The sequence below is a fragment of the Arvicanthis niloticus genome, chromosome 8 (genome assembly GCF_011762505.2).
Source record: "Arvicanthis niloticus isolate mArvNil1 chromosome 8, mArvNil1.pat.X, whole genome shotgun sequence".
NCBI lineage: Eukaryota > Metazoa > Chordata > Mammalia > Rodentia > Muridae > Arvicanthis > Arvicanthis niloticus.
In genome coordinates, this window is record NC_047665.1 from 13,454,887 (window position 1) to 13,526,975 (window position 72,089).

General features: G+C 42.7%; 1 protein-coding gene and 2 pseudogenes across 1 annotated transcript; 2 read left to right on the plus strand and 1 right to left on the minus strand.

Moving 5' to 3' along the window:
- The first annotated feature begins 18,370 nt into the window (after positions 1-18,370).
- On the plus strand, positions 18,371-23,944 carry LOC143443179 (uncharacterized). Its single transcript, XM_076938815.1, has 3 exons — positions 18,371-18,602; positions 19,834-19,885; positions 20,413-23,944. Exon 3 carries the CDS (start codon positions 20,632-20,634, stop codon positions 23,806-23,808), a length of 3,177 nt encoding a protein of 1,058 aa, XP_076794930.1. The 5' UTR covers positions 18,371-18,602; positions 19,834-19,885; positions 20,413-20,631; the 3' UTR covers positions 23,809-23,944.
- An 18,560-nt stretch (positions 23,945-42,504) lies between these two features.
- On the minus strand, positions 42,505-43,177 carry LOC117713777 (elongation factor 1-gamma pseudogene; annotated as a pseudogene).
- A 1,609-nt stretch (positions 43,178-44,786) lies between these two features.
- On the plus strand, positions 44,787-45,883 carry LOC117713778 (kinesin-like protein KIFC1 pseudogene; annotated as a pseudogene).
- The last annotated feature ends 26,206 nt before the right edge of the window (positions 45,884-72,089 follow it).

The window sequence follows — 72,089 nt, forward strand, 5'->3', positions numbered from 1 at the left end:
ACTATGCCTCCTGGTGCTGGATATATAGGGCAGGCATGGCCACATTTAGCTTTTGGCATGACTGTCAGGTCTCAGGTCCTAAAGCTTGCACACATGCTCTTACATGCTGAGCCATGTCCTAGCCCATAGAACATGATTTCTGAGTATTCACATGCCTCAACTTTTTTCTTCTGTAAACATGAAATGATATGCTAGAGTGACATTTCCAGGTTCACCAAGGCTACATGAGAACTGTCAGTACCTTCAATTTCTCTATCTTTGTTTCATCCTAAGGCTAAAAATGAAGTCATAAAAGATCCCCTCAAATAGCCACCTGCAAATGCTTGCATTACACATCCCCAGGATTGTATAACCAGATTCTCCTAAGTGACACTGAGTCAACACAGTTTCATGTATAGCTAAATCTTCTGAGGGTGTGGTCTGATGACAACTTTTCTGTCCTCCAGGTTGAAATATTATGTCCTCCAGAAGGAGGAGAAAGGGGAGGAGGGGAGGAGGGGGAGGAGGAGATGAAGAAGGCAGGACTCACTAAACTCAGGGAGCTTGCAGAACTTACTTAACCAAGGTCACATGAGCAGTAAATAATTGCTGGCAGATAGGAGACTCTTCGGTGGAACTGCCTACAACGTGTGAGGGGAGCTCCGAAGACGCAGCTCTAAAGAGTTGTGAGCCATGCTGGGTGGGATTCTGGGTAATGCACCTGCAGAGCCCACCACACTCATATAGGTAAGTCCTCACCCGTGCTTCTGTGTGACACCCCAATAATAAACGCAGACTCACCAAGCTACACTCAGGTGGAATAGTTCCTTTGATCATTCCTCACTGCTCTTTCTGAGGTGATAGGATGTGTGTTCATCAAGGAAAAGTCATTCAACATCACCACCACATAATAACCCGGCATCCTCTCCTAAAGCCAAACACATGGCATTGGCTCAGCCTCTTCCAGCAGGATTGTTCTTACCTAATGCAAACAGACACTCCAATACAAGCCTTGGTGTTATACAGAGAGAAAAGAAAGACATGTCACCTGGAAAACTGATTCCTAAACTGAGCTCACGTTTCCAGGAAGCCAGCTCTTTGGGGATTGCAGAAGAAAAGCAACTGTTTCTATCCCAGACACCTGGTGACTGTAAAAAGAGACAACAGACCCCACACTGTCACAAACATCTTATCTAAGGAAAACGGCTAACTGCCCCATCCTGCCCCTCACAAACCCCAAAAACAGCAGCAGCAGTGGAGTACAGGCAGTTGCAGCCTAGAAGACAGGGTTTGTGCTGCAAAGGGCAGAGCTGAAGAAATGACCCAAGCCCTTGGAGGAGCCCAGAAGATCATGAGTGGATGCCAGACACTGGACAGTTGGAGTTTGATTTTGATTTTGATTTTGATTGTGACTGTGCCCTGATATTTTTCTTTTGAAGTAAGAAAGTATTTTAATGGAGCCCACAATTAAGAGACTTTGAATTGTAAAAAGACTTTGAATTTTAAAAGACATTGGATATTTTAAATGGAGTGAAATTTTAACATGTAAAGACTGTGGGACTTTTAAAGTTATTTAGATCTTGGGGATGAATAAGAAAGGGTTAAGGCTTAATAGTTATAGTTTGTGTGTCAAGTTGACACAGGCTGGAGTTATCACAGAGAAAGGAGCCTCCCTTGAGGAAATGCCACTATGAGATCCATCTGTCAGGCATTTTCTCAATTAGTAATCAAGGGTGGGAGGGCCCAGCCCATTGTGGGTGGTGCCATCCCTGGGCTGGTAGTCCTGGGTTCTATAAGAAAGCAATCTGAGCAAGCCAGGGAAAGCAAGCCAGTAAGTAACATCTCTTCATAGCCTCTGATTCAGCTCCTGCTTTTGACCTGCTTGAGTTTTATTCCTGACTTCCATTGGTGATGAATAGCAATGTGGAAGTGTAAACTGAATAAACACTTTCCTCCCCAATTTGATTTTTGGTCATGATGTTTGTGCAGGAATAGAAACCCTGACTGAGACAGCTTGCTGCATCCCAACTAGTGTGTACAAGTTAATTAGTTTATTCTAATCCATATTTGCTACCTGCCCTATTACCTCTCACTCAGAACATCTAACTTCCTGCATGTCTAGCTGCTGAGTCCCTCCCACCTCTGAAAAAGAATAAAAAATAAAGAGCCTGCAGCTTTATTCTCTAAGCCAATCAGAGAATGCCTTAGGCAGGGGAGGAAGGACAGAGTCCAAAAAGTTCTACCCCATCACAGACCCAACCGGGTGTCAGTCCCTCTAGCAAACTCCATCACTACAACCACCACTGCTAGACAGCATTCCCTGCCTGACACTCCCTCCATGCTGTCCAACACCATCTACACTGCTGAGTCTAAGTACGAGGTTGAGCTGCACAATCTTCTGGAGCTGTACATACATAACTAGGTGCCAGACCCCACTGACCTTTCCCAAACCACACATATTGTATTTGCTGATAGTCCCTCACCATTGCCACCTAATGTACACTGGTATTATTTGAGCCATGCAGGACTTCCACATGATGCTCTCTCATCAAAACATATAGATATCAGACTTTGCTGGATGACAATGCTAGGCTGACATTTCACATACAATGCTAGATGTCAGAGCCTTCTAGATACATGCTCACCTCTTCTGCCACCCCTCATAGACCACTAGGCATCATGCCCAGATGGACACACAGGGGACATTGCCACATACACACATCTAGGTGTCAGGACATGTAGTGCTCTTACCCCACATACACTGTTAGAAGCAGACCTTGCAAGATATCCTCCTATGCTGATGCCAAAGTCACATGTATTTGGCAGGCCTTGCTTGGATCACCCGCCCTGAAGCTGCAAACTCAAATACACCTCTTGGTATCAGGTCCTGTTGCACCTCCATCCCCAACTGACATTTACTCTTAGGTATTGCCCCTGCTAGTAGTCCTCTGCCACATCCCAGGTACACATTAGGTATCCCATCAGCACACACACACACACACACACACACACACACACACACACTCCACAAAGACTACTAGGAATCAGGTCCTCCTGGATACCTTTCCCTGATCTCAGCCACCACATCCACACTGTATGGACTGGGCTCGGCTGGACAACCTTCACCAACCCCCCATACATTGTTATCTTGCCCTACTGGACACTACCCACATACTGTGCTAAGAACCAGGTCCTCTTGAGCACAGTCCTTGCAATACTGACACCAAAACAAGCCGAGGGCCAGAAGGTTTTCAGACAGAATTCTGCCAGACTTTCAAAGAAGTGCTAATACCAATACTCCTTAAACTACTCGCCAAAATAGAAACAGAAGAAAGATTGCAAATCTAATTCTATGAGGCTACAATCACCCTGATACCTGAACCACACAAGGACTCAACAAAGAAAGAGAATTTCAGACCAATTTCATTTTTCTACATTGACATCAAAATCCTCAAACAAATCCTTGTAAAGTGGATGTAAGAACACATCAAAGACCCGATCCACCATGACCAAGTAAGCTTCATCTCAAGGATGCAGGAATGGTTCAATATATTAATTCCATCAAGGTACTCCACCATATAAAAATACTGAAAGGAAAAATAATCCACAGGATCATCTTATCAGATGCTGAAAAAGAAATATTAGACAAAATTCAACACCACCTATGTTAATGGAGACATGAGAGAACAAAGTGCATACCTAAACATAATGAAGGCAATAAATAGCAAGCCAATAGCCAACATCAAATCAAATGGAGGGGAACTTAATCAATTCCACTAAAATCAGAGACAAGACAAGGCTGCCCACTCTCTCCCTGTCTATTCAACATAGTACTTGAACTTCTAACTAGAGCAACAAGACAACTAAAGGAGATCAAAGAGATACAAATTGGGAAGGAAGAGGCCAAAGTACCATTACTTGCAGATGATATGATGATAGTATACACAGTATCATCACATGACCACAAAATTCTACCAGAAAACTCCTGCAGCTGATAAGCACCTCAACAAAGTGCCTGGATACAAAATTAACTAAAAAAAATCTGTACTCTAACTTTAATTTTTTCTTTTGTATTTATTTATTTATTTATTTATTTATTTATTTATTTTTATTAGATCTTTCATTTACACTTCAGATACCATCCTGTTTCCCCATTCCCCCCCCTTAGAAAACCCCTATCCCATGCCCCCTTTTCATTTTGCATTTATACATTTTTTTAAGAAATATTAATCATAGGCTTTATAAGTTTGGTATTGTTCAATCAGAGGTGTAACCCACTACCCAACCTAGATATATCAACTATCTTTGACTGGTGGAGATACATGAACATCTGCTTCCCTGTCTCCCCCCTCTATCTCTCTTTCATCACCTAGCTTCTCCTCTCCTTCTTCTTCTCCTCTTCTTACTCCTTTTCTTCCTCTCAGTACTCCTCCCACCTTAGCTCCTCCTACACATCACCCTTCCTGTTAAAAGGAAACTTTTCTCTCAAAATACAATTAGAACATAATTATGCCTATTTGTACCAGTGAGGTACAAGATAGTCCTAATACCCAGTCCATCCTTTTGTTGACTAACCAGCACCTCTGTCATCTATCCTAACTAAAACACTTAGTTCTGAACCTGGCTTTTTCCTTGGCTTTAGGATGAATGTCAGCTGATGACCATACACTCAGATCTTTTCTCTCAAAGTAAATAGCCAGGATTGGCCATGAGACTATAGGTCTTCAACCCCGTCAGAAATCCAGGATTACTGAGTTAACTGAAATTATGGGAAGCACAAAGCATAGCTTCTAAAACTTAGCCAATTTATAGAGACCACTGAACACCTGGACAGTCCCTATACTACCGAACGTTGGAGCATCAAATCTTCAGCCTTCTGGCCCAGAATCATCTGACAGACCTTAGTGATGCAGAATTATTAAGGGCTGATTACTCTGTCTAGGCAGATATAATCAGTCGACTATTCTGCATGTGTGTCCTTTTCTGGACAGAATACCCTTTCTAATCAATTGTTTCTTTAACTGAAAATACATAGAAACAGAAGAAACAATACCCAATTCGTTCTATGAAGTTACAATTACGCTCATACCTAAGCCTCACAAAGCCCCAGCAAAGAAAGAGAACTACAGACCAATCTCTCTTATGAATATTGATGCAAAAATACTCAATAAAATTCTCACAAACCGAATCCAACAACACATCAAAACAATTATCCATCATGATCAAGTAGGCTTTATCCCAGAAATGCAGGTATGGTTCAATATTCGAAAATCCATCAATGTAATCCACTACATAAATAAACTCAAAGAAAAAAACCACATGGTCATCTCACTAGACGCTGAGAAAGCATTTGATAAAATTCAACATCCCTTCATGTTAAAAGTCTTGGAAAGATCAGAAATTCAATGCCCATATCTAAACATAGTAAAAGCAATATACAGCAAGCCAGTAGCCAACATCAAACTAAATGGAGGGAAACTTGAAACAATACCACTAAGATCAGACACTAGGCAAGGCTGCCCACTCTCACCTTACCTATTTAATATAGTACTGGAAGTCCTACCTAGAGCAATTAGACAACAAAAGGAAGTCAAAGGGATACAAATAGAAAAGGAAGAAGTCAAAATTTCACTATTTGCAGATGATATGATAGTATACTTAAGTGACCCTAAGTTCCACCAGAGAACTCCTAAACCTGATAAACAACTTCAGCAATGTGGCTGGATATAAAATCAACTCAAACAAATCAGTAGCCTTCCTCTACTCAAAGGATAAACAGGCTGGCAAAGAAATTGGGGAAACGACACCCTTCACAATAGCCACAAATAAAATAAAATATCTTGGAGTGAATCTAACCAAGCAAGTGAAAGATCTGTATGACAAGAACTTCAAGTCTCTGAAGAAAGAAATCGAAGAAGATCACAGAAGATGGAAAGATCTCCCATGCTCCTGGATTGGCAGGATTAATTTAGTAAAAATGGCCATCTTGCCAAAAGCAATCTACAGATTCAATGCAATCCCCATCAAAATTCAAAATCAATTCTTCATAGAGATAGAAAGAGCAATTTACAAATTCATTTGGAATAACAAAAAAACTAAGATAGTGAGAACTATTCTCAACAATAAAAGAACTTCTGGGGGAATCACCATTCCGGACCTCAAACTGTACTACAGAGCAATAGTGATAAAAAAAAATGCATGGTATTGGTACAGAGACAGGCAGGAAGATCAATGGAATAGAATTGAAGACCCAGAAATGAACCCACACACCTATGGACACTTGATCTTTGAAAAGGGAGCTAAAACCATCCAGTGGAAAAAGAACGTCATTTTCAACAAATGGTGCTGGCTCAACTGAAGGTCAGCATGTAGAAGAATGCAAATCAATCCATTCTTATCCCCTCAAGCTCAAGTCCAAGTGGATAAAGGACCTTAACATAAAACCAGATACACTGAAACTAATAGAAAAGAAGTTGGGGAAGACCCTCTAATACCTAGGCACAGAGGAAAAGTTCCTGAACAGAACACCAATGGCTTATGCTCTAAGAGCAAGAATCAACAAATGGGACCTCATCAAATTGCAAAGCTTCTGTAAGGCAAAGGACACTGTCAATAAGACAAAACAGCAACCAACAGATTGGGAAAAGATCATTACCAATCCTACATCCGATAGAGGGCTAATATCGAATATATACAAAGAACTCAAGAAATTAGATGCCAAACAACAAAATAACCCCATTAAAAATGGGGTACAGAGCTAAACAAAGAATTCTCAACTGAGGAAACTCGAATGGCCGAGAAGCACCTTAAGAAATGCTCAACATCCTTAGTCATCAGGGAAATGCAAATCAAAACAACACTGAGATACCACCTGACACCAGTCAGAATGGCTAAGATCAAAAACTCAGGTGATAGTAGATGCCGGCGAGGATGTGAAGAAAGAGGAACACTCCTTCATTGTTGGTGGGGTTGCAAGCTGGTACAACCACTCTAGAAGTCAGTCTGGTGGTTCCTCAGAAAATTGGACATAGCACTACCTGAGAACCCAGCTATACCACTCCTGGACATATACCCAGAAAATGCTCCAACATATAACAAAGACATATGCTCCACTATGTTCATAGCAGCCTTATTTCTAATAGCCAGAAGCTGGAAAGAACCCAGATGCCCTTCAACAGAGGAATGGATACAAAAAATGTGGTACATTTACACAATGGAATATTACTCAGCTATTAAAAAATAACGAATTCGAGAAATTCTTAGGTAAATGGATGGAACTAGAAAATATCATCCTAAGTGAGGTAACCCAATCACAAAAGAACACACATGGTATTTACTCACTGATAAGCAGATATTAGCCCAAAAGTTTGAAACAACAAAGATTCAACTAACAGATCACATGAAGCTCATGAAGAAGGAAGAACAAGTATGAATGCCTGGGTGTTACTTAGAAGGAGTAACAAAATACCCAAGGGAGCAGATATGGAGACAAAATGTGGGACAGAAATTGAAGGAGAGGTTGTATGGCAACCATTCCATCTGGGTATTCATCCCATGTGCAGTCACCAAAAATAGACACTGATATGGATGACAGGAAGTGCATGCTGACAGCAGCCTGATATGGTTGTCTCCTTAGAGGTCCCCCAGAGTCTGACATACCCAGAGGCAGATACTCACAACTAACCATTAATCTGATCAAGGGTTTCCAATGGAGAAGTTAGAGAGAAGACTAAAAAGGAGCTGAAAGGGTTGGTGGCCCCATGAGAAGAGCAACAATACCAACCAGCCAGAGCTCCCCAGGGTCTAAACCACCAGCCTAGGAGCACATAGGGAGGGCATTGTACCTGTATAACACATTTAGGAATACAAGGCTTAGACCCAGTCCTTCTTTAACTTTTTTAACAGATTTGAGTTGGTTAGCCTGTGAGTTAAGGGACTATAGAAAATTCATGGCTTGGAGTTTATTGTTAGGGTTTTTTCTATGTTTTATTTAGAAATAGCTGAGAGGAGTTAACAGACAACAGTCCAGATTACCTTACATCGATAGTTGGTTTTCAAAACGTCAGAAGTCCACAGAATTGACGTCACAAACATTTCTGTAGTAATGTTCATTTTCATTAGAGACCTGTCTGCTCCTGACAGCTTCCTGCCTTGGATTCTAAGAAGAAATTGAGCATCTTTGGAGTTACTCCAGTTGTGGTGAGACAGCCAGTAGGCAAGAATTGCCTCTTTCCATCTACAGACAAATTACTGTCCAGAGAAGGACACACTTGCAGAATAGTCGACTGATTATATCTGCCTAGACAGAGTAATCAGCCTTAATAATTCTGCAGCACTAAGGTCTGTCAGATGATCCTGGGCCAGATGACTGAAGATCAGATGCTCCAACATTTTGTAGTATAGGGACTGTCCAGGTGTTCAGCGGTCTCTATAAATTAGCTAAGTTTTAGAAGCTATGCTTTGTGCTTCCCACAATTATAGTTAACTCAGTCGTTCTGGATTTCTAATGGGATTGAAAACATATAGTCTCATAGCCAATCCTGGCTATTTACCTTGAGAGAAAAGATTTGAGTGGATGGTTTTCAGCTGACATTCATTCTAAAACAAGAAAAAAGCCAGGTTCAGAACTAAGTGTTTTAGTTAGGAGAGATGACAGAGGTTCTGGTTAGTCAACAAAATGATGGGTATTAGGACTATCTTATACCTCACTGGTACAAATTTGTTGGGCCTTGGATGAGGTAACTCCATTTAACCTGTTACCTTCAGTCACGTAGGGCACAGGTAGAGGGCGTGATTAACAAGTCTCTACCTCCAGAGATTTAAATATTAATGAATTATCAAAAGGCCAGGGGCGTAGCTAATTAAGTTATTCCCTCCCCTTTCTCCCTTCCCTATAAGATTGGTCTCCCCTGGCTTTTGTGGGGGGAAGCGTGTACCACTTGCGTCCATTCACCATGCCATGAACAATAAAAGCTTTGGAAAACCGGACTCCACGTGTCCATGGTCTCTCCGCCTGATTCCCAGCTTTTGGAACCCTGGAACCTTGCCGATGCAGCCGCCGGCCCACCCAACAACAGCTGCGTGAATGTGGGATCCTCCACTGGCGGTGTGGGAAGCCCGCCCGGGACCCTGATGTCGGACCGCCCTGGGACTCTGCCGCCGGACTCCCTCCCCCCGCCCAAGAGATTTCTTCCCCACACAAATTGGCATAATTATGCTCTAATTGTATTTTGAGAGAAAAAAATTTATTTTAACAGGAAGGGTGATATATAGGAGGAGCTAAGGGGGAAGGAGTACTGAGAGAAAGAGAAGGAGTAAGGACAGGAGGAGAAGAAGGATAGGAGAAGCTAGGTGATGAGAGAGAGAAAGAGAGAGAAGGGGGGGGATATCGAGGCAGATGTTCACGTGTCTCCACCAGTCAAAGATAGTTGATATATCTAGGTTGGGTATTGGGTTACACTTCTGATTGAGCATTACCAAACTTATAAAGCCTTTGATTAACATTTTTAAAAAGTGTATAAAAGCAAAAAGGAAAATGGGGTATGGGATAGGAGTTTCTGGGGTGGAAAATGGGGAAAGGGGATGGCATCTGAAATGTAAATAAAATATCCAATAAAATAGACTAAAAAAATAAAATAAAAAATAAAAGAAGCAGACCTTGCAAGATATCCTCCTCTGCTGATGCCAAAGCCACATGTGTTTGGCAAGCCTTGCTGGGCTCACTCTACCTGGAAGCTGCAAACTCAAATATACTACTTGGTATCAGACCCTGTTGCATATTTATTCCTAACCAACATTCACTCTTAGGTATTAGCTCCTCCTGGTAGTCCTCCAACAAATCCCATGAACACATTAGGTATCAGGCAGCAGCAGGCATGGGCGCTCGAACACACACACACACAGGCACACTTCACAAAGACTGCTAGAAATCCAGTTCTCCTGGTACCTCTCCCTGATCTCTGCCACCACATACACACTGTTATCCACTGGTCGTTGCTTCACAACTTTTGTCCACCCTCCATATATTGTTACCTTGTCTTACTGGACACTACCCCTCACGCTATAGGAATGGTATTGCTATTGGTTTGCCAGGTTCTGCAAGGTCAGAATATGCTACTGGAAAATATCTCAAGGAATCACACATAGCCCTGAGACTACCCAGCCTCTGTTGTGAGCAATCTGATAGAGTACAATCTCTCATACACTGGTATATATCTGGATTTACCAGATGCTCCACTCTTCTGCCATCAAATCATCAAATATATTTTCAGGTCCCAAGTCAAGCTGGAGTTCCTTTCTCCCATTGTAGCAGCTCGAAATACACAGGTTAGTGTTTTTCCCCAATGGATGCCCACAATACATTGCTTCCAAATACGCACTGCTATTTAGAGGCACTGAGGAACATCTCCAGCCACCTCTACATATTCCTTTTGGGAACCAGGCCTTCCTGAATCAGTTCCCTTTTTGGACATTGTTCTACATATGATGCTAGGTATGAGGCCTTAGTGGAGACCCACCCCTTTAGCCAATTAGCATATACTGCCAGTTATGATGATCTGTCTGACACCCCACCCCCAGCAATGCCCATGCCATAAGAGGGAGCCTCTTTCTGACAACATCTGGATGACCCAGACTCAGAGGCAGGATAGCACAGAGATCAAAACAAAACTGTAGAACCAAACACAACAAACTGACAAAAATCAATGATATGATTCCTAACGATATTCTGCTATTTTCAGAGATCAACATAATTCCCAGGCAAAGTGAGATAGTCCAAAATGAAAGTTTCCATCAGATTCCTTCCCCTGGAGCTATGAGAATCCCATGGAAGAGGTATGTGAGCAACTGCAAGAGACATAGGGGTTAAAGACACCAGAAAAGCATGGACCCCAGAATCAACTTGGCACATCTGGGGAGGGATTCATAGAGATTGAAGCAGTGCATAGGAGAGGGTGCACTAGGTCCTTGCTTATATGTTATTGTTGTTGGTTTAGGATTTGGTGGAACAAGTGGGTCATAACTAAGAATGGGGGTACCTCTAACTCTTTTCCCTGCTCTTGGAATACTTTTCCACCTACTAGTTTCACTTGCCTATCCTTGATGTGGGAGTTTGTACTTGGTCTTCTTGAATCCTGTGTTCTTGGTGGATAACACTGGGAGGCCTGCTCATTTTTTGGTGTGTGAATGAGGAGTGACCTTGAGGAAAGAGTGAGTGAGGGGGAAATAAGTAGATTACATGGAGGGGAAGCTGAGGTCAAGATTTATTGTATAATAGAAGATTAATGAAAATTTTTAAAACATGAAAATGAGTAAATAAATAAATATAAAATAAAGGAAAGAGAAAAGGTGACTCTAATATTACAATATCAATGTTAGATAAAATGCTTTCTACCAAAAGTTTTCAAGGAAATTAGGAAAGGACACTTCATATTTATCAAAGGAAAAATACACCAAGAGAAAGTCTCAGTTCTGAATATCTATGCCCCAAATGCAAGGACACCCACATTTATAAAAGTTCAAAACACACACTGAACCCAATACAATGACAGTGAGAGAATTCAACAACCCACTCCCACAAATGAACAGGCCATTGAAACAAAACTAAACAGATACAGTGGAACTAACAGAGGTTATGAACTAAATGGATTTAACAGATATATATAGAATATTTCACCCTAAGACAAAAAATAGAGCTTTTTCTCAGTGCCTCATTGGACCTTCTCTAAAACTGACCATATAAACTCAAAAACCAAGCCTCAACAGATTAAAAAAGATTGAAATAATTCCATGAATCCTATTAGATCACCACAGATAAAGTCTAGACTTCAATAACAACAAAACACAGAAAAAGCACATACCTGTGAAAAGTTAATAACTCTATTTAAATATAAATTGGATAGGGAAGAAATAAAAAAAAATTAAAGACTTCCTAGAATTCACTGAAAATAATGACACAGTATACTCAAATGTATGGGGCACAATGAAAGCAGTGCTAAGAGGAAAATTCATACCACTAAGTGTATACACAAAGAAATTAGAGAGATTCTACATTAATAATAGCACAACTGAAAGCCCTAGAACAAAAAAGAAGCAAACACATTCAAGAGGAATAAAAGGCAAGAAATAGTCAAACTCAGGGCCAAAAACAACCAAATATAAACAAAGACAATGATAAAAAGAATCAACAAAGACAACGGGTCATTCTTTGAGAAAATCAACAAGATAGATAAACCCCTAGCCAGATTAACTAAAGGACACAGAGACAGTATCCAAATGAACAAAATCAGAAATAAAAATGGAAACATAACAACAAAAATTAAAGAAATTTTAAATATTATCAAATCCTACTACAAAAGTCTATAGTCAACAAAACCAGAAATTTTAGATAAAAAAGATGATTTTCTAGACAGATACCATGCACCAAAGTTAAATCAAGAGCAAGTAAACTATCTAAACAGATCTATATCTGCTAAGGAAGCAGAAGTCATTAAACCTCCTAAGAAAAAAAGCTCAGGGCCAGATGGTTTCAGCACAGAATTCTACCAGACCTTCCAAAAAGAACTAAACAGCAACATTCCTCAAACTATCCCATAAAATAGAAATGGAAGGAACACTATCTATTTCATTCTATGAAACCACAATTATGCTGATACCCAAACCACACAAAGATCCAACAAAGAATGAGAACTTCAGACCAGTGTTGCTTTTGAGTATCAATGCAAAAATACTCAATAAATTCTAGAAAACTGAATCCAAGAACACATCAAAACCATCATTCACCACAATCAAATAGGCTTCATCCCAGAGAGGCAAAGTTGGTTCAATATATGAAAATCCATTAACATAATCCACTATATAAATAAACTCAAAGGAAAAAAATCACATGATCATCTCATTAAATCTTGGAAAAGCATTTGACAAAATAGAATACCTCTTCCTGTTAAAAGTACTGGAAAGATCAGAAACTCAAGGCCCATACCTAAACATAATAAAAGCAATATACAGCAAACCAACAGCCAATATCAAATTAAATGGAGACATACTTGTAGAAATCCCACTAAAAGCAGGGACAAGGCAAGACTGACCACTCTCCAGGTATCTATTCAATATAGTTCTCAAAGTCATAGCTAGAGTAATAAGACAACAAAAGGAAATCAATGGGATACAAATCGGCAAAGAAGAAGTCAAGGTATCACTATTTGCAGATGATATGATAGTATACATAAGTGACACAAAAATTCTATCAAAGAACTTCTACAGATGATAAACATCTTCAGTGAAGTAGATACATATAAAATTAACACAAACTAATAAGTAGACTTCCTTCATGCAAATGATAGAAGGGCTAAGAAACAAATTAGGGAAACAACACACTTTTCAACAGTCACTAATAATATAAAATATCTTGAAGTAACTCTTACCAAACACATAAAAGATCTGTATGACATCAACTTCAAGTCTTTCAAGAAAGAAATCAAAGAAGACCTCAAAAATGGATTGATATCCCATGCTCAGGGGTTGGTAGGATTAACATAGTAAAATGGCCATTCTACCAAAAGCAATCTACAGATTCAATGCAATACCCATCAAAATTCCAATATAATTCTTCATGGAAACAGAACTTCTCAATTCCATATGATAAAAAAACAGAATGGCTTAAACAATTCTTAACAATAAATGAACCTCTAGGAAAATCACCATCCCTGTCCTCAAGGTACACCACAGAGCAATAGTGAGAAAAACAGCATTGTATTGGTCCAGAGCCAGGCAGGTCAATCAATGTAATAGAATTGAAGACCCAGAAATAAACTCACACACTTATGGACCCTTGAACTTTGACAAAGAAACCTAAAACATACAATGGAAAAAAAGAAAGCATCTTCAATAAATGGTGTTGGTCAAACTTGTAGTTGGTATATAGAAAAATGAAAATAGAGCTATATTTGTCATCTTGCACAAAGCTCAAGTCCAAGTGGATCAAGGACCTCAAAATAAAACAAGATACACTGAATCTAATAGAAGAAAAAGTGGGGGAAACATTGGACAGATTGGCGTGGGCCAAAACTTCTTAAATACAACTCGGACTTTATGGTCAAGAATTGATAAATGGGACCTCATGAAACTGAAAAGCTTGTGTAAGGCAAAGGACATAGTCAATAGGACAAATTGGCAACCTAAAGATAGGAAAAAATCTTCACTAACCCCACATCTGATACAGGGCTAATATCTAAAATATGTAAAGAACTCAAGAAGCTAACCTCCAAAAACCCAAACAACCCAATCAAAAATGGGGTATGGAGCTAAACAGAGAATTCACAAGACAGGAATGTGGAATAGCAGAGAAGCACTTAAAGAAATGTTCAAAGTCCTTAGTCATCAGGGAAATGCAAATCAAAATGGCCCTGATATTCTGCCTTACACCAATCAGAATGACTAAGATCAAATTAGGGTGACAGCACATGCTGGTGAGAATGTGGAAAAAGTGAAACTCTCCTGCATTACTGTTTGGACTGAAAACTGGTAGCGCCACTCTAGAAATCAATCTGAAGATTCCTCAGAAATTAAAAATAGATCTTCCTGAAGACCCAGCTGTTTCATTCTTGGGGATTTACCCAAAAGATGCCTCACCATGCCACAGGGCCACCTGTTCCACTATGTTCATAGCAACCTTAAATGTGATACTCAGAAGCTAGAAACAACCCAGATGGTCTATAATGGAAGAATGTATACAGAAAATATGGTTAATTTACAACATGGAATATTATTCAGCTATTAAGAATGAGGACCTCATGAGTTTTACAGGTAAATAAGTGGAACTAGAAAATATCCTGTATGAGGTAACTCATACCCCCCAAAAAATGCATGATATGTACTAACTAGTAAGTGGATATTAGCCAAAAAAGCACAGCTCTGCTTCCCTGGGATGGTCCAATGGCATGTGCTGCACAGGGGCCTGTGTGTCTCAGTCATCACAGACTGCCCTGTGAGTGCTGCACAGGGGTCTGGGAGGTTCAGAATACAGACTCCTGCAGCCCAGGGGCCTCCATTTGCCAGGCAGTGGGAAGATGGGTCAGCACCTACAACCCAACTAAAGTTATTCAGACAAGATATAAATGGAGGGTGATGAACCCAACTCACTAGCAAGAATAATGTGGATACTCATCTGGTGTGTGTGTGGGGGGGGTGGGGGGGTTGGCTCACATGTGTGGATGTGGGTCCTATTGGGCTGAGTTATGGTTCCTGCGTGTCTGCCACCCCAGGCAGCTTGAACCATGGCTCAGAGGGCAGAAGCACTGGAATTTGACTGAGTTCACTCCACGTGGCTCCGGGCAGATGTTTGGCTGTGAGAAGTTGCAGGTGTGGGGAGATCCCAGTCTGAGATCCCACGGGGGCAGAGCTCGTGGGTTGAGGGTCTCTGGGCCGAGGCAGCTAACAGGAGACTGGCTGGTCTCAGCCTTTGGGCTCCCAGGCACCACTAGGAGGCTGCAGAGGGACTGACACGGGGAACATATGGGCTGGACCGCCTGCAGCCGAAAGGGGTAAGAGAGAGAAGCCCTGTGGGGTGGATGAGACACTTGGTCAAGGCTACTCGCTTGCCTGGGTCACAGCTAGCTCAGCTAGCTGTATCTTACTACTGAACCTTGTTCTCAACAAACCTAGAAAATCTAGATGAAATGGATGATTTTTGGTATGTGTGACAGTTATCGCATAACAAAGTTAAACCAAGACCAGGTAAAATATCTAAATATTCCCATAACATTTAAGGAAAAACAAGCAGTCATTAAAATCTCTCAACCAAAAAAGCCCTAGGCCAGATGCTTTTAGTGCAGAATTGGACCAGACCTTCAAAGAAGAGCTAATACCAATACTCCTCAAACTGGTCCACAAAATAGAAAGAGAAGGAACCCAACATAATTCATTCTATGAAGCCACAGTTACTCTGATACTAAACCACATAAAGACCCAACAAAGAAAGAGAACTTCAGACCAATTTCACTTATGAATATCAATGCAAAAATACTCAATAAAATTCTAGCAAAACAAGTTCAAGAACACATCAAAACCACCATTCCCCTACACATTTGTAGCAGTTGTGCAGCTCAGGCTTCATGTGGGTTCTGTAAAATTGCAGCAGGAGCTGTCTCTGACTCTGTTGTCTGCCTTTGGATTCCCTTCTCCAGCTGGACTGCCTGGGTAGACCTAGGTTGGACAAGATGTACTTAGTCTTGCTTCCAGTTGATTGTTGGGGCTTGTTAGTACCAAAGGTGGGGTGTCTCCTTGAAGGAGAAGGAAAGGGAGTCTTTTAGGAGGGATTTCTGAGGGTGCGACTGGAAGGAGGGACTATGATCAGGATGTAAAGTGAATTTAAAAAATAATGGAAAAAAAGAACAACAATAGCACATAAAGGAGCCCTATCAATTGAAAATGAGATTCCATGAAATTAAAAGGCTCTGTGCAGATAAAGATGCTTGTATTACAGGCCTAGAGGATGGAAGCCATCCTACCACTGAAGTTCAAAAGTGGAGTCTTAACATTTAGAACATACAAACTATTGCTGTTTAAATATCAAAAATCAGTCAAAAATAGACTAATGGACAGTTTTTAAATGAAACACACGGAATATAATAAAAATTTTACCAATTGTTCAATATTCTTAGCCTTGAGATAATTCAAGTTAAAAATATGTAAAGAACTCAAGAATATAGACACCATCAAACAATGTAACCCAACAAATAATAAGATACAGAGCATAACAGAGAATTCACAACATAGTTTCTTCAATGTTCCTAGCTATCAGATAAATTCAAACTAGGGCAGCATTGAGATTCCATTTGACCTTACAGCACTGACTGAGATCAATGCAAATGAGAAATTCTACCAAAGATGACTGAATAAACATGTCAGGAACTGCTATTGGGTGTGTAAACTGGAGCAGCATGGGGGAAATCAGGAAAGAGGTCCCTAAAAACAGAACTACCATAGGACCAGATGGACCATTTCTGAGCATGGGCTCAAAGGATGTGCTCTACTTCCTGTCAAGAAGATATCTGCACATGCATGTTGTTTGTGGTATGACTCCAAACAATAAGACAATTAGGCATTTTAAACACCTAAATAAATTCTATTAGAGTTTACTAATTTATAAAAGTGAGCATGTGAAGAAAAGAAGCAAAACACTACTAAGCATTCCAATTATCATAGAAGGTTTAGTTCAGACTCTTTAGCCACACACATTCTTATGGTTAAGAAATGAATTTTCTTACCATTCTATACCTGAGGCAAGAAAAGCACAATGTTCTAGATTATATTGAATTATGACAAAGCTAAATGAATAGAAGACAAATCTGAGTTTTCTGTCTGACTTGAGATGAGATATGATCACGTAACAGACATACATGGATCTGAGGACAGAAGACACTCTGAGAGAAACAATCCAAAGAAAAAAACTCAAGTTTCCACAGAGAAATATATGTTGTCAAAAACTAAGAACCTGATGGCCTCAAGGAGACATGTTCCAGGAGACAAAGGTAAAGTGTAAACTTATGATTTCTTTGGAGACTCAGATGTTATAATGATGTTTTTGTGGGGCAGACAGGTGAAAGAATGTTTGGCTGAAGCAGACACAGGTGAAAGGATGTTTTTCTGTAGTAAGCACATGAAAGGATACATGACTTTAGAAGGAACATTGATCTGACCCCCACAGACACTGGGAGCTCCAACTTTGGTTCGCCTTGCTCTGCCTTGCTGGTCACTGCTGGCGACTACCATGTATTGGTTCACCTTACATTTCATTGTTGACCTTAGCTTGTGGAGTCTTCAGAGAAGAAATTCTAGTGCGATTCCAGGGGCTTCTTGATGATCTTTGGACTTGAACTCCATTGGTGAGCCTCACAGTTTTTCCTGGATTGAACTGCCCTTTCTGATTCATACATGGTGTCTGTGAGTATGCTAGACTGCAGTTCCTAATTCAAGTTTGCTGTTTGCTGGGGGACTGGGCTGGGGACAATGAAGATTGGAATTTCCCAAAAGAACTATTTCCAAACAGGTCCACTTCCCCCATATCCTAATACCATTTCATTTTCACTACTTCTGGTGGGTGGTAGGTCAGAGGTGAGGGTGAACCCTTCTAAAAGTAGGTTGAACAAAATATATGCTTACACAGAGGAATACTGGGACTCAAAGAGTAGGAACAGAACATGAACAGAGGCCTATTTGTGTCTGACTCAGCAACAGGATTTGAAAGGAGGGAGCAGGGAAAGGACACAGGAGGGGACACTGGGCTGGAGGTTGGGGAGAGGCTGTGGCACCCTCTCTCCTGCCAGGAGCCCTTTGTGATGAGGAGCCCCCAGCTGTGTGATGTATCCTGAGCCTGCCTGACAGGTCACATGCTGTACACCACAGCCCAGTAGTCTGAGAGCTATACTTCGATTCAGAAGATGGAGAATTTTCTCGCTCTGATGAACAGCATTAGTGACTCATGGATGAGCCCCAGCTCCATGGACATAGCAATGGACCTGAGCCTTGCCTTTATATGTGGAACAGGGCTCTTTTTCCTACTACTCCCCTTCCTGAAGGAGTATCCAGTGTCATCACCTCCTGAGAGTGAAAGTGACATCCCAAAGGTGAGGAGAGTTTTGGTTCATGCACAATGGATCAGAAGCCTGTTGTTCATGAATGTTACTCTCACATTTCATAGAAATGCAGGTGTAGTGACAAATTTTGGTATTTAAAATATATATATATAAGAATATAGTTGATCTTTATTTTTTAAATCTCAGGTATGGAATGTGGGGTTGCTTCAGATTATCCACAGCAACTGACTGTGTTTTGCCTCATATTCAAGCAGGAGCATGAATTTGTCAGCAGCAGATACTTTCATTGTTGTTTTGGAATTCTGAGAACCTTTCAGAGGGAGTGTCAGTCCTAGGTCTTGGAGATGTATTGTGGGTTCTTGATTGTTGTTGGTTTCTATCCCTTGCTGGTGTTTATGATCTGTTGATTAGTCCTGTGCACTGAAGAAAGAAGAAGATAAAGATATCCAGGATATCCTGACAGTAAAGATTGAACTTGCCCAAAAGAATTAAACCCGCATAATTAGCAGAAAAGAGTCTAACAATGATGTCTCCCCTTTTTACTCTGTCCTTTTTTTCCTATCTAGTTTTCAGGGATAGAATGGGTAAAAAAAAAAAAAGGGGGAGGGTGAAGAAGGATGGAAGAAAGATGAGCCTACAACTTAGAGAATTATAGCTACAGACAGGGAAGGGGGAAGAGTATGCAAGGGATGGGAGGCAGGGCAGAGGTGAGACTGGTACTGAGGTGTCTGCCTGAAGCTCTCGGAGCATCTGTACAAGCATGCAAACAAACTACTAATGACTACTGTAGCTCCATGGACAGTCTATATTTCTGATTTGGTAGGGACACAGGACAAGTTCAAAGAAATATCATCTGTCCTTGGTTAGGGGCTTGTATTTCTTTGTGTTGAGCAGATGTGAAGCAAGTGATGAGAACAAGGGCCTCAGATCAGAGTTTGAATCTCCTCTGGTCTGAGGAAGCAGGTATCACCTGACAGCACAGAGAAAGCTGCAGAGCTTAGCCTTGGGTAGGAACCTGTCTGAGGAACACTGACTGAGGACATTCCTGGTAAGTGTGGCATAGACAGCCTCTTTTACTGCTTTTATAACAAGTCAATAAGGAAATGTGTTTATGCACAGTGTGAATGAAGCAAGAATGGATGAGAGAGGGCTCCCTAGAAAATGAAGATTTCATGTATTTGAGGAAAAAGAGAGCAGGCAGAATGTCTACCAGAGAGAGAAAGGGGAGACCCATCTCATGTGTGTTGTTTCTAAATGGCAGGTTGTGAAGAGGAGGCAGATCAACACCAGGAAGAAAATGGCTACTGTAAAAGGTAGGCTTCTGCTTTCCTGGGTTGAGATAGTCCATCTAGCCTCTCTGTTAGTGACCAGGGTCATAATGAGAGCCATGTTCCCAAGGCCATGATATGCAGGAAGGAAGGGGGACTTTAGGGAAGGCACATAGATTAAGAGAAACCAAGCTTTTCTATCACAAGGTTTTGTGATGAGTGCTACACATGGAAGTATTGTTAAAGTCAGTGGACTGATGCTGTGTGTGCCTGTTTGAGGGACTCCCTGGTCCACGTGACAGCAGGTAGCTTCAATTCTCCCAGCTGCATTTCTCTTTCAAAGTGTATTCTCTGCAATGGGTATTGTAAGAGGAATGATGGGAGTGGAGGGAGATACAAGGAAAGTGTAAATGGAGAGATGAACTCTCTCCATTCTCCTTGTGCATATTCAGTGTCCTGTCCTTCCACTATAGTGGGTGAGCATTAGACTCCTAGCCTGGGTAGTCATAAGAGAGATGCCTCACTCATGGGTGTTCTCATTCCTTGTACTTATACTACACAACTATCTCCAGATTGTAGAGATGTTGGAAAAAATGTGGAAGAAACCAAGACTCCATCACAGTCAATGAAAATGTAAGAAATCTTTGTCTTCTGGAATTTTTTATGCCAACATGTGAGCTGAGGGTCTAGGCATCTTCATATTTAAGATGCTATCCAGGGTGGGATGGAAAGACAGTGCTTTTGTGTGTGAGACTAAGTAACATGTGCTATGGAGGCAATGGAGGGACCATATGGCTACAGGCACCATGTTTACACAGACTGATGGGCCTCTTGATCTTCTGCTTGGCAATGATGCTTTTACCTCTTGTCTTTACAGCACCACCAATCAACTACTCCAGGACTCCACACCACAACCCTTGTGGAACCCTCTTCAGAAAATGAATCACCTTCCTCTCTTTCAGCAGTTGTCTTATCTCAAGGTCTTGGAGCATCTTATTCAGAAAGAGTTTAGTCAAATTTTCTGGGGCATATCCTCCATATTCTCTGAGTCAATTGTGGCTACTGCCCACATCTTCAGAAACCCTTGCTTGGCAGAACATAAAACTGTGAGGTTTTATGATGCCTGTGGCCCTGCCCAAGATCTTTCCCAGGATCAAGGACCTCCACACAGTTCTCAGGAACAGCCTATGCCTCAACCACTTATGACACCAAGCTTGGTAGGTGTGACAGGGGTCCAAAAAAGGGAGTTCTTCCCAAGTTTTACACCAAACCAAACACCTCCATGTTTCAAGAGTAGGGCCTGTGGAACATCATGCCCTACCACTGAGAGAGGGACACAGACATGCATACCAACTGAAAACCAGCACTGGCAACAAGGACTGCATTGGAAAGACACCAAAAGTTATGATACACAAAAACATCAAGGTGCCATTAGCAAGCCTACTGGGAACTTCTCCAGGGGCAGCCTGGACAATAAAGCTAACAAGCAGGCATCCATCCTTCCAGAGCATTGTCATATGGTCCATAAGAATGAGAAACCACAGAATAAAGACACTGCAACTACTGTGGGAGATCAACAAGGAACCCCCATCAATTTCCTCCCATCAAGGAAATTGACCCAACTTCAGGCAAATTTCCCAGCAAATAGTGATCATTATTGCAAAAGCAGCCCTCAACTCTCCCAGCCTGCCCAGCCCTCTATCCAGAACTCCAAAAGCTGCAAAGGTAGAAAAAAGAGGGGTACTGTGCCCTTGGGGGTACCCTTAAAGAAGGACATAGAAACTTGTGATGTACATAACAGCATCAAGAAAGGCCTGAGTCTAGAGGGCCAAGACCTGCCTTGCACTTTAAGCAGAAGCCCTGGGAAGGAGCGAAAGCCCAGGAACACTGCACTGAGGACAGACAAGCTGTTCCACAGGAACCCTGCTGAGCATCAATCCTTTCTTGACTCAGAGACTGAAAGGAAGCTGGCATCAGACATCATGCAACTTCCAGTAAAACGAAGAAGGAGGCCATATATGCAGATCCTTGAGGCAAGGGATCTGACCCCACCTGGGCTTCCAGACTCAAACCTCCCCCAGGTTGTGTATCCCTCCTCACCTATCTGTGATTCCAAGGCTGAATACTATTCCAAGGCTGCCATGATCCTGGAAAATTTGCATCACCAAGATCCAGGAGGGAGAAGGGTGGAAAGCATATCAGATGCCAGGCTAGAGAGTGATGTATCTATAGACTCACTTACAAAGATTGAGAAGACCCAAAGAGCCCCTCGACCTGCTGCCAGCCATAGTCCATCAAAGGCCCATCCAGATCAATGGCAGAGCAACCTGAGAGTTCAGGAACCTGCTTTCTCCTTTCAGGTAAATCCACCGCAGAGCAAGACTATCCAAGCAACTGAAACAGGCAGCCTACAACCAAATGCCAGCCCCAATATGGCCAAGCATGCACCAAAGAAGAGGTTTCAAGGTGTGGACTCAGGGCAACCCTGCCGTCCTGTGATGGTGATTGATCCTGAAGAAAGTGACCCACCTTCAACAGCCAAACAAAGCAATAGAGTGGAGGGGAAAGAAGAGCCACCTCCTGCATGGAGGCTGAGTCCAGGATCCAGTGAGGATCACAGTGGCCAAGCCTTCAGTATCAGTCCCAGGGACTTTGGGTCTTTAGAGGCTAACAGAATACCAGGCCACCTCCAAACACCTACCCCACAGCTCACACAGGACTCAGGTGTAAAACCACAAGCATACAGTAAGACTGACTTGATATCAAAGGAGCAGCCACAGCCCTGGCTTGTGGGACCTGATCCAGATGGTCCCAGCACCGTACAGCCTGCCAAGGTCAGCTGGCCTGCACAACATTCCCTGCCTATATTCCAGAATACATGCCAGAACCCCAAAACTTCTCAGGCCTTAAGTGATGTCTGCATGAGGAGCCATGAGAGGGTAGAGACTGAAAATGTCAGCGTCCCGAAGGATAAAATCGAAGTGATGGAACTCAAGGGGGCTCATCCCGGTGAAGAGAGGCAGAGTATTATACAATCTCGAGACATAAACCAGGGAGAAATGCTTGGGAGAGGAAGGTCTTCCATCCCAAGCTCCACCCAGCTCAAGAATTTAACTGAGACTTGGATACCAAATGGAGATGCTACTTATAATATCTCTTGGAATGCTTCACAATATGACAACTTCAGCACAAAATACCTCGGGCAGGGGGATTCATTACAAAATGAACACCCCCCATCAGCTGCTGAACAAATGCAGGAGGTTATAAGAAGAAACAAGATCATCTACAATATGGTAGCTGAAATACAATCCCTTGTGAATATTCTGATCCAGATCTTGGAAAACACTGAATGGGACCTATCAAAGATACAAGGGTATAAAGTGGAAACCCTGACATCCCAGCTGGGTGGCTCATCCTTCTCTTCTGAGAGTCTGTATGACACAAACCATTGCAGAGCAGCAAGCAGACTGACCTATGGTTTCGTCACCCCTGAGATACATAACTATCCCTTCACATATAGGGGAATTAGAGATGAACTGCAGTCAGGAATTGAAAACCACAGGTCATATGATCAATATCTGAATCAAGGAAAGAGGGCAATGTGCTTTGAACAGATCCCTACGCCCATGGGTTATGACCTTCCATGTAGGTACAGGGCAATTGGAAACAAACAGGAACCAGGTCCTGCTGACCAGAGAGCCTGTGACCCAGGAAGAACAAAGATTGGAATGGGCCACTGTCTACCTAGAAGTCCTAAGAGGTACTACCATTCAATCAGATCCAAAGAAATTGGAGACACACAGCACCCAGGTTTTGACCATCCAGCCTTTGATCCATATCAAAGTACAACAAAAGGAATGGGCTGTGGCTGCTTTCTGAGACCCAATGATAACCATCCAGTCAAGCACAGGGGAACTGACTGCTCCTGGCCTTCAGTTCCTGCCCAGGAAGCCTTTGACCCCAGGTAGACCTTACCAGAATAGGTCAAGGAGCAGGTGGCTCAGGCCATCCTAGCCTTCCCACACCATGATTTTCTAGATGTTCCATCTTCCCAGCTGTTGTTTCTCCCATGCCTTCTGGTAATAAACTTGGTTTTCTCCATGCAAGGAAACTCTTTTTTTTTCTGGAGCTCTTCCTGTGAGCTCATGATTCCTGCCTAGATAGGAGCTGCTTCCTGGTTCATGCTCCTGCCTTTCAGCACAGTGGTTTCTGTCCTACAGTGATGGAGCAGGGGAAGGTCAGCATTGCTTCTGCCTCAGTGCAGTTTATGGAGAGATAAGGAACCTGGGAAGACATGGTTACTTTATGAGTGTCATCCTTGCATAGTCCCATCACTGTGCAGTTAGTGTTCATCTTTCTGTCATGACAGAGACAACAAAACACTAGGGATTTTTCAGGATGAGCCAACCCTATGAAGACCCCACCCAGGTCTGTGGCACAACATCTTGTTTTACTGTCACACCTTGATGATTGTTTCACTGTACAGAATGATGTGCAGACACAACAATCACAAAATCTTATCCCCAGTTCCAATGTAGGAGAATCTCTACCTGCATTTTTAGGACAGACATAAAGATCACCTATCCCCTCCACACTTTAACGCAGGCTGAGCCCCTATCACCACTTACCACATACTGGATGATAGGGCAGTGACTGTCCACAGTTTGCCATCCTCTCTGACTAGAGCAGGGTTCTGAATAGGACCTGCAGTGTGTGACCATGGGTGGTTACTGAGGGCCATGTCACACAGGCATGTCCAGTAACACAGCAAAGCCTACAGAGAAACCACAGACAACCCTTTGAGTTCACTCAGTGCCCTCCCTGTAGCACTGTTTCCATCCTGCCCAGGTCATCACCTTGCTGACATGTGGATATGCAGGTCATATGATGCTGCACCAGTGCCAATCTGGTATAGAGAATGTCTGTTAGCTTGTCAATTGTTTCCTGGTTAAAGGTGTCTTTGTGGATCATTTGGAAACATATATTGCTACTTTACAATCCTGTGAGCTCTGAGAACAAAGACCCTATCTGCATCCATTGTCTGTCAAAGTTCAACTTCCCCTCTTTGCTCCCTTAGCTTTCTTCCAATTCTGCATCCCTCCTGTCAAGTCCCAAATGAAAGAATCCATCTTTCATCTCTCACTGCTTCACCAAATCTCATCTCCACTACTCCTTTTCTATTTTCTTTATATATTTGGTTTCAGTATATGGTAAAAGAAAATATAGTAAAACATAAATGTGATGTCAAAAATTATAAAACAAGTGCATGAGCATCCCAGGGTAAAACTGCAGGATGCTGCCAGCCTCTCAAAGGCCATGTGCTCCTCTGTCGTCACCCCCCCTCCCTGTAAAGGATGTCACCTTACTTTTAAAACCTCCTCCTCACATTTAAGTAGTATCTTTATACCCTGAGTTTGTCCTGCTCATCTCAGCAGCCTGGCTCACTCATACTGTGTCTCCTCTCTGTATGGCATCTTCCACTTAACATTGTAGCATAGGATGGTGCAGCCTTGCTCAGTAGAGCTACATCTGAGTCATTTGTATTAAGTAGTCTCACACTGTTTTAATATACTCAGATTTCTCTATTTATTCTAAAGTTGACAGATGACACATTCTCCCATTTAATTGCTGTGACTTCCCTGGAACCCACTTCCTCCATGCATGTTGCTATTAATAGCAGCTCCAGCTCAGGTGTACAGAGGCTCCCACTGGCACACCGCCTGGCTCATTTTCTGGTCCTTTGAAGCCTCTTTTCCCAAGCTTACTTCAGTAACTGTAGCATTAGCTGATGGAGTTAGGGACTTTTAGTATGTTTGGTGCCCGTTTATATTTCTGTTTTATTACATGCAGCTCGGCTTTAGGCCATCCTCCCGCACATTTAATAGACTTTCTCTTCATTGATTTATAGGAACTTACATTTTGGATGTGAACCTGTAGAGGCAGTTCTGATCCTGAATTGCTTCTTGATCTGTAGGTAAAGAATGCTAAGAGCTAATTACTGGGCAGAAGGTACAAGCAGGATGTCTGTGTCCCTGGAGGACCAGGAGACAGACACAAGAAAGAAGAGGAGAGTTCGCCATGCTGTGAGAGAGATAAGTGGAGCATCCATGTGAGGTCTTGGAAGGAGCGGTGGTCAGGGTGTTTAGCAGGGATTAGATATATCTTAGCAACTACAGGTTAGGGCAGGTGGGAGGAGAGGAGAGAAGAATCCTGTTAAGGGCACACTCTTCCAGACAGGAGACAGTACCACCCAGTAAATGTGTGCAAATGCAAGATGAAAAGGAACAACTTTGTGTGTGTGTGTGTGTGTGTGTGTGTGTGTATTCATGGATTTAAGTGAAGCTGGGTGGGAACTGGTAAGACCTCCATTTTACATAGATGTATGTGAAAGACATCAAACTCACTGGGTACTAAATTTTGTGGTATAACTTCAGAAAGGAACATCTGCACCTCTGTGTGTAACCACTAACCTAAGCTCTATGAGTGAGCCCTGTACTCTCATTGACTCTCAGAGTGGATTCTGTTACAGTGTGTCACTGACACCTTAAGAACAAGGGTAGATGCTAAATCTTCCCCTGAGAAGTAATTCTATTAACAACTAATCTAGTAAGCTTTTATTACCTTTCTTATGTCAGAGCAGGAGATGTCCACAAAAATCTGAACCTAGCAGGCGAGGGTTAGTGGTTCAATGTCAGGAGGTGTAATGTCCAGCAGGACCTGATCCCTATCCCTGCAACTCAGGTGACACAGAGGTCAGGGGGTTGTCTATCATGTTCCTGTACTTGGAATTATATATATGCCACAGTAGAAGAGAGTTTGTCTAGGCAGGACTGATATCTAGAAATCGATATGGTGATTGTCCTGCATGTCCTTAAGCTACAAATGTATAGAGCATGTTAACGGGGTGGGAGATGCTTGTTCAGCATGTATATAAGACTCTAGGTTTTCATGCTGTGTTGCATACGACACCTAATTGTACCTTCCAATATAAGGCTATGACCAGATCCAGCTGGAGAGACCCTCTGTGGCACACATAATATGTTGGGGATCTAGCCTCACCACACCACATACTATACCACCACCACCCATGAACCATGCCAGAGTGATGTGATGGGCAGGCCAAAGTCACACAGTTTGATGTCCCTGTGTCTGGTGGTGTTCTCATTGTTTTGTGAACTGAACACACCATCTGTAGGAAGATGTGCTGAGCCTGATCCTCCCATAGACAGCTGACTTTTTCAATGTGGCTCACCAGATCTCCCTCAGCAGCAAACTCCAGCACCATAAAGATGTGTTTTCTGATGTGGAACCACTTCATGATGTGTGGATGGTCCAGACACTTAATGATGTCAATTTCAGTCCTGTTGTACAAGTCATTCTTCTCACCCCTTTCCTGCACCCTGAAAGTGCCCCACATGTCCTTGTTGAGGTGGCACAGCTCTGTAATGCTGCCTTAGCCAAGGGTCCTGAGGATGTCAAAATGATTTTAAAGGGTCACATTTTAGAGGACCTGCCCTCCAGGTCCAGCTGCATCCTCACTAAAAACAAGCCTAGCCTTAACAATAACATTTTGTCATTTGCTACAAACTGGTGGAAAAAAAGATAATTTATATATAGCAAGACAATTCTCTAAAGACAACTATGGTGTTTTCTCTCCTATGCAGAATGTGCACATTTGGAGGAGCCTGAACATAAAAAGGGGACATGAAATAGGGCAGGGCTCTGCTTCCCTGGGATCTTCCACAGGGAATGTGCTCAGTAGGGGCCTGGGTGTCTCAGTCACCACAGATTGTGCAAGGAGTGTGTTGCATATAATTTTAAAACCATGCTACATTCTTTCTCAGGACTGAGGCCCACATTCTGGCTTAGTTCCACCAATGAGTTGGAACTGATACTAAAATCTGGTTCCCTAATTGGGTCTTTATTTGGTCAATAAAGACAGCAGCCAACTGCTGGACACAGGTTAAAGGAGGGCCCTGGGGTCCCAGGAGGAAAAATGTGGATTCAAGAAAAGAGAGAGGCTTTTTGGTGCCATACATTGGAAAGAATAGAAAGCAACATTCATGTAAGGACTAGTGTCAGGGGCAGCCCTGCTTGTGCACTGAGGGATTGGGGTCAGCTATGGGCCTGACATGCAGGCATGCTGGCACGAGGTCTTGGGTCTCTGTGGAAGGGCCCTGGAACAGATGGCTGGAAGCTATTGTAAACAGGCAGCTTTGGTGGAAAGTTGCCAGGTCTTGTAATAGACCTTGTAGATAGGTGACCTTGGTGGGCAGCTTTGGTGGAGAGTTGCCAGGCCTTGGTCATAGACCTTGGGGATGGGTGATCTTGAGAGATGGTACCAACTTGGATAGGGATGGGTGAATCATGGGCAGAGTCATGGTGACCTGTCTCCGGAGGCTTCACCCAGCTGATGCTCTATTCTGGAGGATATCTGTGCTCCCCCTGAGCACTTGCATTCCTGTGTAATCCCCTTTCCCTGCATCCTGCCTTTTTGTGTATATAATCCCTGTGGGAAAAGGGTGGAATTATGGTTTGATCAGCCTATAGACAAGCTGTGGTTCTTTGCGTTCACCTGTCCCCCATCTTCTCTTTCAGGTGATCTCCCCGGAGCCCTGTTTAATGCCCTGATGAACAGGACAGACTAGGGGCACCTAGGGACTGAAACCTTCACTCTAAGCAGGGTCTTGAGGAGGTTGATGGGGTCTAACTGATTGCTGGTAAGATCAGCTTAGAGCAGGGGATTCAGTGTCCAGCAATTGTGCTAGTAGGCAAATTCTAAAATAATAATGCTGTGTGTGTGTGTGTGTGTGTGTGTGTGTGTGTGTGTGTTGCGGTAAATCTCAAACCCAAATAAGACTGGTCAATGAAAACACAACTCAATAATTATGAATATAAACTGCACGCCTAGATTTACCATTACTCTATTCCTCATCCATGAGATCCCTAATAATTTGTGGTTTTTCCAGGCCACGTGCTTCTCTTCCATTGTCTTTCCACCTCCTGCTCCTCCATCGACTTCCTCCCCAGTCAATTTCCTCTTCCATCACCTTCCTCCTCCCCCAAGCCTTTTCCGCCACCTCCCCTTCTACTGCCCAATCACTGGCTCTAGCCTTTATTTACAAATTAAGGTGGGCCGAGGGTTCACAAGAAGTCACCTGTATACTGATTTACTCCTCATCTGCAGCTCCTCCCAGGAAAGTGGAATAAGCATCAAACTACAAGGCCAGGGCTATCGACAACGTGTGTGTGTGTGTGTGTTTGTGTGTGTGTGTGTGTGTGTGTGTGTGTGTGTGTCTGTGAATTCAAAGGTCTCAGGTGGGGCTGGTAAAGAAGCTCCCAGGCAAAAGCAGTAGCTGACAGTCTGGTAGAGCTAAGATGAGAGGAACAGGCAAGTCGAGAGTGGGAGCTGATGGTGGCTGATCTCAGAGCTGACTCAGAAGCACAGGCCATAATCTTTGGCAAAAACCAAGCATTTTTAAGGACTTTCTAGAATTCAGTGAAAATGAAGGCACAACATACATGAAATCATTGCACACAATGAGAGTGGTACTAAGACAAAGCACAATGAACTAAGTGTCTTTAGAAAGGAATTAGAGAGACCTCCTGCTAGCAACATAAAAGCAAATCTGAAAGCTCTAGAACACAAAGAAGCAAATGTAAGAGAAGTACACAGTAAGAAATAATCAAACTCAGGACTGAAATCAACCATAGAGAAACAAATAGAACAATATAAGGAACCAATGAAACCAAGAACTGCTTTTTTGAGACAATCAACAAGATTGAAAAACCCTTAGCTAAATTAAGGAAAAGGCAGAAGACAGTATATACAAATCAAATCAAAAAATCATAAATTAAAAGAAGGCTATATCAACAGACACTGGGGAAATCCAAAGAATAACTAGGTTTGAGATATGGTGGCTAGTTTGTTGTTTGTTGTTTGCTATCTGTTGTTGGTGTTTGCTGTTTGTTAAGTAGTCATGTGCACAGAAAAAAAGAAGAAAAAAAAATTGGATATCCTGATAGCAAAGATCAAACTTAAACCCATGAAACTCAAATCCCTTATCATCAGGAAATAGTCTAACAATAATGTCTCCCCCTATCCCCTATATACATTTATTCTTATATGTAATGTTATGGAATTGAAAGGGTGGAAGAAAAGGGGGTAAAGAAGGGTAGAAGAGAGAAAAACATTCAAAGTCTAGCAAGTGACAGGTGAGGGTTCTTTCTAGAAAGAGCTTCATCTCAGTCTGCAGGAACTGGCAGGCAAGGCCAAGATGAGCATGTCCCTGAGGTATCTGCCTGAAGCTCTCAGATCATCTGTAGAGAGTGGCATAGAGGCCACTAAGCACAAGCATGGCTCCATGGACAGAATGTATTTCTGAGTTGGTGAGGACACAGGACAAGCTATCAGACAAGGCATCTTTCTCTCCTGTGCTCAAGCAGTTACTCTTGTTTGTGTTGAGCTGATGTGAAGCAGGGCATGAGATCATTAACCTCAGATCAAGGATTGAGTCCTATCTGCTCTGAGGTAGTAGGTATCAATAGACAGCCCAGAGTCAGCTACAGAGGTCAGCCTTGAGTAGGATCCTATCTGAGGAACACTGACTTGAGGACATCTGTGGTACCTGAGACAGTGCCTTCTGCTATTTTTCCAACAGAACCAAAAGTAACTGTGTTTATACACAGTGTGGGTGAGTCGAGAATGGACTGGAGAGCTCCCTGGGAAATGTGGATTTCATGTCATCCATGAACAGAGTGCAGGAAGGTCATCTACCAGACAGAGTAAATAGGGACCCCAGCTCATGTGAATTGTTTCCAACTGACAGGTGCAGAAGAGGGCAGAACAAGACCAGGAAGAAACTTGCTACTGTAAAAGGTAAGCTTCTGCCTTCCTGTGGAGAAGAATTCCATCTGGCTCTTACCTCATTGAAGAGGGTCATGATGAAAGCCATGCTCTTTGGACATGAGATGCAGAGCTCAAAGAAGGAAGTGGGGGCTGCTGGGAAGAAAATCATAGACAAGAAATCCCCAGGTTTTGTGATACAACATTGGACAGGATGGGTGATACACTTGGGAGTGTAGTTCCAATCAGTGGACTGATTCTTTGCCTGTGTATGGAACTCCAAGGTCCACTTACCAACACATACCTTCAAATCTCCTAGGTGTAAATTTTTCCAGATAACAGGTCCTGTGGCCCTTGCAGAATTGTAAGGGGAATGACAGGAGAAGAGGGAAGAGCAAGGAAAGTCTGAATGGAGAGATGAGGTCGCTCCACTCCCTTGGCTCAAGTTCAGTGCTCATTTCTTGCACTATGGTGCTTGAGAGTTAGAGTCCCAGCATGGGGAGTGACTAGAGAGATGCCTCACACCTGTGTGTTCTCATTCCTTTTCTTTATCCTACATAACTAGCTCCAGGTTGTACCAACGGCAGGAAAATAATGTAGAAGACACCAAGGCTCCATCACAACCTATGAAAATCTAAGAAATTCCTCTGTCTTGTGAAATTTTTCATACAAGAATGTGAGCTCAGAGCCTGGGGATCTTCATACTGAAGATCCTATGCAGGGAAAGATTGGAACACATCTGTTGAATGTAACACTAAGGAGTATGGGATATGGAGGCAGTGGATGGAATGTATGGCTACAGGTGCCATAGTTACACAGACCGATGAGCCTTTCGATCCTCTGCTTGGGGATGATGCTTGCATGTCCTGTCTTTTAAAGTCCCACCAAGCAAATTTTCATGGACTCTACACCACAACCTTTTTAAAACCCTAATAAGAAAATGGATCACCTTCCTTTCTCTCATCTGTTGTCTTACCTCAAGGTCTCAGAGGATCCTATACAGCAGAAATTTAGTGGACTTGTCTGGGGCACATCCTCTGTATTCTCAGAGTCAGTTGCAGCTGCTACTCAGGTGTTCAGAAGCCCTTCTTTACCAGGAGATAAAACTGTGAGATTTAATGATGCATGTGTCCCTGTCCAAGGACTACCCCAGGCTCTTGGCCCTCCATAGATTTCTCAGGACCAGCCATTGCCTCAACAATTTGTAACACCAATCTTGGTATGTGTGAAAGAGGTCCAGGAAATGGAAGAACTAACAAGTTCTGCAGCAAACTAACACCTTTTTGTTTCCAGAGTAGGGCCCGTGGAAAAGCTGGTACTAGTACTGAGATAGTGATACAGGCATACCTTCCAACTAAAAACTATCCCTAGAAAAATAGAGTGAACTGGAAAGGCACTACAGCACAAAAACATTAAACATCCATTTGCCATCCCACTGGCAACTGGTCCAGAGACACCCGGCCTATAACTCTCCAGTCACTCTCTATACTTCCTGAAAATTGTCAGATGCTCCAGCACCATGAGGAGCCACAGAATGAAGACAAGACAACTATTGTGGGAGAAAAACAAGGAAGCTCTGTCAGATTTCTCCCATCTAAAGAACTGAATCAGCTGCAGGGACGTTTTCCTTCAAATAGTGATCATTATTGCAATAACAGGCCTCAATTCTATCAGACACTCCAGCCCTCCATTCTCAATTCCAAAATTTACAAGTTGAGCCAGATGATGCAGTCTGTGTCCAGGGGGTTACCTCACAAAGGCAAAACTAAGTGTAACATACACCATGCCTAAAAAAGAGCCTAGAAGTAAGGGACAATGAAGTGCCTTGCACTTCAAGCATCATGCCTAGAAAGAGGCTGACATCCAGGAACCCTGTACTGAGGACAGACAAGCTATTCTACGTGAACACTGCTGAGCATCGTTCTCTGATTGACACCAGAGACTGAAAGAAAAACAAGAATCAAACATTGCACAGCTTTCTGTGGAATGCAGGAGACTATATATGTAAATTCTTGAGGCACTGATCTTAATCTACCTGGGGATCCAGCCTCAAACCTTCCCAAGGTTGTGTATCCCTCCTCACCCATCTGGGATTCAAAGGCTGGATACTACTCCAAGGATGCATCACCAAGATCCAGGAAGGACAAGGGTAAAAAGTAAATCACCTGCTAGGCTACAGTGCTGTATTTATACAATCACCTGCAGAGGTTCAGGAGACCCAAAAAGTCCCTCCACCTGCTGCTAGCCATGAGCCCTCAAAGACACAACCAGATCCATGTCAAAATTACTTGAGCCTTGAGACCTTTGCTTCCTGCTTCCTGCTTCCTGCTTCCTGCTTCCTGCTTCCTGCTTCCTGCTTCCTGCTTCCAGACAAAATTGAGGAGAGCAGGACTATCTGAGGAACAGGAAGAGGCAGCCTGCACAAAAATGCCAGCCCAGAAAAGGACAAGCATACACCATAGATGAGATTTGATAATGTGGCCTCAGGACATCCCTGCTGACATGTGATAGTTATTGACCCAAAAGAAAATGTGCCACGTTCAGTGGCCAAACAAACCGAAACATGAGGTGAGAGAAGAGCCATCTCCTGCCTTGAGGGTGAGTCAGGATTCCAGTAAGATTTCCAATGGCAAAGCCATCAATATTAGTCCCAAGAATTTGAGTCTGTAGAAGCCGACAAACTCACAGGACATCTCCAAACACCTACCCCACGGCACTCAGTGGATTCAGCTCTAAAACACAAGATTGACTTGAGATCAAGCATGCAGTCACAGGCCTGGCTGGCCCCAGTACACTACACCCTGGCACAGTCACCTTGATTTCACAGGACTTGCTGCCCACCTTCCAGAATACACGTCAAAACCTCAGAGATTCCCAGGGCTTAGTTGATGATTTCATGAGACAAGGTCAGAGGGTAGAGATTCACAATTTCAGAGTCCCCAAGGATAAGATCGAAGTGAAGGATCTCATGGGGTTTCATCCCCATGAAGAGAGGCAGAGTATTATAAGATATAGAGGTATAAGCCAGGGAGAAAGGCTTGAGAGAGTAAGTTCTTCTATTCCAAGCTCCACCAAGCTCAAGGTTACAGGCAAGGCTTGGAGTCAGTCTTCTCTTTTTATAGCAGGAAAAGGAGAGGCTCCTCCTATTAATACCTCTTTGAAAAACATCACAAAGAATGCTGTACAATATGAAAACCTCGGTACAAAATACAAGGGGAAGGAAAATTCTTTGAAGAATGAAAGCCCTGCCCTGCACCAGAAACTAAACACAGGACCTATTAACAAGAGAAAAGCCCATCTACACCATGGCAGCTGAAGTGCAACCCCTCATAAATGTTCTGGTGCATATCCTGGTGAATAATATCAGGAACCAATCAAAGTTTCAAGGATGAAAAATGGAATCACTGACATCCCAACTGGATGCCTCACCCCACACTTTTGAGGGTCTCTATGACCCACATCATAGCAAAGGGGCAAGCAGAATGAGCTGTGCCCACACCAGCCCTGAGGAGCACAACCATCCATTCACAAACAGGAGAACTGGAGACAAACTACAGTCAGGCATTGATGCCAGAGAGCCTGTGACCATCATCTGAACCAAGTAAAGAGAGGAATGGCCTTTGACACTCCCAAAAGGAATGGCCATTCATGTTGGTGCAGGGGAATTGGAGATAAGCAGGAACCAGGTTTTGCTGAACAGACAACTTGTGACCCAGGTCAAATTAAAACAAAGATTGGGATGGATGAATGTCCACAAAGAATCACGAGGATACAACCATTCACTTAGATACAGAGAAACTGGTTACAAACAGCAGCCAGGAGTTGTGCATAAAGCCACTGATGCCAGGAACCATCTAGGAAGAGCTACAACCTAGCAGGTGATCTTTTCCAGATGGTTCCCTCATGACCTATAAAGTATGTTGGATTTGCTTCTTTTGGCAAGGCTGAGAAGATTATGTTGGAGGAAAGATTTCTGCTGTTAATGTATTTTTCGAGTATTATTAAATTTATATAACAAACACTAGGTATTAGCCCACCCTTTTGATCACATTTCTGTAGAACAACAAAAATATACTGTCTTGTAAGGATGCTATAATGGCACCTAGATGATTTCTTAATTTTTAATGATGATCATATAAAGAATTACTAAAATTATATTAGGAAGTATTAAGATCTTTAATAATAGGACTGCCATTAAGTACTTTCTCATGTCAGAACTGCAATGAGAACTCTGCAAGTCTTCAAGGCTTCAGAAGAGTTCATTGTTTTGAGAGATTAAAAAGCATGTATTTACAACTTAGAGCATATTCTAAGAGGTGGCAAAACAATGAACCAAAGGTCATAAAAATGGAACTAACAATTTACTATATGTGCAATTATAGAAGATAAAAAAAATTGACTGTGTTGATCTGTAGAAAACTTCAATAATATCTGAGTCACAAAAATTAAGGTTTTGCACTTTCAATGAACCTGTTGTGCTAGTAACAGATAATGAATGTTTAGGCAGATAATTACTCTTAATTGATAGACATGTAAACATTCTCTGCTGTAAACTCCTTATTCAATTTATGATTTGAATTTATGTGTAAACTTGTGGTGAACTTTTTATTATTTGATCATCTATTCTGAAAGATACATGTGTGCTAAGATCAAAGAGAAGACAGAGAATCTTTTTTTTTTTCTGGAGAAATTTTTGGAGAGTAGGGATTCTCAGAAAACTTTTTAGATATAGAATTTGCAATTAAAGATTAAAATCCATTTTTTTTCTGGGACTCCTCAAGCAGGCTGGGAGTTAGAGCTGAGAGGTTCCTGCAGAGAAGGAACAAAGGCTACTTTATGAATGCCCTGCCTTTATGCTACAGGTGTTAATTGCCTAAGCCAGTAGTTTTTTTTTTAATATTTTTTTATTTAATATTTTATTTACATTTAAGATGCCTTCCCCTTTCCCCATTTCCCCTCCCTAGAAAACCCCTGTCCCATGCCCCCCCTTTCCTTTTTGCTTTTATATAATTTTTTAAATGTTAATCAAAGGATTTATAAGTTTGGTAATGCTCAATCAGAAGCGTAACCCAATACCCAACCTAGATATAAAACTATCTTTGACTGGTGGAGACCTGTGAACATGTGCCTCCATGCTCCCTCTCTCTTTCTGTCTCTCACCACCTAGCTTCTCCTCTCCTTCATCTTCTCTCCTTACTCCATCTCTTCCTCTCAATACTCCTTCCCACTTAGCTCCTCCTACATATCACTCTTCCTGTTAAAGTAAAACTTTTCTCTCAAAATACAGTTAGAGCATACTTATTCCTAATTGTACCAGTGAGGTACAAGATAGTCCTAATATCCAGTCCATCATTTTGTTGACTAACCAGAACCTCTGTCATCTCTTCTAACTAAAACACTTACTTTTTGATCCTGGCTTTTTTTTTTTTTTTTTTTTTTTTTTTTTTTTTTTTTTGCAAGCCAGTAGTTTTTAACCCTCAAAATGAGGAAGAATGTTTTTAGGACTTTCTAGAAGGTATCAACAAGAATTCAGTATAGTCAGAGAGTAAGAACCCTCAGTCTTTAAAGATACACCTGCATCAGATTCTGTGTCCAGCTGTGCAGGCTCCTAGCAAATTGACCCACACCAAAGGAAAACTGGAAAAGGACGAGGATGTGTGAGAAGGAAGAAAAGAAGGATGGGAGAGAGGAAGAGAGAAAAGGAAGGAGAAAGAAAGAGTTTGTCCAAACCATGTCAGCAGACTCTACCATCTTCCATGTATTCAATGTATCTGACAGCAAATTTGCTTCTCCCTACTTAAGAGAAATCAGTGTGACAGTATTGAAGACACAAGCACATATGTGGACATCCTGCACCTTACCACTGCCCAAAAGTCATGTTTGAAAGATACCTACTTCTGACCCATCCGGCATGATCCAGTAGATATGAGGACCAGCAGGGCAAGGAGCCAATGAAAATATACAAACAGAAAGAAAGAGAGAGAAGAAGAGACAGAAACAGGCAGGAACAGAGAGATAGAGAGACGGAATGACTGCTAAGTATAATACAATGATCTATACCACCAATGGTTGCTAACCTGTTAAACTGTTAAGAATGGAGCTTTGAAGGAAGGAGGGAAGGGTTGCCAGAAGATGCATAACTCCTGAAACACAACAGTAACATAGCAGAGGGTGGAGGTCTGCAGTGGGATGCCCAGTATGCTCTGACAGCTGGCAGTGGGTGTGAGTTCACTACAGAGATCAAGGGAGTCCAATGGGGTCTGATGTATTAGTGTGCATGGGGCAAGCTGAGCAGCTGAAGAAAGGCCAGATACCTAGGAGTTTCTATAGGGAAATGGCAGGACACTGTCCAGCATGGCTTGACAACACACAATGTGCAGATGGAAATGACTGGGAAAAGTGGAACATGCATCCCTAGAGACTGTCCCTCCATACTTTGTGTATGGGGTGGGTCCAATAGGACCTGATACTATACACAGCACAGTTGAGGCAGGAGGAGGGGTGTCCTGTGTGTCCCGAGTCCTCAGAATACCCAGAGTTTAGCAGTGAATCTAGGGTGTGAATTGGGAACAGCAGGGCCTAATTCCTTGCAGTATGTGTGAGGTGAGAGGTCTCATAGGGTGTAACACCTAGCATTTTATGTGTAGTGAGGCACAGTGGGTTTACAAGCATAGACTGAGAAATAGAGGCATCTTTACCGGTGATGAGGACAGTGAGGGAATGTGTCCAGCAGGGACTGATACACAGCCCAGTACCCAATCGTGAGGCTAGATTTCCAATAGCATCTGTTTTATAACAATGTATGTAAGGCTGCAGAGTAGTGTCCAGCAGGGCCTAGTATGTACCAGTTTATGTGGGGTAGGGGCCAGCAGAACATGAGTTCTTGGAAGGTTGTATGCACCCAGGAATATGCAGCAGCAGTTGATAGCTTCCCATGTATATGGGGTATTTGTGAGAGAGACAAAGGCAAGACCTGATACCTAAAAGTTTGTAACTCCCACTCTCACATGCTGTTGCCTCAAATACCTCCTCAGTGTGGCTCCTTGCCAAGGCTTCTTCTGAGGTGACCCAACATGGTCACATTTCCAGAGAGCCTGGCCTCCAGGTCCAGCTGCATCCTGGCCCACTCTCTTCACTTCTTTGCAAGTTGCTGGACAATTTCCATTCTAACACCAGGTTACAAAACGCTGAGATGAAAATCATATTGCACACAGGATAAGCAGGTCTGGTAGGAAGATTTGCTGCTCTCAGTTCCTACATGGCAAAGTTAGAGAGAGGTGAGATGGTCCCACCATGTGCTTCAGGGTCATAGAAAAATAACAACAAGCAAAACCCCAAAAGCAGTAGATGGTAAGTTTGGCTGAAGGTAAGAACCTAACCAAACAGACCATCACTAACAATGGAAGAAAAAGCATGGTCCTTTGAAAGGACAGAGGAAACTGAGGAAGCATTACCAAAACTAACCAAATGACAAGATACAGAGTAAAACTAGAGACACTTGAAGGAAACACTCCAGCAGACACAAGAAGGCTCTAATAACGATTAGAACAGGGCTGGAGAGATGGCTCAGAGGTTAAGAGCACTGACTGCTCTTCCAGAGGTCCCGAGTTCAATTCCCAGCAACCATATGGTGGCTCCCAACCATTTGTAATGGGATCCCATGTCCTCTGCTGGTTTGTCTGAAGAGAGCAGCAGAAAGCCAATGTTACCCTGTAACCAAAACCAGACAAACAGATTCAGTGGATACAGCTCTTTACCACCAGACCTGATGACCCGTGTTTTATTCCTCGAGCCCACATGGTGGAAGGAGAGAACTGGCCTCACAATGTCTTCTGACTTTCACATGTGTGCAGACACACACACATACAATTAAAGCTACAATAAACAAAATTACTATGCCAATATTTTCATGTGAAAGATGCGACAACCCTTAACAAGAGTCCTTGATGCTTCACAGTAGTAAAAAAGCACATTTAAAAGCTCATGATCAAGATCAGTTCACTCATGAATATACAGTGAGTTGGAAATAAACAGATCTATAAATAAAAGTATGTTAAGAGTATACAAGACAAAAAGTGCCTCGCCTTAAATGACATCTTGTCATTTTCCAGCAAATACTGAGAACTAAGGATAATGCTACAAGTGACAAGCAAAGTTTCTAAAGACAAATATGGTTTTCTCTCCTTTACAGAATGTGCATTGTTGGCAGAGCCTGGATATAAAAAGGGGACACGAAAGAGGGCAAGGCTCTGCTTCCCTGGGATGGTCCACAGGGCTTGTGGTGGGAAGGTAACTAAGTGTCTCAGTCACCACAGTTGTACACGGAGTGCTACACAGGGTCCTGGAAGGTTCAGACTCTAGATTCCTGCAGCCCGGAGGCCTCCATTAGCGAGGTACTGGGAAGAAAGGGCCAGTGCCTACAACTCAAGCAACATGGCTCAGACAAGCTGAGAAGTCAGGGTGAGGGACCCACATCATAATTATGACTAGGAAGACCGTACCTGGGTATTGGAGGAGTAGACAGGGGCCTGAAATTGTGATGCTATGCACTGCCTAAGTGCCCTGTCTGTGTCTTTAGTCCCAGAGTGAAATCTTAACCTCAATTATAGCAGGCCAGTTACCAACTGTCTCAGCCACCTCACACCAACTATAACTCCTGATCATGACCTCGTTGGTCATGATCCAGAACTTAACCAATCAGACTGCCTAGCCAACCAGGACTCTCCTGACTAGTCATATTGAAATCATGTGACTCCTGCTTTCTAGTGAGATGATTCACATCCAGATCACAGGTGGACAATTCTATTACTGTAGAGTTAGAGAAAGAGGCTTTCCATGCTCTGTGCTTTCTTTCCAGAGCTGTGCCAGGTAGGGTGCACGTCCCCCATCCCACTGCCTCTGTCCACAGGAGAACTCATGGCCACACTTCCTTTCTCAGGTCCTAAAATACAGACTTGCTTCTGAAGATGAGATTTTGGGTTTGCTCCCAGCTATGGGTCTTTCCTGAGTACAAAGACCATCAGTTAGGCATTCAGTAAATTATCATTCGCTTTTCACTAGGGATCACTTACTGGTCCAGAGAGCAACAAGACTGAAGGCATTCCTGTCTTCAGGAAACTCACAGTCTAAAAGAAAAAGTTTCTTTTAAGCAGTGTCTATATCTAGAGTGTGTACTGTCCTTTACCTCAGAGAGGGTCTCTTCCTTAGTGCCTGTGCTTCCATGTGTGCTAACACTATTAATTAGTGAACTCCAAAGGTGCATCATAAAATAGTCATGGCTTGACATACTTGGTTTTGCTCCCAAAATATCTTAAAATTAGATAGTATTTTCTGCCAGGGGCCAGCCCTGGCTTGCGGGGGCAAGAATTTGCTTTCTTCTCAGTTCTTGAGGCAGCAGAGGGGCAAAAGCATCAGTTGGGGGAAGACTTGGTCTTAAGAGATTCTGGGGTAAGACTTTGTCTTAGGAGATATTTAGGGTTGCTGTATAATAAAAGTTTACTTATCTAAGTTACTATGCTACTGTAGCTGACCTGCCTTCTGTGATCCTCTGAGGCCAGAAACTGCAGTTTCTGGCACTTAGCCCCTTATCCTAAAAACAGCAAATGATTAAGTAAATAGCCTTATTATGAGATAGTTCTCAGCAGGAACTGCTGGGCTCTAATTTATGTCTGCTAGTCTGAAGTTGCAGGAAGAAAAGACACTTAGAGAAGTTATTATAGAGTTTATTACTAAGTGTAAAAAGTTTCCTATGAGAGCTATCTTAGGGGAAAAGCAGAAAGGTCCTAAGTGGGGAAAAGGAAAAAATTCTAATAAGGGAAAATTTCTAAGGAAAAAATTCTAGGCAGGGTTAAAAGGAAAGGAAGGGACAAACAACTCCTCTTTGTCTTTGTCTTCAGTACTTATACATGTTTCAAAGTACATGATCACATGTTACAAAGTTCATCACAAGTTCACACCAAAATTCAAATCATAAATTGAAATAGAAGTTTACAACAGAGAATGATTACATGCATATCCATTAGGAGTAATTATCTGGCTAAACATCCATCACCTGTCTAGCTCCACAGGTTCACTGAAGGTTTAAAACCATAACTAAGTTATTAGTGAAGTTTGGTATAAACAAACCCAGGCAATATTTTCTCTTCTGTCCCAGCACCTATAATAAATCATTAGTTCCCTTTTAATGATCTTTGGTTAATTGGTTTACAAAATCATGGAATATACTCTGAGTAGCAGAAAGTCTGGTTACCATCTAAGATCAATTAACTGATGACACTTGGGAGACTGGCAGAGTTCTCATCACAGTTTTGACTATCAGAAAAGGACCTAATAGCAGTCCCACTATAAAAGAGCTTAATAATCACTGATATAATTTTAGGAATTCTTATAGATTCCTTAAGACTTGACTTAAGAAGTCATCTATTTGTCTACACAGCATCACTACACGACAGTACATCTTCGTGGGTCTGCAGAGGTCTGCTCCAAATGGGTGTGCTATTGCTTAGTGATTGTTACATATGTTTAATAATAATAATAGGAAAAGCATATTAATAGCAGGAATCTTTCCTAAAGTAAGTTTCTTACAGCCTTGCTGGATGAGGGCTCACTTGTTGCAGATAATATAATAATAATAATAATAATAATAATAATAATAATAATAATAATAATAATAAATTATTATAATTATTATTATATAATAATTATATAAGGCAAGCATTTCAGGATGATCACCTGCTAATTATTAGCTTGTCCCATAATGGCTCCTGACAATTTTCCTTTGCCTTCTCCCATCATTTCTTTCACTACTTTAGTGATGGATAACTTTAATCAAGAATTTTTTCTCAGCTTTACCAACTTCTCCATAATTTTTCATGAATTGTCTGGTACTTTTGGAAAATATTTTCAATCACTTGCTAAACTAGCCCTCATTGTCTTTGTGCACATTCTATGTTTCCTCCAAAATTTCAATGGTTAGTTTCTTCTAATTTAATGATTTCATATATTTTTGAGAAGTCCATACAGGAGAACTGTGTCTACTTCAGTCATGTCCCTTCCTCTTATGTTCTCCCATCCCCCATCCAACTCATAATTTCTTTATTGTTACGTGTGTGTGTGTGTGTGTGTGTGTGTGTGTGTGTGTGTGTAATATGTACAGGGTCTTCAAGTTCTGGGAGAGAGCAGGAGAAATAGTGACAGCCCATCTTGCTTGGGAAGACTCTTGAGCTCTGATAACACAAAAGGAGATTTTCCAGGGATCAGGGTTGTTTTAACTATGGCTCTTGGGAAGATCATTATCAACTGAAGTGGGACAATTCTCTTTAAATTGTGTATTCACATGGACACACAAACGTGTGTGTGTGTTTGTGTGTGTGTGTGTGTGTGTGTGTGTGTTGTCAATGTTTCCTTTTAATAACCCACATCTATCTGAAATGTGTCTTAGTTAGTTAGGGTTTCCATTGCTGTGAAGAGACACCATGACCAAGGAGGCTGGCTTACAGGTTCAGAGGTTCAGTCCAATATCAAGGCCAGAAGCATGGCATCTTTCAGGCAGGCATGGTCCTGGAAAAGTTGCTGAGAGTTTTATGTCTTGATCAGAAGGCAGCCAGGAGAAGACTGGTGCAGGCAGGTAGGAGAACTGTCTCAAAGCCCACCCATAAAGTGTCATAACTCCTCCAGCAAGACTACCTAATCTAAAAAGACACACCTCCTAATAATGTCACTCCCTGTGGGTCAAGCCTTCAAAACATAAGTCTATAGGAGCCAAACCTATTTACACCACCACTGGGAGTGTAGGCAGCCCTGCAATTGCCAGAGATGTTCACTTGATGATGTTGCCTTGATTGAAGGCTTTGCCCGTGCTTTGGAAGACTCCTTTCCACAGAAAGGACTCTCGATCCAGTCTTGGGGTTCTATGATGCCAGGCTCCACTTCTGTCATGAGTATGACATGACATGGCATGAGTCCACATGCCAATCTAGACCCAGCAGAAAGGCAATCTCCGGCCCTTGGAAGACCCACACAGAGAAATGGAGCTGCTATTGTTGGCTGCAAAGAGAATACTGGAAAAGGCATTCTTCCTCAGTTTCTCCAGTTTCTGAAACTTTCCAGTGATGAAGTTACCAGTCATGAATGTGTGGAAAGCTCTCCAGGGAAGCAGTACTCTGCCTCCACAGGGACCAGCCATCCTTACCATGGTGTTGTCAAAATATGGCAGTGCCACAGAGAGGATGACCTCATGGGAGAGCCTGCACTTAAACACATCCAACACAGTTCCACTTGGGAAGGAGAGTAAACCTTGGGCTGAGCAGACAGTGCAGACTCACATCTCTCCACCCCCTCGGGTGCTGGGAAGTTGGCCATCTTTCCTCTTTCCAGTCAGCTTGAGGATTCTGCTTATTTTCCTCTGAACCTTCCTCTTTCCATGGGGTATCCATTGTAGGTTGGCTCTCTGCAAGGTTCCTTCCATCAAACCACAGATTCCTCTCAGACATCCCTGAAATGGGGCTGCTTAATGCAGATGAGGAAACTGCAGTTGGTTTTGTATGGAAGGCCAGGAGAAAAGAAGGGCCCTGACCTGTCATGGAGCCACCAGGATGCAGAGAACTGTGTTGTCAACCAGGGTCACTTGACTGTGTGTGGGGAACGTCCTCAAAGTATATGAGTGGCCAGCATCCCTAGGATTCCCCTCAACACCTTCTCTGCAACTTCAGTGCACTGTGTATTGTGCATGATGCTCAAGGTGAGGACACCCAGGTGCTGGCTGGAGAAATGATGTCACTATCACCAAAGCTCACTCACTAAACAGCCAAGCTGCTGCGTCTGCCTGTAGCTCCCCATCGCTCAGGTAAAGGGGATGGCATTACACAGAAAATTCATCTTCACCCTCAAATGCTAGAACATCATGCACAGGGATTTTGCAGAGAAACTCAGGACTTCTGTTGATTTGGCCAAAGTAGAAGGAGGATGCTGTGGAGAGCACGAGGCCTGAGCCCTGCTCCACTGAACAGCAATAAGGACCGTGAAATCTGGGAGTTTTCAGAATATGTATTCAGTGGGCATGGGGTGGGGGAGGGATTGTCTGTGCTTCCATGAAGTCCTTTTTGTATTTTACATACATAAAATAATATTTCTCTAGCTTTTTCTTTCATCTTGGTTGGTGTTCTCTCAGTGTTTCCCTCTCTTCCTCCATCATCCCCAGAGATAGTCACAGTCCCCTCCATATTTCTTGCTGTTTCCCCCATTTATGGCACCAGAGTCTTACTATCCCCCTCTCCACAAACCTTCAACTCCCAGACACTTTGCACTTTCCTCTTTTCTGAATTTACTCCAGTTGATGGGGAAGAGGGGACTAAGCAATTGACAGAGAAAGGTTCTGGAATGTAGGATTGCCCATTCTTTGGGGCAATAATCAATGGGTGGCATGGCTTTGTCATATCTGGATATCTCCACACTGACTTGCAAAATGGTTACAGCTTGGTATCTATTTTGTTTTGTTCAAGAAGTATGTCATGTACCCCAAGCTTTCCTCTGGTGTGCCATGTGGCTGAAGCTGCACTTGAAATCCTGATCATCCTACATCCATATTTCATTTGGTAAGATTTTAGGGTGTGGGGAGAGCTATTAATAACAGATACAACTTACAAATAAATCTAAGATTTTCAATTGTTCCTCATTGTCAGAAATGAGGAACTCAGCAGGCAGATGTTTGAAGATAAAAAGATTCTTTGTCTCAGAGAGGTCCAGGAGCAGGCCACAATCCTGGGGACAGATCGGAACACCCTGGAGGGGGAGCTGGCCAGTGTATGCACCCAAACTGAGCAAGGCCAGCAGAAGTTGGAGACACTGAGTGCCCATGTCATGGAGTTGGAGGAATGTCTGGGTACCAAGGAAAAGCTGGTTCAGGACCTTCAGAAAGAACGGCTGCAATTGCAGGAGGAACGGAGCACACTGAGCACCCAACTGGAGGAGCGGAAGAGGAGGTTTCAGGCCTCAGAAGCAGCTTTGTCAAGCAGCCAAGCAGAGGTGGTGTGTCTTTGGAAGAAGACTGCAGCCCAGGTGACCTTACTGGCTGAGCAAGGAGACCGGCTCTACGGGTTAGAGATGGAGTGGTATCGACTCCACAACCAGCTGTAGGAACTGAAGGGCAATATCTGGATGTTCTGCCTGGTGCACTCTGTTCTTGCAGGAGAATCCACTCCATCTCCCAGCTTCCTTGCATTTCCTCCTGGCCCTGTGGGACCCTATGACCCCCCAACCCGTCTCAGCCTTTCATCATCTGATGACTGGCGCTTGACCCTGATGGGGGCACCAGAGCCCACTACCCACCATGACTTCTCCTTTGACTGGGTGTTCCCACCAGGGAGCAAGCAGGAGGAAGTGTTAAAGGAGATCTCCATGCTTGTCCAGTCAGCATTGGATGGCTACCCTGTGTGCATCTTTGCCTATGGACAGACAGGCAGTGGCAAGACCTTCACTATGGCGGGTGGGCCTAGAGCCATACAGCATCTGTTCTCTGTGGCCCAGGAGATGAGTGGCCAGGGCTGGACATACAACTGAGTTACATAGAGATCTACAATGAGACCGTCCGAGACCTGCTAGCTACCCAGACCTGCAAAGGACAAGGGATGAGTATGAGATTCGTCCGGCAGGCCCAGGGAGAGGAGCTCCCTGTCACCAATGCACAATATGTTTCTGTTTCCTGTGAGGAAGAGGTGGAGGCTCTGCTCCATTTGGCCCATCAGAATCAGGCTGTGGCCCACACTGCCCAGAACGAGAGGTTCTCACGCAGCCACAGTGTGTTCCGGCTGCAGATTTCTGGAGAGCATGCTGCTCGCAGCCTGCAGTGTGATGTTCCCCTCAACCTTGTGGACCTGACTGGGAGTGAGCGGCTAGACCCTGGCTTAACCCTAGGCCCTGGGGAGTGTGATTGTCTTCGGGAAACACAGGCCATTAACAGCATTCTGTCCACACTGGGACTCCTCATAATGGACCTGAGCAATAAGGAGTCCCATGTGCCCTACCGAAACAGCAAGCTTACCTACCTGCTGCAGAACTCTATGGGTGGCAGTGCCAAGATGCTCATGTTTGTGAACACTTCTCCTCTGGAAGAGAATGTCTCCTAGTCTCTGAATTCACTACACTTTGCTTCCAAGGTGAACCAGTGTGTTACTGGTACTACTCAGGCTACTAAGAAATGAAGATGGATCCAGAGCCTGAGTCCTGTGCAAGTGAGTGTGCGTGTGTCTCTGTGTTTTGGTGTATATATATTCAATGGGGTGGGGGTTGAGACATAATTTTATTTGCCAGACAACATTATGTACTCAACTATCAAATAAAGAAAATTTGTTGTAGATTAAAAAAAAAAACAAAAAACAAAAAAAAAAGATACTTTGTTACAGCCCTCAACAGAATGATGCAAGAGGTTGGAGCCATTGTGTTCCATTCTGTGCACCACACATGCCATGCTTGGTGGTACATGCCTGTATCCCAGCTCTCAGAGCAGAGAGGAGGAACAGAAGTCCAAGGTTTCAAGGTCATCTTCTAATACTTAGAGTGTGTATGCCAGCCTGTGACACATAGAGCTCTGTCTTTAAATAAGTGTCCTTACTCAAGTATATAAAATCATTGCGGATGACTGTGTCAGATCAGTCTGAGTACTCTTACCTGAAGTATTGAGGATGACTCAGTGGCACAGCTTCCTAACTGTCGTACATAGGATGCCAGCTTAGATTTTTCCCAAATCTAAGAGAGAGTGCTGGGTGGATAGTGACCCATAAAGTGGAGCTTCCATGTAGTGACTGCTGTGGGTATATTCAGTACCATGCATACAATATCCTTTTAATATATTTATATAATTAGACAAAGGATATCATCAAGCAATGCTTATCTTTTACAATAAACTCACAAAATCCCTGTAAATTTAATAAGCATTTCTGATAGGTTGCTAATAAGGAAATATGGCATTGGAATCCATACCTGACACTCTATTTTAATTTTATACCAGAGGCTGGGGATATGGCTTCTGGTAGAGCACTACTTAGCATGCATGGAACCCCAGATCAAATCCCATGTACTAAAACAATTCAAAAGAAACAGGATTCTTGTATTCATGTTTTATCAGGCCAACAAACCTGAGTTACTTGTTATCAACTAATGTGGATGAGCATCTTCTCTCCTCTCCACGGACAATCCTTTTCCCCACCTCTATGGGAGTGTGTTTACCACTGCCCCTGGGTTCACAGAATGTAAATAACACAGTCACATGATCTCCAGGAAAAGAAACTCTGTGCATCCATTGAGAAACAACCCCCAGCTGCCTAGAATCCATCTCATAACCGAGGTCCCAGTCTCTTCATTTCTGATACTGTGTTATGAGGATTCTCTCCTTGCTGCAGCTCAGTGTTTGAGAGGAGTAAAGCTGTCCTAACAGAAGTCTTCTCCAGTGTCTGCCTTACCCTCCTCGTGCCCCAGCTCCCTAGAGGCTTGCATTCATCTTCTCTTATCTTTTTTTTTACCTCACTTGCATCTTTCCTGTGTCAGCACCAAGTCTAAACATCACTGCCCTTTTTGGCTAGTGTGCCTCTAACTTAGCCTCTCATCCTGCTTTTTTTGAGTGTACTGCATCTTCAACAAAGGAGAAGGAGGAGAAGAAAGAAGAAAATTAAAACAGAAAGTTCTTAATGGGACCGAGATGGCTAGAAAGCCTTGACACCAGGATCACTGGGGATGGCAGACTCACACACACACACAAACTCATACAAAGTCATTCATATGCACACACATAAACACAAACATTCACACACACACAAACATACATACATGTACATACTCAATCACACACCTTCACACACAGGCTCACACACACACACACACACATGCACTCACACACACAAAACAAACAATCACACTGCATATTTCAAGATCCAAGATGCAATGACAGTAACCAGACAAGACCAATAAACATGTCATTCCCATTCTTGTATGCTTCTTGAGCTCCCTCAGGGTGGCATACCTTTCTGCATGACCCTTGGGCCTGGGTACACAATCAAGTTAATGTGTACACACTATCAAAAGCAACAGAAACTGTCACTATGTCCCCAGGATTTTTGGATACGTGCTTAGAAGCCTGGGGTCACACATGTAATCCAATTCTGCTCTCAGTAGGTGTGCCCCTTAATATTAGAAACCTAGCAAGATCCATGTATAGAATTCCTCCCAGGAAAAGTGGAGCCTACTGACTCTGAGGAAAGGTCTGGCTCTTAGCCAGGGATTCTGAATGTGGGATCTCCAGACCATCACAGTCTCAGAGTGACTTCTGTCAGAGTAGAGATTAGGCCTCAAATATGTGTGTTGGGGAGGGGGGATTACTAAGATTCCTGGTTCTTCCTATCTTTCCATTTAATTGAGGGCTGGGTGGAATTTGCACTTCTTGTAAATGTGTAGAAGCATGCTTTGAATCAGGAGAGATGGATCTGGAAGCAGTACCACCTGGATTTTGCTGTATACTAGAGAATTGCAACATGTGAGAGCACAGCCTCCTGCTGCCATGGCAAGTGGATCTCTATCAACTCTGGCATTGCCAGCACTGAATGCCTGTATGGATTCTACAGCCACATTTTTAGACCAGGGGTCAGGTTATGAGACGAGTCTGCTACAGAAATCTACATACAGACCTGAAATTTAAGAGACACAGGGTGAGTCCTCCTTCTGCTCTGTTCCAATGTGAAGTTTACTAAAAGTGACTGCCCATGCTGCACCTGATCCCTGAGACCGAGTGCCTCAAAGGTAGCCACAGAACCCAAGTGTCCACTGTGGTGGATTCAGCTTCACAGCAAATCTGTTGCCTTCCAAGGAAAATCTTCTATTAATAGCCTTAAAAAATATCATCCACAGTTTCCAGCTTCACTATTAATAGTGCAAACTGTGCATGCTCACAGCACTTTCTCTCCATAGCTTAAATATCTTTTTTAAAAAGCATTTGTGTTGGGGGTGTGGCTGGGTGTTTCTGTCTGTGTGGTCCTGTACCATGTGGGCTCTTGTGTGGCTGCTTGGACAACTTGGGATATCACTGGTCTTTTTCCACAGTTCGTATCTGGGGCCTAATCAGGTTGCCAGGTTATGGAGTGGGTGCTTTCAGCTGCTAAGCCAACTTGACCTCTGCCCCATAATTTAAATCTCTAGAGCTTTGGTTCCATGGCCTTAAGCTGAGCAAGCTATGGATGGTACAGTCCTCCTTCACTGAGCATGCTCAAGATCAGACTCTCCCATCTAGCACTGGATAAAATCTACATGCATTCTGTGCTCAGGGAAGATGTTCCCTTTCAAAGAATGTGCATGCTCTCCTTACCTGTGACAGACCATGAGTTTTCACACAGGCCATGACTTTCACCCTCTATGCCCCATTGTTGTTACTTTGCTTTTGCACTCACTAACAGAAGAGCCACTCTTATTCAGTTACACCATCTCCAAACACAGTAGTGGCACACAGCTCTGATTGCAATTGTGTGTGCTCATGTGCTCACCCACGTCCCTAAAAGAAATGTTACTAAATCTCAAAAAAAACATTGAACCTAACACAATAATAATGGGAGACTTTAAAACCCCACTCTCACCAATGGACAAGACATTGAAATAGACACTAAACAGAAACACAGTGTAACTAACAGAAGTTATGAACCAACAGAAAGCACACTTACTCATGGAAACTGCACAACCATCTACTCCATGATAACTTGGTCAAGAAAGAAATAAAGAAATTAAACATTTTCTGGAATTTAATGAAAATGAAGACACTACATACCCAAATTTATAAAACACAATGAAACCAATGCTAATAGAGGAAATTCAGAGCACTGAGTGGCTTCAGAGAGAAATTACAGATATCCTACACTAGCAAATTAATAGCACACTTGAATGCTCTAGGAAAAAAGGAAGGAAACACACACAAGAGGAGTAGATGAAAAGAAATAATCAAACTCAGGGCTGACAGGAATGCAGCTGCCAATTCAGGTTTGCTGTTTGCTAGGGGACTGAACTGGGAACAAAGAAGACTGGAACTTCCAAAAAAAGAAAAAAGAAAGAAACAAAAAACTATTTTCCAACAGGTCCACTTCCCTCTTATCCTAATAACATTCCTCTCCCACTATTTCTACTGAATGGTGGGTCAGAGGGGAGGGTGAACACTTATAAAGGAAGGTTGAGCAAAACATATGCTTACACAGAGAAATACACTGGGGCTCAGAAAGAAGGAATAAAACATGGACAGAATCTATTTCTGACTGACTCAGCAACAGGATTGAGAAGAAGAAAGAAGGGAAAGGACACAGGAGGGGACACTAGGCTGGAGGCTAGGGAGGGGCTCTGACACCCTCTCTTCTGCCAGGGGCCCTTTGTGATGAGGAGCCTGCAGCAGTGTGCTGTGTCCTGAGCCCCCCTGACAAGTCACATGCTGTAAACCACAGCCCAGTAGTCTGACAGCTGCACTGGGATTCAGAAGATGGGAATTTTTTTCACTCTGATGAACAGCATTAGTGACTCATGGATGAGCCCCAGCTCCATGGACATAGCAATGGACCTGAGCCTTGCCTTTATGTGTGGAACAGGGCTCTTTTTCCTACTACTCCCCTTCCTGAAGAAGTATCCAGTGTCATCACCTCCTGAGAGTGAAAGTGACATCCCAAAGGTGAGGAGAGCCTTGGTTCATGCACAATGGATCAGAAGCCTGTTGTTCATGAATGTTACTCTCACATTTCATAGAAATACAGGTGTAGTGACAAATTATGGTATTTTAAAAAACAATAAATAAAAGAATATAGTTATTTTTTATTTTTAAATCTCAGGTATCAAATGTGGGGTTGCTTCATATTATCCACAGCAACTGACTGTGTTTTGCCTCATAGTCAAACAGGAGCATGAATTTCTCAGCAGCAGACAGTTCCATTGTTCTTGTGACTTTTGGAATTCTGGGAACCTTTCAGAGGGAGTGTCAGTCCTAGGTCCTGAGGACACATTGTGGGTTCTTGGTTGTTGTTGCTTTCTATCCCTTGCTGTGGTTTATGGTTTATTAGTCCTGTGCCCAGAAGGAAGAAGGAGGAGAAGGAGGAGGAGGAGGAGGAGGAGGAGGAGGAGGAGGAGGAGGAGGAGGAGGAGGAGGAGGAGAAGGAGGAGAAGGAGGAGAAGGAGGAGAAGGAGGAGAAGAAGGAGAAGAAGGAGAAGGAGAAGAAGAAGAAGAAGAAGAAGAAGAAGAAGAAGAAGAAGAAGAAGAAGAAGAAGAAGAAGAAGAAGAAGAAGAAGAAGAAGATGATGATGATGATGATGATATCCAGGATATCCTGACAGTAAAGATTGAACTTGCCCCAAAGAATTATACCTGACTAATTAGCAGGAAACAGTCTAACAATAACTTCTCTCCATGTCCCCTCTATCCTTTTTCTCTCCAATCTAGTCTTTGGGGATAGAATGGGTGGAAGAAAAAGGGTAAAGTAGGATGAAAGAAAGAAGAACCTACAACTTAGAGAAGTGTAGCTACATACAGGGGAGGGGTAATTTCCAGAAAGAGTATGCTGGGGTTGTCAGGCAGGGCAGAGGTGAGAGTGGTCCTGAGGTGTCTGCCTGAAGTGTCAGGAGCCATAATGGGACAAGCTAATAATGAGCAGATGATCATCCTGAAATGCTTGCCTCAGATTATTATATAATCTGCGACAAGTGTGCCCCATTAGCAAGGCTGTGGTGGACATGATTTTAGGAAAGATTCCTGCTGTTAATATGCCTTTCCCATTATTTTTATTATTAGACATATGCAGCTATCACTGAGCTATAGCACTCCCCTTTGTAGCAGATCTCTGCAGATCCACGAAGATGTACTGTCTTGTAGTGATACTATATAGGCAAATAGATGACTTCTTAAGTCTTAATGATGATCCTATAAGAATTCCCAAAATTATATCAATGATTATTAAGCTCTTTTATAACAGGACTGCTATTAAGTCCCTCAGGCATAGTCAAAACTGCAATGAGAACTCTGCCAGTCTCCTGAGTGTTATCAGTTAATTGCCCCGAGATAGTGACCAGATCTTCTCCTGCTTAGAGCACATTCCAAGAGGTCATAAAACTATTAACCTAGGTCACTAGTGGGAATCCATGATTTATTATAGTTACCAGGACAGAAGAGAAAATATTGGCTGGGGTTATCTATACAAAACTTCACTAATTTATAGTTTCAAACTTTCTGCGAACCTGTGGAGCTAGACAGGTGATGAATGTCTAGTTAGACAATTATTCCTAATGGATATTCATGTAAACATTCTGTGTTGTAAACTTCTATTTCGATTTATGATTTGAATTTTGGTGTGAACTTGTGATGAACTTTGTAACGTGTGATCATGTACTCTGAATGGTAGGTATATAAATACTGAAGACAAAGAGTTGGCAGGATTAGCGAGTTAGGAATCAGTTAGTTAAGACCCCATCGCCCTTTCCTTTCCCCCTGCCTTAGAATTTTTACTTTGTTAGAATCTTTTCTTCTTCCCCACTCAGGACCTTTCCACGTTTCCCCTCAGATAGCTTTCATAGAATACTTTTTACACTTAATAAACTCTATAGCAACTTTTCTAAGTGTCTTTTCTTCTGCAAGTTAGAGCCCAGCAGTTCCTGCTGAGTTAGAACAAAGGCCACTTTGCCTAATCCTCTGCTGTTAGGCTACAGGTGTTAATCGCCCTAGCCTGCAGTCTCTTGCCCTCAGAAGAAGTTTTTAGGATAGTACAAGGCTATTTACTTAACTCCTTGCTGGTCTTAAGGCTGGGATGCAAGTGCCAGTTTCTGGCCACAGGATTGCTGACTGTAGGTCAGCTACAGTAGCATAGGAGCTGCCTCGAGAAGACGGACGGAGGAGGAGAAGAAAGAAGCAGCTGCATCTTTCTCTCCCCCTCTCTCCCCAAGCCAGAGGTTGGCTCCCAGCACTGAAGTTCTCAAGCATCTGTACATGGAGGAAGAGAGACCACTAAGGACAACTGTAGCTCCATGGACAGACTATATTTCTGATTTGGTAGGGACACAGGACAAATTCAAAGATCATCTGTCCTTGGTCAGGAGCTTGCTTTTCTTTGGGTTGAGCTGATGTAAAGCAGGTGATGAGAACAAGGGCCTCAGATCAGAGTTTGAATCTCCTCTGGTCTGAGGAAGCAGGTATCACCTGACAGCACAGAGAAAGCTGCAGAGCTTAGCCTTGGGTAGGAACCTGTCTGAGGAACACTGACTGAGGACATTCCTGGTAAGTGTGGCATAGACAGCCTCTTTTACTGCTTTTATAACAAGTCAATAAGGAAATGTGTTTATGCATAGTGTGAATGAAGCAAGAATGGATGAGAGAGGGCTCCCTAGAAAATGAAGATTTCATGTATTTGAGGAAAAAGAGAGCAGGCAGATGTCTACCAGAGAGAGGAAGGGGGGGGACCCATCTCATTTGTGTTGTTTCTAAATGGCAGGTTGTGAAGAGGAAGCAGATAAACACCAGGAAGAAAACAGCTACTGTAAAAGGTAGGCTTCTGCTTTCCTGGGTTGAGATAGTCCATCTAGCCTCTCTGTTAGTGACCAGGGTCATAATGAGAGCCATGTTCCCAAGACTATGATACACAGGAAGGAAGGGGGACTTCAGGGAAGGCACATAGATTAAGAGAAAACCCAGGTTTTGTGATAGAAAAGCTGTGCTTAGCCTGGGATGGGCGCTACACATAGGAGTGCTGTTCAAGGCACTGGACTGATGCTGTGCCTGTGTATGGGGGACCCCCAGGTCCATGTGACAGCAGGTAGCTTCAATTCTCCCAGCTGCATTTCTCTTTCAAAGTGTATTCTCTGCAATGGGTATTGTAAGAGGAATGATGGGAGTGGAGGGAGATACAAGGAAAGTGTAAATGTAGAGATGAACTCTCTCCATTCTCCTTGTGCACATTCAGTGTCCTGTCCTTCCACTATAGTGGGTGAGCATTAGACTCCTAGCCTGGGTAGTCATAAGAGAGATGCCTCACTCATGGGTGTTCTCATTCCTTGTACTTATACTACATAACTATCTCCAGATTGTAGAGATGTTGGAAAAAATGTGGAAGACACCAAGACTCCATCACAGCTGATGAAAATGTAAGAAATCTTTGTCTTCTGGAATTTTTCATGCCAACATGTGAGCTGAGGGTCTGGGCATCTTCATACTTACGATGCTATCCAGGGCAGGATGGAAAGACAGTGCTTTTGTGTGTGAGACGAAGGAAGCAGGTATCACCTGACAGCACAGAGAAAGCTGCAGAGCTTAGCTGTGCTATGGAGGCAATGGAGGGACCATGTGGCTACAGGCACCATGTTTACACAGACTGATGGGCCTCTTGATCTTCTGCTTGGCAATGATGCTTTTACCTCCTGTCTTTTACAGCTCCACCAATCAACAACTCCAAGACTCCACACCACAACCCTTGTGGAACCCTCTTCAGAAAATGAATCACCTTCCTCTCTTTCAGCAGTTGTCTTATCTCAAGGTCTTGGAGCATCTTATACAGAAGGAGTTTAATCAAATTTTCTGGGGCATATCCTCCATGTTCTCTGAGTCAGTTGTGGCTACAACTCATGTTCTCAGAAAACCTTGCTTGGCAGAACATAAAACTGTGAGGTTTTGTGATGCCTGTGGCCCTGCCCAAGATCTTTCCCAGGCTCGAGAACCTCCACACCATTCTCAGGAACAGCCAATGCCTCAACCGCTTATGACACCAAGCTTGGTAGCTGTGACAGAAGCCCAAAGAAAGGAAATTCTCCCAAGCTCAACACCAAAACACATGCCTCCTTGTTTCAAGAGTAGGGCCTGTGGAACATCATGTCCTACCACTGAAAGAGGAACACAGACATGCATACCAACTGAAAACCAGCCCTGGCAACAAGGACTGCATTGGAAAGACACCAAAGTTTATGACACGCCAAACCATCAAGCAGCCATTAGCAAGCCTACTGGGAACTTCTTCAGAGGCAGCCTGGACAATAAAGCTATCAGGCCAGCATCCATCCTTTCTGAGCATAAGGTCCATAAGAATGAGGAGCCACAAAATGAAGACAATGCAACTACTGTGGGAGATCAACAAGGAACCCCCATCAGTTTCCTCCCATCCCAGAAACTGACTCAGCTTCAGGGAAATTTCCCAGCAAAAAGAGATAATTGCAAAAGCAGCACTCAACTCTCCCAGCCCACCCAGCCCTCCATCCTGAGCTCCAAAAGCTGCAAAGGTAGAAAAATGAGGGGTTCCGTGCCCTTGGGGCTACCTTTAAAGAAGGACATAGAAACCTGTGATATACATAACAGCATCAAGAAAGGCCTTGGTCTAGAGGGCCAAGACCTGCCTTGCAATTCAAGCAGAAGCCCTCAGAAGGAGCTAAGGCCCAGGAACACTGCACTGAGGACAGACAAGCTGTTCCACAGGAACCCTGCTGAGCATCATTCCTTCCTTGACTCAGAGACTGACAGGAAGCTGGCATCAGACATCATGCAACTTCCAGTAAAACAAAGAAGGAGGCCGTGTGTGCAGATCCTTGAGGCAAGGGATCTGACCCCACCTGGGCTTCCAGACTCAAACCTCCCCCAGGTTGTGTATCCCTCCTCACCCATCTGTGATTCCAAGGCTGAATACTACTCCAAGGCTGCCATGATCCTGGAAAATTTGCATCACCAAGATCCAGGAGGAACATTGGTAGAAAGTGCATCAGCTGCGAGGCTACAGAGTGCTGTGTCTAGACACTCAGTTACAGAGATTGAGAAGACCCAAAGAGCCCCTCCACCTGCTGCCAGCCATGGGCCCTCAAAGGCCGATCCAGAACCATTGCAGAGAGACCTGAGTGTTCCACAAAATTCTTTGTGCTTCCAGGAAAACCCTCCACAGAGCAAGACTATCCAAGCAACTGAAACAGGCAGCCTACAACCAAATTCAACCCCCAATATGGTCAAGCATGCACCAAAGAAGAGGTTCCAGGATGTGGACTCAGGGGAACCCTGCTGTCGTGTGATAGTGATTGATCCTGAAGAAAGTGAACCACCTTCAACAGCCAAACAAAGCAATAGAGTGGAGGGGAAAGAAGAGCCACCTCCTGCATGGAGGCTGAGTCCAGGATCCAGTGAGGATCACAGTGGCCAAGCCTTCAGTATCAGTCCCAGGGACTCTGGGTCTTTAGAGGCTAACAGAATACCAGGCCACCTCCAAACACCTACCCCACAGCACGCAAAGGACTCAGGTCTAAAAGAGCAAGCATACAGTAAGACTGACTTGATATCAAAGGATCAGCTTGTGGGACTTGATCCAGATGGTCCCAACACCATACAGCCTGCCAAGGTCAGCTGGCCTGCACAACATTCCCTGCCTATATTCCAGAATACATGCCAGAACCCCAAAACTTCTCAGGCCTTAAGTGATGTCTGCATGAGGAGACATGAGAGGGTAGAGACTGAAAATGTCAGTGTCCCGAAGGATAAAATCGAAGTGATGGAACTCAAGGAGGCTCATCCCGGTGAAGAGAGGCAGAGTATTATACAATCTAGAGGCATGAACCAGGGAGAAACGCTTGGGAGAGAAAGGCCTTCCATCCCAAGCTCCACCCAGCTCAAGGACAGAACCAAGACTTGGGTACCAGAAAAAGGAGATGCTACTTATAAAAGCTCTCAAAATGATTTACAATATGAAAACTTCAGCACAAAATACCTCGGGCAGGGGGATTCATTACAACATGAACGCCCCCCATCAGCTGCTGAGCAAATGCAGGAGGTTATAACAAGAAACAAGGTCATCTACAATATGGTAGCTGAAATACAATTCCTTGTGAATATTCTGATCCAGATCTTAGAAAACACTGAATGGAACCTATCAAAGATACAAGGGTATAAAGTGGAATCCCTGACATCCCAGCTGGGTGGCTCATCCCACTCTTCAGAGAGTCTGTGTGCCACAAATCATAGCAGAACAACCAGCAGACTGAGCTATGGTCGAATCACTCCTGAGATGCAAAACTATCCCTTCACATATAGGGGAATTGGAGATGAACTAGAGTCAGGAATTGAAAACCACAGATCATACGATCAACATCTGAACCAAGCAAAGAGGGCAATGTGCTTTGAACAGATCCCCATGCCCATGGGTTATGACCTTCCATGTAGGTACAGGGGAATTGAAGACAAACAGGCGCCAGTTCCTGCTGACCAGAGAGCCTGTGACCCAGGTAGAACAAAGATTGGAATGGGCCACTGTCCACATAGAAGGCCTGAAGCACACAAGCATTCATTTAGATTTAGAGAAAATGAAGACAAACAGCCGCCAGGTGTTGACCATACAGCCTTTGACTCACATCAAAGTACAATGAAAGGAATGGGCTGTGGCCACTTTCTGAGTCCCAAAGAGAACCATAAAGTCAAACACAGAAGAAGTGAATGCTCCTGGCCTTCAGTTCCTGCCCAGCCAGCCTTTGACCCCAGGTAGACCTTACCAGAGTAGGTCAAGGACCAGGTGGCTCAAGCCATCCTTACCTTCCCACAAGAGGATTCTCTAGAAGATGTCCCATCTGCCCTGCCATTGTTTCCCCCAAGCCTCCTGGTAATAAACTTGGTTTTGTCCCTGCACTGAAAGTCTTTTTCTTTCTGAAACTCTTCCTTGGGTGCTCATGGCTCTTTGTCAGATAGGAGCTGCTTCCTGGTTCATGCTCCTGCCTTTCAGCACAGTGGTTTCTGTCCTACAGTGATGGAGCAGGGGAAGGTCAGCATTGCTTCTGCCTCAGTACAGTTTATGGAGAGACAGGGCACATGGGAAGACATGGTGACTTTATGGGTGTCATCCTCACACAGTCCCATCACTGTGCAGTTAGTGTTCATCTTTCTGTCATGACAGAGACAACAAGACACTGACTGTTTTATAGGATGAGACAACCCTGCGAAGACCCCACCAGGTCAGTGTGCTAACATGTTGCCTTCACTGACACCCCTTGATGCTTATGTCACTGTACAGAATGATATGCAGAGACAACAATCACAAATTCTCATCCCCAGTTCCAATGTAGGACAATCTCTACCTGCATTTTTAGTACAGACATAAAGATCACATATCCCAGAAGCCCCTCCACACTTTGATGTAGGCTGAGCCCCTATCACCACTTACCTCATGCTGGGTGATAGGGCAGTGACTACTCACAGTCTGCAGTCCTCTCTGACTAGAGCAGGGTCCAGAATAGTGTGTGCCATACTGTGTGCAGTGTGTGGCCATGGGTGGCTACTGAGGGCCATGTCACACAGGCATGTCCAGTAACACAGAAAAGCCTGCAGAGAAACCACAGACAACCCTTTGAGTCCACTCAGTGCCCTCCCTGGAGAACTGGTTCCATCTTGCCCAGGCCATCACCTTGATGACATGTGCATATGCAGGTCATATGATGCTGCACCAGTGCCAATCTGGTATAGAGAATGCCTGTCAGCTTGTCAATTGTTTCCTGGTGTAAGGTGTCTTTGTGGATAATTTGGAAACCTACATTGCTACTTTACAATCCTGTGAGCCCTGAGAAAAACAGAGAGCCTATCTGCATCCATTGTCTGTCAAAGTTCAACCTCCCCTCTTTCCTCCCTTAGGTTTTTCAATTCTGCATCCCTTCTGCCAAGCCCCGAATGAAAGATTTCATTTTTCATCCCCCACTGCTTTACCAAATCTCATCTCCACTACTTCATTTTGTCAGGAGCCATAATGGGACAAGCTAATAATTAGCAGATGATCATCCTTAAATGCTTGCCTCAGATTATTATATAATCTGCGACGAGTGTGCCCCATTAGCAAGGCTGTGGCAGACATAATTTTAGGAAAGATTCCTGCTATTAATATGCTTTTCCTATTATTATTATTATTATTATTATTATTATTATTATTAAACATATGTAACAATCACTAAGCAATAGCACACCCCTTTGGGGCAGATCTCTGCAGATCCATGAAGATGTGCTGTCTTGTAGTGATGCTATACAGACAAATAGATAACTTCTTACGTCTTTATAATGATCCTATAAGAAGTTCTAAAATTATATCAATGATTATTAAGCTCTTTTATAATGGGACTGCTACTAGATTCCTCACGAATAGTCAAAACTGCAATGAGAACTCTGCCAGTCTCCTGAGTGTTTTCAGTTAATTACCCTGAGATAGTAACCAGACTTTCTCCTGCTCAGAGCACATTCCAATAAGTCGTAAAACAATTAACTAAGGTCAATAAAAGGGTATTCACAAGTCATTATAGGTATCAGAAGAGAAAATATTGCCTGGGTTTATCTATACAAAACTTCACTAATTTCTTAAGTTATAGTATATACTCCTATTGGATATGCATGTAAACATTCTGTGTTGTAAACTTCTATTTTAATTTATGATTGGAATTTCAGTGTGAACTTGTGATGAACTTTGTAACATGTGACCATGTACTCTGAAAGATGTATAAATTCTGAGGATGAAGAGATGATAGTTAGTTAGAATAGTCAGTTATAATAGTTAGATATAGAAATAGAGATAGTTTTTCCCTTTTCCCAAATAGAATAGAAGTTTTCTTTTTTCTGCACTTAGGACCTTTCTGCTTTTCCCCTTAGATAGCTTTCATAGGAAACTTTTTACACTTAGTAACAAACTCTATATAATAACTTTTCTTAAGTGTCTTTTCTTTCTGTGACCTCAGACTATCAGTTGTAAGTTAGAGTCCAGCAGTTCCTGCTGAGATAGAACAAAGGCCACATGGCCCAATCCTGAGCTATTAGGCTACAGGTGTTAATCACTCTAGCCTGCAGTCTCTTACACTCAGAAGAAGTTTTTAGGATACTACAAGGCTATTTACTTAACCCCTTGCTGGTTTTAGGGCTGAGATGAAAGTGACAGAAAGGGCAGTTTCTGGCCACAGGATTGCTGACAGCAGGTCAGCTACAGTAGCATCGTAAGTGAACTTTTCTAGCATAGATAAGTAAACTTTTATTACAGCAACCCCAAAAATCTTGTAAGGCCCAAGGCCTTACCCCGAATTTCATAAGACCTAAGTCTTACCCCCCACCCCACCGCCAACGCACCTCAAGAAGAACCAGATGAGGAGAAGAAAAAAGAAGCTGCTTTTCTCCTCTCACCCAGGCTGGGGCTGGCCCCCGGCATCTTTTGTGTTTTCTTTATATATTTGGTTTTAGTGTATAGTAAAAGAAAATATAGTGAAACATAAATGTGATGTCAAAAGTTATAAAACAAGTGCATGAACACCCCAGGGTAAAACTGCAGGATGCTGCCAGCCCCTCAATGACCGTGTGCTCCTCTTTCGTCACCCCCCTCCCTGCAAAGGATGTCACCTTATTTTTAAAACCTTCTCCTCACATTTAAGTAGTATCTTTATACCCTGAGTTTGTCCTGCTCATCTCAGCAGCCTGGCTCACTCATACTGTGTCTCCTCCCTGTCTGGCATCTTCCACTTAACATTGTAGCATAGGATGATGCACCCTTGCTCAGTAGAGCCACATCTGAGTCTTTTGTATTAAGTAGTCTCACATAAGTTTAATATACCCAGATTTCTCTATTTATTCTAAAGTTGACAGATGTTCCCATTCTCCCTTTTAATTGCTGTGACTTCCCTGGAACCCACTTCCTCAATGCATGTTGCTATTAATAGCAGCTCCAGCTCAGGTGTACAGAGGCTCCCACTGGCACATGGCTGGGCTCATTTTCTGGTCCTTTGAAGCCTCTTTTCCCAAGCTTACTCACTTCAGTAACTGTAGCATTAGCTGATAGAGTTAAGGACTTTTAGTATGTTTGGTGCCCGTTTATATTTCTGTTTTATTACATGCAGCTCAGCTTTAGGCCATCCTCCCGCACATTTAATAGACTTTCTCTTCATTGATTTATAAGAACTTATATTCTGGATGTGAGCCTGTAGGGGCAGTTCTGATGCTAAGGTCCTGCTCATGAATTGGTTCTTGATCTGTCAGTAAAGAAATCCAGGAACTACTTACTGGGCAGAAGGTACAGGCAAGACTCTGTGTCCCTGGAGGACCAAGAGACAGACACAAGGAAGAAGAGGAGAGTTTGCCATGCTGTGAGAGAGATAAGTAAAGCAGCCATGTGAGGTATTGGGAGGAGCGGTGGTCAGGGTGTTTAGCAGGGATTAGATGTATCTTAGCAACTACAGGTTAGGGCAGGTGGGAGGAGAGGGGAGAAGAATCTTGTTAAGGGCACACTCTTCCGGACAGGGTATAGTACCACCCAGTAAATGTGTGCAAATGCAATATGAAAAGGAACAACTGTGTGTGTGTGTGTGTGTGTGTGTGTGTGTGTGTGTGTGTTGTATTCATAGATTCAAGGGATGCTGGGTGGGGGTTGGTAGTGTATCATGTTCCCAGAGCATAGGCTGGGTAGTGAAGAGCTACAAATTACATGAGCCATTTATTTCTTGTATATCTTGGTAGAAAATTATTTCATGCTAAGCACTTTCCCCCTGACAACTGAGTTACAAATGGCTGTGAGCCACCATGTGAGTTCTGGGAATTTAAATCTGGTCCTCTCCAAGGCAGCCATTGCTAAGAAATACTAAGGTACCTCTCCAGTCCTATAGGTCTTAATAATGTATAGAAGGACTAATTCATTGACCAAAATAATTTTATTTTTCCCATTTATTTTTGTATATCTGTCAAATTCCAAGGAGAAAAAAACCCTTAAATTTTATCATAATAATATTAAATATGGGCCGCTCGCCCCTCCTCCAGTCTGAGGCCTGCGGGTGAGTGCACCCAGGAGTCCCCCAGACACATTCTGGGGGATCCATAGAACCCATAGCCAGCGCTAGCACGCCCCTTCCGCCGCTCGCCGCTCGCCCCTCCTCCAGTCTGAGGCCTGCGGGTGAGTGCACCCCGGAGTCCCCCAGACACATTCTGGGGGATCCATAGAACCCATAGCCAGTGCTAGCACGCCCCTTCCACCGCTCACCCCTCCTCCGGTCTGAGGCCTGCGGGTGAGTGCACCCCGGATTCCGCCAGACATATTCGGGGGATCCACAGATCCCACAACCAGCTTTAGGTAGGAAAACCCACATACTACCCTGAGCTCATAGCTGGGCGCCCTGAGTGCTCAGAACCCAGCAGATACCCCTCCCCGCCCCCCTTCCCCCGCGCCCCTGCCGGCTAGCACCCCTTTTCTGCCCATCTCCCGGGTCTGAGTCCCAGACCAGACCTCTACCAGGTCTGCAGTTGTGTGGACCCCGGTCACCGCCTGAGACATACTGGAAGGTCCGCTCAACCCAGAGCCACAGAGGAACAACTGAACTCAGAATGTCAGACAACATACCCTGAGATATCCAAGAGGAGACACTGCACCCAGAACAGCAGACATCTAGCTGGACTGCTACATAGGAGGCACCATATCCTGAGGCATCCTAGAGATACCACTGTAATCAGGGCAGCTGGAAAAAATCACAAAGACATCTGGACCCCTAGAAGACCAAACACAAGCGAGACAACTGGAAAGACAGGATTCAATCAGAGACAGAAGTACAGGTAGCACTAGAATTAACCAGATGGCAAAAGGCAGGCGCAAGAACGTAAGCAACAGAAATCAAAGTTACATGGCAACATCAGAACCCAGTTCCCCCATCATAGCAAGCCCTGAACACCCCATCACACCAGAAAAGCAGGATTCAGAATTAAAATCACTTCTCATGATGATGATAGAGGACTTTAAGAAAGACATAAATAACACTCTCAAAGAACAGATAGAAACCCTTAGAGCGGAAACACAAAAATCCCTTAAGGAATTGCAAGAAAATGCAACCAAACAGGAGAAGGAATTAAACAAAACCATGCAGGATCTAAAAATGGAAGTAGAAACAATAAAGAAATCACAAAGGGAGAACACCCTGGAGATAGAAAACTTAAAAAAACGATCAGGAGTCATAGACACAAGTATTACCAACAGAATACAAGACATGGAAGAGAGAATCTCATGTGCAGAAGATACCATGGAAAACATTGACACAACTGTCAAAGAAAATGCAAAATACAAAAAGCTACTAACCCAAAATATACAAAAAATCCAAGACACAATGAGAAGGCCAAACCTAAGGATAATAGGAATAGATGAGGGGGAAGACTCCCAACTTAAAGGACCAGTAAATATCCTCAACAAAATTATAGAGGAAAACTTCCCTAACCTAAAGAAAGAGATGTCCATAAATATACAAGAAGCCTACAGAACTCCAAATAGTTTAGACCAGAAAAGAAATACTTCCCACCACATAATAGTCAAAACATCAAATGTACAAAACAAAGAAAAAATACTAAAAGCAGTAAGGGAAAAAGGCAAAGTAACATATAAAGGCAGACCTATAAGAATTACACCAGACTTCTCACCAGAGACCATAAAAGCCAGAAGATTCTGGACCGATATCATACAGACCCTAAGAGAACACAAATGCCAGCCCAGACTACTATACCCAGCAAAACTCTCAATCATTATTGATGGAGAAACCAAAATATTCCATGACAAATCCAAATTTACACAGTATCTCAACACAAATCCAGCACTTCAAAGGATAATTGGTGGAAAACTCCATCACAAGGAGGGAAACTACAACCTAGAAAAAGCAGGAAAGTAATCTTCCAAAAACCGTAAAAAAGAAGGTAGCTACACAAACATATCTCCAATGCCAACAACAAAAATAACAGGAAACAACACTCATTTTTCCTTAATATCTCTTAATATCAATGGACTCAATTCTCCAGTAAAAAGACATAGACTATCAGACTGGATACGTAAACAGGACCCAACATTTTGCTGCATTCAGGAAACACACCTCTGTGGAAAGGACAGACACTACCTCAGAGTAAAAGGTTGGAAAACAATCTTCCAAGCAAATGGTCCCAAGAAACAAGCTGGAGTAGGGATTCTAATATCAAATAAAATCAGTTTTCAACCAGAAGTAATCAAAAAAGATAAAGAAGGACACTTCATATTCATGAAAGGAAAAATGTACCAAGAGGAACTTGCAATTCTCAACATCTATGCCCCAAATGTAAGGGCACCCACATACATAAAAGACACTTTACTAAAACTTAAAGCATACATTGCACCCTACACAATAATAGTGGGAGATTTCAACACCCCACTCTCAGCTATGGACAGATCATGGAAACAGAAACTAAATCAAGACACAATGAAACTAACAGAAGTTATGAACCAATTGGACTTAACTGACATCTATAGAACATTTCATCCTAAAACAAAAGAATATACCTTCTTCTCAGCACCTCATGGTACCTTCTCCAAAATAGACCATATAATTGGTCACAAAACAGGCCTCAACAGATACAAAAAGATTGAAATAATCTCCAGTACCTTATCAGACCACCATGGATTAAGACTTGTCTTTGACATGGACAAAAACATCAGAAAACCGACATACACTTGGCAACTGAACAATGCTCTACTCAATGATAACTTGGTCAAGGAAGAAATTAAGAAAGAAATTAAAGACTTTTTAGATTTAAATGAGGACACATCATATCGAAACATGTGGGACTCATTGAAAGCAGTACTAAGAGGAAAAATCATAGCTCTAAGTGCTCACAAAAAGAAAGTGGAAAGAGCATACATCAACAACTTGACAGCAAACCTGAAAGCATTAGAACAAAAAGAAGCTAGTATACCCAAGAGGAGTAGACGGCAGGAAATAATCAAACTCAGGGCTGAAATCAACCAAGTTGAAACAAAAAGAACTATACAAAATATCAACAAAACCAGGAGCTGGTTCTTTGAGAAAATCAACAAGATAGACAAACCCTTAGCCAGACTAACCAAAGGGCGCAGAGACAGCATTCAAATTAATAAAATCAGAACTGAAAAGGGAGACATAACAACAGAAACAGAGGAAATTAAAAAAATTATCAGATCCTACTACAAAGGCCTATACTCAACAAAATTGGAAAATCTGGAGGAAATGGACAATTTTCTAGATAGATACCAGGTACCAAAGTTAAACGAGGAGCAGATAAACCACCTAAACAGTCCCATGACGCCTAAAGAAATAGACACAGTCATTAAAAATCTTCCCACCAAAAAATGTCCGGGGCCAGATGGTTTCAGTGCAGAATTCTTTCAGACATTCAAGGAAGACCTAATACCAGTCCTCTGCAAGCTATTCCATAGAATAGAAACAGAAGGAACACTACCCAATTCATTCTATGAAGCTACCATTATGCTCATACCTAAACCACAGAAAGATCCAACAAAGAAAGAGAACTACAGACCAATCTCTCTTATGAATATTGATGCAAAAATACTCAATAAAATCCTCGCAAACCGAATCCAACAACACATCAAAACAATTATCCATCAAGATCAAGTAGGCTTTATCCCAGGAATGCAGGGATGGTTCAATATTCGGAAATCCATCAATGTAATCCACTACATAAATAAACTCAAGGAGAAAAACCACATGGTCATATCACTAGATGCTGAGAAAGCATTTGACAAAATTCAACATCCCTTCATGTTAAAAGTCTTGGAAAGATCAGGAATACAAGGCCCATATCTAAACATAGTAAAAGCAATATACAGCAAGCCAGTAGCCAACATCAAACTAAATGGAGAGAAACTTGAAGCAATCCCACTAAGATCAGGGACTAGGCAAGGCTGCCCACTCTCACCTTACCTATTCAATATAGTACTGGAAGTCCTAGCTAGAGCAATTAGACAACAAAAGGAAGTCAAAGGGATACAGATAGGAAAGGAAGAAGTCAAAATTTCACTATTTGCAGATGATATGATAGTATACTTAAGTGAACCTAAAACTTCCACCAGAGAACTCCTAAACCTGATAAACAACTTTAGCAATGTGGCTGGATATAAAATCAACTCCAACAAATCAGTAGCCTTCCTCTACTCAAAGGATAAACAGGCAGAGAAAGAAATCAGGGAAATGACACCCTTCACAATAGCCACGAATAAAATAAATTATCTTGGAGTGAATCTAACAAAGCAAGTGAAAGATCTGTATGACAAGAACTTCAAGTCTCTGAAGAAAGAAATTGAAGAAGATCTCAGAAGATGGAAAGATCTCCCATGCTCCTGGATTGGCAGGATTAATTTAGTAAAAATGGCTATCCTGCCAAAAGCAATCTATAGATTCAATGCCATACCCATCAAAATTCCAAATCAATTCTTCATAGAGATAGAAAGAGCAATTTACAAATTCATTTGGAATAACAAAAAACCTAGGATAGCGAGAACTATTCTCAACAATAAAAGAACATCTGGGGGAATCACCATTCCGGACCTCAAACTGTACTACAGAGCAGTAGTGATAAAAACTGCTTGGTATTGGTACAGAGACAGAAAGGACGATCAATGGAACAGAATTGAAGACCCAGAAATGAACCCCCATACCTATGGTCACTTGATATTTGACAAGGGAGCTAAATTCATCCAGTGGAAAAAGGACAGCATTTTCAACAAGTGGTGCTGGCTCAACTGGAGGTCAACATGTAGAAGAATGCAAATTAATCCATTCTTATCCCCTTGCACAAAGCTCAACTCCAAGTGGATAAAGGACCTTCACATAAAGCCAGGTACACTGAAAATATTAGAAGAGAAGTTGGGGAAGACCCTCGAATACCTAGGCACAGGGGAAAAGTTCCTGAACAGAACACCAATGGCTTATGCTCTAAGATCAAGAATCGACAAATGGGACCTCATCAAATTGCAAAGCTTCTGTAAGGCAAAGGACACTGTCAACAAGACAAAATGGCAACCAACAGATTGGGAAAAGATCATTACCAATCCTACATCTGATAGGGGGCTAATATCGAATATTTACAAAGAACTCAAGAAATTAGACGCCAAACAACAAAATAACCCCATTAAAAAATGGGGTACAGAGCTAAACAAAGAATTCTCAACTGAGGAAACTCGAATGGCCGAGAAGCACCTCAAGATATGCTCAACATCCTTAGGGAAATGCAAATCAAAACAACACTGAGATACCACCTCACACCAGTCAGAATGGCTAAGATCAAAAACTCAGGTGATAATAGATGCCGGCGAGGATGTGAAGAAAGAGGAACACTCCCGCATTGTTGTCGGGGTTGCAAGCTGGTACAATCACTTTGGAAGTCAGTCTGGCGGTTCCTCAGAAAATTGGACATAGCACTACCTGAGGACCCAGCTATACCACTTCTGGGTATATACCCAGAAAATGCCCCAACAAATAACAAAGACATATGCTCCACTATGTTCATAGCTGCCCTATTTATAATAGCCAGAAGCTGGAAAGAACCCAGATGCCCTTCAACAGAGGAATGGATACAAAAAATGTGGTACATTTACACAATGGAATATTACTCAGCTATTAAAAATAATGAATTCGAGAAATTCTTAGGTAAATGGATGGAACTAGAAAATATCATCCTGAGTGAGGTAACCCAATCACAAAAGAACACACATGGTATTTACTCACTGATAAGCGGAGATTAGCCCAAAAAATTTGAAACAACAAAGATTCAACTACCAGACGACATGAAGCTCATGAGGAAGAAAGAACAAGTGAGGATGCCTATGTCTTTCTTAGGAGGAGTAACTAAATAACCAAGGGAGCAAATATGGAGACAAAGTGTGGGTCAGAATCTGAAGGGGGGGGTTGTAGGGAGACCATTGAGTCTGGGTATTCATTCCATAGGCAGTCACCAAAAATAGACGCTGATAGGGATGTCAGGATGGGAAAGCTGACAGCAGCTGGATAAGGCTGTCTCCTTAGAGGTCTCTCAGAGTCGGACACACCCAGAGACAGATACCCACAGCTATCCATTAATCTGATCAAAGTTCCCAATGGAGGAGTTAGAGAGTAAATTGAAGGAACTGTGAACCATAAGGGCTGGTGGCCCCGTGAGGAAAGCAACAATACCAACCAGCCAGAGCTCCCCAGCGTCTAAACCACCAGCCTAGGAGCACATATGGAGAGACACATGAATCCAGCTGTATATGTAGGGGAGGATGGCCCTGTTGGGCATAGGTGGGAGACAAGATAATTAGTACCCTGAAGGCTGAGCACTGAGGGGGGGGGATCTTAGGGTGGGGAGGGAGGTTGGGGGTAGGTGGGTAAACACCTTCATAGAGGCAGGAGGAGGGGGGATGGGATAAGGGGTTCCTGGGTGGTGGGGGAAATATGGTAAGGGGATAAAATTTGAAATGTAAATCTTATATCCAATAAAAGAGGGGAAAAATAGAAAAGCGGTTAGAACCAACATTCTTAATAAAATGTCAGCCCTCTTCTAAAAAAAAAAAAAACTATCTTGATACTAAAATTTGTTTTGAGAATTGTATATTGCAGAATGATCAGCCTTGGTGTATCTACTCAACAAGCAAGCTGGGCAGACCTGCTCAAACCTCTGAGGTCCGTGAATTCCTTCTGGAGGCAGCGAAGACATAGCATCAGAGGAATGTCAATTTGCTCTCCCCCCCACTCCTCTTCTAATATCTCAACGCCCATAATCAGCTTGAAGAAGCTAATGATGAGTCAGCGCCCCTATTCCCTGGGCTTGGGGACTAAGGTGGTAAATGTTGGGCTGTCTCTCTAGGGAAAAGTAGTGGTTTTGTCAGAATAGAGAGGATTAGCTAGGGTTTATTGCATAGCCATAACCTATTAGTAGAAATCTGTATAATTAATATCAAGATGAAGATATAAATTCTTAAATGGCACCAATTTACTTTGTTTACAAATTTTAAGGTTTTCATTGGCATGAGCTTCTTAGTGATATAAGAGTGAGATGAATATTGTTACTCTCATAGGCATTGTACCAGTATAACACACTTAGGAATACAAAGCTTAGACCCAGTCCTTCTTTAACTTTTTTAACTGATTTGAGATGGTCAGCCTGTGAGTTAAGGGACTATAGCAAATTCATGACTTGGAGTTTATTATAAGGGTGTTCTCTATGTTTTATTTAGAAATAGCTGAGTGGAGTTAACAGGCAACAGTCCAGATTACCTTACATGGATAGCTGGTTTTCAAAACATCAGAAATCCTTAGAATTGACATGACAAACATTTCAGTATTAATGTTCATTTTCATTAGGGACCTGTCTGCTCCGGACAGCTTCCTATGTTAAATTCTAAGAAGAAATTGAGCATCCTTGGAGTTACTCCAGTTGTGGTGAGACAGCCACTAGGCAAGAATTGCCACTTTCCTTCTACAGACAAATTACTGTCCAGAAAAGGACACACTTGCAGGATAGTCGACTGATTTTATCTGCCTAGACAGAGTAATCAGCCCTTAATAATTCTGCAGCACTAAGGTCTGTCAGATGATCCTGGGCCAGAAGGCAGAAGAACAGATGCTCCAATGTTTTGAAGTAGAGCGAGTGTCCAGGTGTTCAGAGGTCTCTATAAATTGGCTAAGTTTTAGAAGCTATGCTTTGTGCTTCCCACAATTATAGTCAACTCAGTTATTGTGGATTTCTGACGGGGTTGAAAACTTATAGCTATTTACCTTGAGAGAAAAGATCTGAGTGTATGGTCGTCAGCTGACATTCATCCTAAAGCCAGGTTCAGAACTAAATGTTTTAGTTAGGAGAGATGACAGAGGTGCTGGTAGGTCAACAAAAGGATGGGCTGGGTATTAGGACTATCTTGTACCTCACTGGTACAAATTGGCATAATTATGCTCTAATTGTATTTTGAGAGAAAAGTTTCCTTTTAACAGGAAGGGTGATGTGTAGGAGGAGCTAAGGTGGGAGGAGTACTGAGAGGAAGAAAAGGAGTAAGAAGAGGAGAAGAAGAAGGAGAGGAGAAGCTAGGTGATGAAAGAGAGATAGAGGGGGGAGACAGGGAAGCAGATGTTCATGTATCTCCACCAGTCAAAGATAGTAGATATATCTAGGTTGGGTAGTGGGTTACACCTCTGATTGAACAATACCAAACTTATAAAGCCTATGATTAACATTTTTTTAAAAAATGTATAAATGCAAAAAGGAAAAGGGGGCATGGGATAGGGGTTTTCTAAGGGGGGGAATGGGGAAAGGGGATGGCATCTGAAGTGTAAATGAAAGATCTAATAAAAAAATAATATTAAATATGAAAATACCATGTTGAATTCTCATTTTCATTACATTAGAATATATATCAATTGTAATAGCAACTTTTATTATGCAATTGATTCTTCTGAATTATGAAGATAATATTACTACCATAAGTTTAGGACTATTAAATGTATCTTTTCATAATTTGGAAAAATTTACCTTCAAAGCATTTTTAGTTACATTAGATATTTTTCTAAATGCTAGTCATGATTTAAAATTATGGCCACTGAACCAGTATAATTTTGGGGCTTTTATTTGTTTTGTTTTCTTTAAGATAGAAATATGAAGGTGGGTGGAGAGCAGGGATAATTTTGGGAAAAGTTGAAGGAATGGAAAGAATATGAACAAAATATATTGTATGAAAAACTTATAATCAAAACAAACAATGATTGGAAAAATAAAACCAGATGCATTAGTACTCTGTGGTCAGATAAAGGTAACTAAGATTTTTTTTTAATATATGGAAAAACATTTGATTACTGCCTATTGAACAGCTAAACAGCTACTTTGCTCACTTCTCAGATCTTTCCTATCTGTTCATTTTCTTATAGATTCTTCTGTTAGGAACGACATGTACTATCCCTGCTTTACCCCACTTCACACTGAAACTCCATTCCCTGGTGTGATATGGGCTTTAAGACAATTATTGGGTTACAAGCATAGAATCTCTTAATTCCAGTGATACCCATGTTCATAGAAACAGAAAAAAAACTTCTATGTGTTCTAACAACTATGTGTAGTGGGGGGGGGGTGCAATGTGTATATGTATTGTGTGTGTGCACCTTACTCTTGGTTTCCTTCTATCAGGTGGGTGTACAAATGCAAGAGGCTCATCTGGAAACCAGAAAAAGAGTCCTCATTACAACCACAAAATGTTGTAAGTAACTCTTCCCAAATTGTAATTGGCATTGCAGAGGGTATTAAATGTATATACCAGGGAAGGCTATGGTAGAGGACCTCCATCTTACATAGATGTATGTGGAAGACATCAAACTCACTGGGTACTAACTTTTGTGATATAACTTTTCAGGGAGGAACACATGCACCTCTGTGTATAACCACTAACCTAAGTTCTATGAGTGAGCCCTGTACTTTCATTGACTCCCAGAGTGGATTCTGTTACAGTGTGTCACTGACACCTTAAGAACAAGGGTAGATGCTAAATCTCCCCCTGAGAAGTAATTCTATTGACAACTAATCTAGTAAGCTTTTATTACCTTTCTTATGTCAGAGCAGGAAGTGTCCACGAAGACCTGAATCTAGCAGGATATATGGGTCAGTGACAGGAGGTATAATGTCCGGCAGGACCTGATACTTATCCCTGCAACTCAGGTGACACAGAGGTCAGGGGGTTGTCTATCAGGTTCTGGTACCTGGGATTACATATGCCATAGTAGAAGAGAGTTTGTCTAGGCAGGCCTGATATCTAGAACTCTATATGGTGATTGTCCTGCATGTCCTTAAGCTACAAATGTATAGAGCATGTTAACGGGGTGGGAGATGCTTGTTCAGCATGTATATAAGACTCTAGGTTATCATGCTGTGTTGCATACCACATCTAATTGTACCTGCAAATATAAGGCTATGATCAGATCCAGCTGAAGAGACCCTCTGTGCCACACATAATATGTTGGGGATCTGGCCTCACCATACCACACACTATACCACCACCACCCATGAACATCTGTCCAGAGGTGACTTGATGGCCAGGTCAAAGTCACACAGTTTGATGTCCCTGTGTCCAATGCTGTTCTCATGGTTTAGTGACCAGAACACACCATCTGTGTGAAGGTGTGCTGAGCCTGTTCCTCCCGTAGACAGCTGACTTTTTCAATGTGGCTCACCAGATCTCCCTCAGCAGCAAATTCCAGCACCATAAAGATGTGTTTTCTGATGTGGAACCACTTCATGATGTGTGGATGGTCCAGAAGCTTAATGATGTCAACTTCAGTTCTATTGTACAAGTCATTTTTCTCACCCCTTTTCTGCACCCTGAAAGTGGCCTACACCTCCTTGTTGAGGTAGCACAGCTCTGTAAATTTGCCATAGCCAAGAGTTCTGAGGATAACAATATGATCTGAAAGAATCATATTTTCAGAGGACCTGGCCTCCAGGTCCAGCTGCATCCTTACTAAAAACAAGCGTAGCCTTAAGAATGACATTTTGTCATTTTCTACAAACTAGGTGGAAAGGTAATGTTATATATAGCAAACCAAGTCTCTAAAGACAAATGTGGTATGTTTTCTCTCCCATGCAGAATGTGCACATTTGGAGAAGCC

Bases quoted from the DNA above. Each gene is read 5' to 3' on its own strand.
- LOC143443179 (XM_076938815.1), top strand. From the start codon at position 20,632: ATGGCTACAGGCACCATGTTTACACAGACTGATGGGCCTCTTGATCTT.